Genomic DNA, 63,216 nt, shown 5'->3' on the forward strand with positions numbered 1-63,216 from the left:
GACAAATCAAACGGTTTTGTCAGGTGACCTTTGCCCCCGTCTCCATGAAACGGCATGCCGGGTAAAACAAGAGACACTCAGAAAGATGGGGGTGTTTTTTTTAAGCTTTCAAAAAAATGGCAACATGGTGGACCAGTGGTTAGCCCGTTTGCAGTTCTGACGATGGGCATTGGGATCCAGGCTCCGGCCTCCCCGATTATGCCGATTAAGCATAGAAGCGGCCAAAAGGAGCACATCTCATAAATTTTTATTTGGTCGACGCCAAGCAGGATCCGTTGATGTTTTCAACAAGATCTTTACGATAAGTCAGCTGACTCCCATGCAGCCAACCGAGTAACTTGGCTCAGGTCAGTCACGTAATGTATAAAGGGGCTTTGGCGGCAGATGTGCATGTCAATTACATACGAACGCACGGAGGGCAGATGTGAAGAGACAAGTCGAGCCATCGCATTGCCTGGTCGCCGCTGGCAACCATCTGCTCTGAATGTTGACCCCTTCAGCAGATGCTTTGCTCCTGCCTCCTCCTTCGTGTTGTTGCTACTGCAATTGTAGAGCTTGTTTCCATAGTGTGCTCGATCTTGAGGGACGTGTGTCTTTAAGGCTGTGAGGTGTGTGTGTTACACGTGTGTGTGTGTGTTACACGTGTGCGTGTGTGGTGTGTGTGTGTGTGTGTGTGCATTGCCCTGGGCAAGATGACAATCACTGGCCTCCAAGTACTCTCTAACGCAGCTGCTTATTGTGAAGGGCCCACTGTTAATTGGCCTCCGGTAACCTACCACTCCAATTAGTGTCACGTTATTTACCCGTGTGTGTGCGTGTTTACACGTTGAGGTGTGTTTGACAGAGAGAGACGCACGGAATCATAAGCAAGGTGCAGATGTTGGATGAGTGACGAGCTCCTTTTTTAGCAGCCGCCTGTTGCCGAAACCCCGCCGCCCTCCACCATCAAACGTAAGGCTGCTGTTACCACGGTAACCAATTTGCGGGCTGACAAAGGTGTCCTTCGCTTGAACCCCTCATGGCTGCTTGGGAAGTGAGGCATTCCTTGACGTCCCACTTTGCAACTTTTGCGCTTTGGGATGAGCAGAGTGATGTTGCGAAGAGCAATCTTTTCCCAACTGAGCCAAGCCACATAAATAAATTTAAAAAAAATTGCGCAGTTTAAATAAACATTAAATACAGGTTAAAGGCAAAGTATATTTTGAGTTATTTGTGTGTCAAGAACCTGAAATTCATTTTAATGTTGACCTGTGATGATCATGAGGTTTTTTGTTTTTCCCTCATGAATTAAAAAAAAAAAAAAAAAATCCCGAAGAGAAGCACATTCGCTTCAATGTGCTTGTTTTGGTGCTCACTTTCATGTAGGGCTGATCCGATTGCTGTTTTGTGCACGTGCGCACTGTTCAAAGTGGGGATTGGTGACACACACGCACACACACACATCTGAATGGCAAGGAGTCAGAGGAGGGAATGATGAGTTACGTAATCCAGCGCACTCGTGGGCCCGATTGAGTAAAAAAGGCTGCAGTAAAATCCCATGCCGACATCTTGGCGACATTTGCCAATGTGATCATTCATGCGTGTTTCTTCAACATCTTCATTCACAAACGTGTGTCACACTCAGCCAAATGGCTTTTGTGTCATTTCAGACAGCAAGACTAGGCCAGCGCTGTGTTCATGAGATTAAAAGGAATGTGTTTATTCAGAGCAGAATAGGATGAGTTCATCGCGAAGATGGCGCTGACTGTCAATGCTCAATTTTTATAATCCCGCGAACATACAAATGCCCTTAATCCCATGTGCATACACACACACAAACCTGATGAACTTGGCTTTCCAAGTGTGCATCATCATCATCACACTGGGGTGGGTCGTCCTTAATCCAGAGCTGTGTTCCCTGGATTTTCCCCACCAACTTCATTTCTCCACACCGTGGATACTAGTGCACCTCTTTTACCATCGAGGGTGGACCCTGTTGCTAGGCAACACAGCCCTATGGCAGAATGCTTCAGGGTGTGTGTGTGTGTGTGTGTGTGAATGTGTGTGCGTGTGTGTGTGTGACCCAAATCAAAACCCCAGATCATAGAAAATAGCAACTTTCCTTGCTGAGGAGTTGTCGACAGTAGTTAGTGCATCATATGAATAATAAACAATGAAAAATATCCTGATATTGACTGGCCATACGGCTCGGTGGAACACTGGTTAGCACGTCCACCTCACAGTTAGGAGGGTGCGGGTTCGATTCCACCTTCGACCCTCCCCGTGTGGAGTTTGCATGTTCTCCCCGTGCCTGCGTGGGTTTTCTCCGGGCACTACGGTTTCCTCCCACATCCCAAAAACATGCTTGGTAGGCTGATTGACCACTCCAAATTGCCCCTAGGTGTATTGTTTTGCAAGCATGGTCACTGTCTTAAAATAGTAATTTGGGAGAGACCAAATATTTATTGCCGCCTAAAGGAAGTACCGTAGACAATTTTTTCGTGTGCCGGGCCTCCGCCACACTAGGTGGCAGTGGCGCAGCTTTTAGCTTGTATTTTTTTTTTCTTTTTGTATGTAAAAAGTTGTAGAATAGACAAAAGTATTTTGAACGCCATAAGTGGGTGATTGTAGGCTGTCGCAAAACAGCACATTTGCATCAAACAATTCTTCTACAGGAATGTACAGGGAGTATCTTGCTTCTCTGATTTATCATAGTTAATAGAGCTACAGCGTCAACTCGTCTAATGTGGTCACATTGGTCAGGCCGAGGCGCTTGCATGATTTTGTCTTGAGCCTAAGTGAGCGAGGAGAGGGGGTGGAGTGCCTTCGGACTGAACTCACACTTTTGGCAATGGCCCCAGTGTTAAAAGAGGCGTATCCATGCGAGTCAACTGTCACCGACGGCTGCTCGCTCTCGTCTGTCTGTGTGTGTGTGTGTCGGGAGCAGCAGCCACCGATCAGACAGTCTCCATCCTATCATTCCATCCTCGGTTCCCAAAAATACACAATACATGGTGTTTGTGTGTGTGTGGTGCGTTGTGTGTGTGCGCGTGGTCATGCATGTGTGTGCTGGTAGTTTTCCATGAGGGAGGCTTGTGAGGGCTCGGGGGGAAAATCTCATATGAAGGGGAGGAGCTGGTCAAAGAATTCTCAACTTGTGTGTGTGTAGTGTGTAGTGTGCACATGGATGTGTGTTCCTATTAAAATGAAGACCAAGCGAAAATATGGGAAGTGTGCTTAAGCAGCAGAGCGGAAAACTCCAAAGCATGAAGGGGGCCAATGCGTCTGTGTGTGTGTGTGTACAGGAAATAACATGGTATTGGGTAATAGCCCACTCAAGTCACATGTTTCTTTTGCTGACATTGGGCAGCAATGGAAAAATTGACTCACTGCAATAGCCGAGGACAATAAGAGAAAAGTGAGGATGATTCGTTTGAAATTGATAATGTACAAAAAGTGACATTTGTTTCATGGCGTTTGTATTTGAAAATAATGACACCACGATATGAAGACGAGAGAAAAATGAGAACATTGGTCAAAATGATATCAGGATGACAGAAAGGCTACACAGGACCGAGAGGGATGAAGATTTGGCACACGGGACAAAGAGAGATGAGCGCATATAATCTAATGAGGACACATGACAGAGTGAAAAAATCATGAGATTAGGACACAAAGCACTGTACACACTGTACAAAGACATCAGGATGGATGACGAGGAGATGAGTCAAGGAAACGTGTTATTTTCAGTGTCGTTGCCCACTGAATGAATGATGCACAATCTTGTCACAGCTCAAAATAACACAGCCACTAAAAAGGTGAGCACACCAAATTTGGCCTAAAATGACAATATTTTGCCAGAACCATCTTTGAGTTAGTCGTCTTCCATTCCATTGATGTCACGAAGCTGGTGGATGTTAGAAAATGTCGAGTTCATTTTTGCTATCTGTCAAGAAAGCAGTGCGCCACTTTGGTTTAAAAAGCAGGACTTTTATTAGCGGTGGAAATGAGCTCATTCATGACATTTTGAAATACTCATGTGACGCTCGTTGCATCACGTAGCGGTGTCTGAGAAGCAAAACGAAGACAGTAGCTCTTTGTTAGCGTTGGCGGCTGGTGGCCCTGGCCCCACCGCCAAGCTCGTTTTTGTTTTTTTCATGGCGCTGCTTATGCACTTGCACATAACGCACAAGCTTTGTGACTTGTATAATTCCACATTGGCAGGAGGACAAATAGTCTTGTTGCCTCTGACAGACTAACCTGCTTGTCTAGGATTATTATCTTATTTGTTAATATTGACACAAGAAAGTGCTGTTAAGGGCTCCTTCCGAGTCACGTCGTCAAACTTAAAATCCATCGGTTTATTTTCTATAGGCTAGCGCTTGTGTCTCATTAGGCCACGCCCATCTGACTTTGGGCAACAGGTGGGGAACTCCCTTGACTGGTTGCCATCAAATTGCAGAGCAAATCATTTATTAATACACAACCGTTCGCCGAGTCCTTATTTAAGCAACCATGCGTGGTTTTGGAATGTGGGAGGAAGCTGGAATGCCCAACTGGGGGCCCGAGTTGGGATTTGGATTTTGAGGCTAAACATGCTAGCCACTGTGCCAGCATGCTGCCCAAATTCAAAAGTCGTCTCTAATTGTGGCCATATAATCCCAGATCAGATTAGGGACCTGTGCCTGTGCATGTTCTGAATGACGGTTTCACAATCCTTTTCATTCATCGCATTGTTTGAACCCATCAACAATCCAAATCCCATTTCTTCTCTTTGAGAGAGAATATGAAGCGGAAGACCAACGTGTGATGCAGGATTTAGGCTACGTTAACATTTTCTTTCCGTACAAATGATCAAACGTTAGCCCAGAACAATATTTGCTCTTAAATCAAATAATACACAAAACAGTGAGTGGCATTTGTTTGCTCAAAAACAGTCCATGAAAAACACTTTTACCTGTGTCATGATAAAGACAATTATCTGAAATTGTTTCTTACAACTGTATACTGTCATCATATTATCGGATATAAATGATAAGATCTTAACTCGTTCACTCCCATTGACAGCTATAGACGTCAAATCTCCATTTTAACTGTGCTGGCAGTGAATGAGTTAAGAAGCTCTCTAAGAATAAATTTCAGAAAATTCTCACGAATGTATTTGGAGCTAGAAGGAGACATGACAAGTTTTCTTCCGTGTCTTCTGCATCCAGCCCTGCTTTCTGTCGTTACTTTGTATATAGTGTGACATCAAACCTATATGACATAATAAAGTTGACATAATAAAGAACAAAGCATTCATAGTAATTATTGTATCAAGGAATGGCCAGTCACAAAAATATCGGCGAATGAAGCACTCTTTTTATGTTTACAGAAAAATATATGGATAGATGAATACAAATTTGTACGAGACACTTAGCCTTTAGCTTGGTTAGCATTGCTTGAACTTTTGACCTTGGTTTGAAGCGTTTGTGTTTCTGGATCCTTCATTTTTTCCTGCCGAAAAAACTCCCCCAATCCCTCCATGAACTTTATCCAATCATCTGCCACGCTGAAACATTTTCAACCTTTCGTCAAATAAGAGCCAACATTCCGTTATTTCTCAGCGTGACACAAACACCAAGGCTGGGAATTTAGAGCAGCCATGCAAAAGTCTCTGTTGGACGAAGGACAGGATAGTCTGCGCAATAATCAACGGGTAAGAATATTACTTAAATAGTTTCCGCTAGATGTTGGGACATCCTCGGATTGCCTTACTTCTGTTTTCTCTCACGACGGGTTCATGTGCAAGTCACACTTTCAGAATAGGACATCTCTTTTTGTTTAAAGTCTAAAAATATACTTGACATTCACTCGCCATCTTAACACAAGAGGCTGAGAAACACCCAGCTCTTAATACCCCCCTCCCCCCGCCAGATATTCAAGTAATACTAACACAATGGAAGCTCTTTTTGCCTTCAAAACAATGGCGGCGATTGTTCGTAAGCTTTATACATTCTTGGAGAAAAAAAACATCCTGATTAGAAAAAAGAGTCCTTGGGATGTTTCCCTAGAGGACGAGGAATGTCATGTGAACGTTTCTTTACCGTATGAAAATTCAAAAGTAGGACACTGAACAGAAATCTTTCATTGTCATTCAATTGTGACACACACTGGAGGTTCAGCGGGCCTAATCTGCCGTTGATCACGCTTATAGTCAATCAGTGGCTAGCCACTATCACAAAGTTGTAAAATGTAACTTTGGTTTGATTATTAAACATTTTAAAAGTCTATACGCCTCTCGTGGTACAAAGTCCAGAACATGGCAGTATTTCAGCTCGTGGATGATTTTTTTTTGTAAACTGAACATTTATTCACAGCTGTGATCTCGCGAAGGGCACATTCTTAGCTTACATGCTAGCTCTGCGTAGAGGGCACATTGTTAGCGTACATGCTAGCTCTGGGTGGAAGGCTTTGTTTAGGGTTAAACATAACCCACAACCGGTCCTCACGCCATCAGCTGCGACAAATATGGTTTGGGACTTTGGTCTGCAAATTCCTCAATGAGTAAAAATAAAAAGCCTGGAAAGCGTCACGGCTCCTGCGTCTTTTGAAAGAGGGCGTGCGCTTTTGTCAAAAAGAGGATACGAGCTGCACATGTGCGACTTGGTGCTCCAGTTTTCACAAACCTTTTCCTGCACGGGGGTCTTATTGTTCTGCAAAGATCTGCTGGCATTATAATTCAGAACTCTGGCTGCTTTTGGCCCTTTTTCACTGCGTTGGCCCGGCTACATCATTTGTGTTGACTCTGTGTCATAAGATTTTAAAAGAGACAACCGCCCTGCAGCCTTAAACAGGTTTTGCAGCCCCCCCCCCTCCTTGACCCCTCCCCCATCCCTCCACAAGTGTGTGACCGTAAACAGTTTGACGTTTACTACAAACACTTCAAGCCCTTCCCCCTGCCTCCCTCCCTCCTTCCCTCCCTCCACCAGCAACCAACAAGGACAACCTTTCCTCCTTGCCGGCTTCACTGAACAGTAACAGAAGCTTCTTAGTTTCATATTGGACTCGATCAGGGGTCACTTTTAGCAACTGTTGCCAATTCCTCATTTTTTCCACTGTGGTAAAAATTTGCTGGAATAAATGAAGACCTAGTTGGAAAGATTGATTCTACGTGGGCGCTAAGATCAGGGAACCTCGCACATCCACCATGTTGGAATGTCAAAATATTCATTAACTATCCAGCCTTTGTATGTGGAAACACTTTCAAGGACGTTTCTGGGACACGTTTCTCAGCCAGTCAGTAAAGAGCGCTCTTCTCAGCTTTACGGCTTCCTGCTAAGCAAACAAACCATCTACTTCCTGTACAGGCTTCCTGCTTTTGCAGCAACTCAGCTTTAATACAAAACCAATCTATCGCTCCAGAGTAGTAGTTAATTCAACTTTTTATTTTATTTTTTTAAACATCTGGTAGTACTAAACTGCTTTTTTGAAACAGACATCAAACCTTTACTGCCATGTCAGGTTCAGGTATATCACCACATAAGCTTTGCATTTGATCTTATCTCAGCTTAGTAGCAAAACTCAGTTTCGACCTCTGATCCCCGACAGGGAAAGTGACCTTCTCCCCTTTAGCCTCTTTTAGCCTTTGTCATTCAAACACTTAAGTTCACTGGACTTTTACCTCTGACTAACCTTGAGTTAAAGGAGGCCTAAATTGGGCCAAGGAGCAAATGAAGGGCAAGATTCTCTTCCGTACTTTGCCGTTAAGTCCCCACCCACCCGCTTTAAAGGCCACCGCTACTACTCACCTGTTCGGTTTCAGCCACCCCCCAACCCCCACGCAACCAACCCCCTTTGGTCTCCCCCTTGGTCCAAACTCCTCCTCCGACCCCCCTTTTGCCTGTCAGGTAGGTATAAAGGTATGCTAATTTGAAGCCGCCTATCTTCTCTGCTTGGGCAAGGGAGGAATACGTCAGGCTTGCAGAGAGGGAGAGAGAGAGAAGAGGGAGAGTGTGTGTGTGTGTGAGAGAGAGAGCGAGAGAGAGAGAGAGAGAGAGAGAGAGAGGCGGAGTAGGCAAGTTAAAGTTAAAGACAATTGGATTGGCTGCTCTCGGACTGACACTGCAAGCATGGGGCTGGGAGTAAGTATTGGAACTTGTTTTGGCCTAGTTTTGTTGAAGTCTTGCGGTTCACTTTGAGATGAAGTTGAGGCTAAATTTTGCTTACAGTCATGCGAGTCTTTCCACAGTACTTGCTGACTGACTGACATTTAAGAAATAATTAGCACGTGTTTGTTTGAGTTTGTTTGAGTAACAAAGAGGCAGACTTTTTTTCACCTCACTTATAGAAAGACTCATTTTGTCCTTCTTATCTTTTTGATCCAGAGAGGGAAAGATGAGTACAAACTGGCCGCCACGTCTGATGGCAACAGCAAGAAAGACAAGAAGGCGAAAGAAAAAAAGGATATGGATGACCTAAAGAAAGAAGTGGATCTGGTAAGTTCTCCACGTAAATAGCCGGAAAAATGTTTGTGAACCCGTAAAGCAAGACCGCCTTGGACGCATGACCCGACTTAGGCTCTGTCACGCCACCGTCGGCTGCCATTGGTTAGTAAGCGCCGCGGCCCGGACAAACACTCGGTTTTGACCTCGCGTCACATGAAAGGAGGCTGTGTGCCCTCAATTTCACAAGAGCTGCTTTTGCTAACGGACACAGGCGCCGTCATGTGTTAGTCATTTCGCGCTGTGAGTTATTAAACCTTCTCAGAAGGAAGCAGGAATAGCCGTCATGGGCGCCTTTTTTGCCACAGAAGTGCAAACTTGTGTGAATTAAAGTGTTGCTGCTCAGTGTTGTTGCACAAAATGGACATTTTAGCCTTTTGTTTCCCCCCCAGTATGAATATGCTTTCAAATTTTCTCAAGAAGAAAATGAGAGAGAAGTTGCGTTCGCCATTCAGCAGCCTTAGTAGACTATTTGCTAGGTAGGAGGAGCTTTGCAAATCTTCTATTTGTCTTTGGAACAATGAAGGACATTGTGACCTTCAGATACGACAATGTCCTTCAACTAGGTCAGGTCAAGATGTAGTCGTTTGTCAAAACTATCTAATGAATGTAAACTTTTAACAGTCCAACTCCCAATCAGATAAGAAAGTGTTAAAACTATTTGTTTAATTCATGTTTGTTCAATTGTCTTGTCTGACTTTGACAAGGTCACGCTGATGAGTGCTTGTTAAGATCAACTTCCGGACGCACTGTTCCATTGTTACCGGCGATCGTTATTGAAAGAGCAACAAAAGGTTACAAATTGCTTCGTCGGTAACATAAAAGGTCATAAATTGGCTCTTTGGGTGAAATATTAATGATTATGAGCTTCGGTGTGTCTCAAAGTCCTCGTAGGACATCGCGGTACCATAACAACTGTATCAACAGCGTGGCGTCACGTCCGATCCTCCCGATCTTTGTGGAAGTCAAGAAACAATGGCAGAAGTAGTGAAACAATGATGAAGTTGTTAATGATTATGTCTTTCTTGACATATCCAACAATGTCTGAAACGGAGGCCAGGCTGAGTTGGACTTTTTAGTCCTGCTTGAAGATATTTGAATGCCCGTCGAATTTGGAAGTCAGAGTCAGATACAGAACCGGTAGTTCATCATGTAAATTTTATTTTGGTTTTTCCTGGTGGGCGTTGAAACACATTCTGCGTAGGCGCATGCATGCATGAGCGTCATAGTTTCTTCTTGTTCATTCGTATCGCACTTGGTTACATCACTTTTACTAAGTCAACACGTGAAACAGTCCATAAACCACGCGGTTATTGTTAAATGTACACAAGCAATCTTTCAGAGCAGCTGATATTCTTCAGATGACCTTTTCTGGCTTCTTGCAGCTTAGACTTTTCAATTTGCAGCAGACACTTTTATTGATGGACTCATCTTCAAATTGTATTGAATTCTGTCGATCCATAATCCTCATTTTCGTCTTTGAGTTCCCTCTTGGAGACATGACGGTTGGTTTTTCTCTTCTTTCTAACTGAAAATTTCATTGTGCCTCTTCTTCTCTAGGATGATCACAAGCTCACCTTGGATGAGCTTCATAGGAAGTACGGAACCGACCTGGCCAGGGTAAGTTTCAAACGTGTCATGGATAGTTGTAATTAAATTAAATTAAATTAAATTAAATTAATATAGCGGTGAAAAATAGATTGACAAATTATTAGACTTGATCATTATGTATCCGTGTAGGGAAGAGTCATTTACATCTTCATGTACATGGCTGCTTTCAATTGAGCAATTTCTTGATGAATTTTGTCAAACAAATTTCAGTTTAGCTTAAGGGTGACCTGGCAGTGATTGAATAGGATCTGATGACTAGGCACAATACAACCTCACATAGAGCAGACACTGAACTCATGTTGATTACCTACTGAAACTTGATCGGTCTCCGTTTTCCCCTAAACAAAGTCTTCATTCTCAATGACTTTGTCAACTCCCACTTTTTTTTTTGCTTTACTACAAAAACATGACCTTGACTGATAGTCTGAGTACATTCTGCTCCGGAATAACACAACCTCTCTCTCCTTGCCACTTTCACACATGTAATTTTGGACACAGCACCTTCTATAATACTTGACGCATTTTTTTTTTTTTAAATCAACCGAGCATGAATGTTCTATCTCCCCAGCTTGCATATACTCACTCGTTTGCTTCATGTATTCTTTCTTATTCTTACGATTGTATTTAGGGTCTGACCTCCTCCAGAGCAAAGGAGATCCTTCTCCGGGATGGTCCGAACGCTCTGACGCCACCACCCACTACCCCCGAGTGGGTGAAGTTCTGTCGACAGGTAAAATAAATTCACATGAATTCGGCGTTCACCATTTGACCACTGTGTTCATTGTGAAAATCTCCTTGCCAGCTTTTTGGAGGTTTCTCAATGCTTCTCTGGATTGGAGCCATCCTCTGCTTCCTTGCTTACGGCATCCAGGCAGCGTCCGAAGATGAACCCGCCAATGATAACGTAAAAGAGTCTTTGTGAGTGTGACAGCCATGTTTTTTTTGGGACACTCTTTGTTGAAACCATTCTTGTTCTTGTAGTTGTACCTGGGTGTTGTGCTTTCTGCCGTCGTCATCATCACCGGTTGCTTCTCCTACTACCAAGAGGCCAAGAGCTCCAAGATCATGGAGTCTTTCAAAAATCTGGTCCCACAGGTGAGTTTTAGCTAATCCACATCAGATTAATCATGAAGTGACTTGCCTCTAAATATCAACTGGTTTGTAGCAAGCCTTGGTTATCCGTGACGGAGAAAAGAACAACATAAACGCAGAGGAGGTGGTGGCGGGAGACTTGGTGGAGGTTAAAGGTGGAGACAGGATTCCGGCGGATCTGCGAATCATCTCTGCCCAGGGTTGCAAGGTTATTCTTCATCTCTGGAAACAGACATTTGTTTGGCATGCTACTTGGGAGCAGCCAACGTAATTTGGTTTGTTTCGCCCATCCAGGTGGACAACTCCTCTTTGACCGGTGAATCCGAGCCACAGACCCGTACTCCAGACTTCTCTAATGACAACCCACTGGAGACCAGGAATATTGCTTTCTTCTCTACCAACTGCATTGAAGGTCTCGCTTCTGATAAACCACCAGTAAGTTATTCATTTTGAGAACGTTGCATGACTTTTGAAAATCTTTGTTCAGGCACGGCCAAAGGAATCGTCATCAACACCGGAGACCGCACCGTCATGGGTCGCATTGCCACCTTGGCGTCAAGTCTAGAAGGCGGCAAAACTCCCATTGCCGTCGAGATTGAGCATTTCATCCACATCATCACTGGCGTGGCTGTTTTCCTGGGTGTGTCTTTTTTCGTCCTATCCCTCATTCTCGGGTACGGGTGGCTGGAAGCCGTCATCTTCCTCATTGGCATCATCGTGGCCAACGTGCCGGAGGGTCTCCTGGCTACCGTCACTGTGAGTCCCAATTCTTTGCCTGACCTCAGTGGGCTCTCAGCATCTAATCGGCTTCTCGTCTCCAGGTATGTCTGACTTTGACTGCCAAGCGTATGGCCAAGAAGAACTGCTTGGTGAAGAATCTGGAAGCCGTCGAGACTCTGGGCTCCACCTCCACCATCTGCTCAGACAAGACTGGCACCTTGACCCAAAACAGGATGACGGTTGCCCACATGTGGTTCGACAACCAGATCCACGAGGCGGACACGACTGAGAACCAGAGCGGGACATCTTTTGACAGGAGCTCTGAGTCCTGGGCTGCCCTGGCCAGAATCGCCGGACTCTGTAACCGTGCTGTCTTCCTGGCAGAGCAGAGCAACATTCCCATCCTAAAGGTATTAACTTGTTTTGGTTTCATCACTTTGTCAGATCCTGAACGTTTTGGTTTAGTTCACAGCTGCAACAAAAACTGAATAGTTGACCAATGATACGAGACAAAAAAATATGCTTTCTTATTATGTCATGCTTAATTAATTGGTTGAGAAGACATGTCCCCAATCCATTCATATGAAGGTTTTGATGAAATTCAAATGACTCCGTGAGTTTCTCCGCAGTATGAGCTAGCAAATAAAAACCCCACCACAAATCAACTGTGCAACAAATTTTCATGAAAGCTTGAAATGCTTTCATAAATAACTTTTGCTACTTGGCAGATATGCAGATCAATTCTTTAATGAGCGCCACCAAACTGTGCAGAAGAACCCCATGGTGCTTGTAACGTGTTCACTGATCTGACTACTTTCGATTGACAGAGGGACGTGGCTGGAGATGCCTCGGAGGCTGCTCTGCTCAAATGCATTGAGTTGTGCTGTGGATCAGTCAAAAGTATGCGAGACAAATACCAAAAGGTTGCTGAAATCCCCTTCAACTCCACCAACAAGTACCAGGTAAACAGCAAAGAAAAGTGCCCATGAGCTACTCACCTACGCCCCCTAGTGGATGGAGTCTTTATATCTTTATGAAGCCATTTCTTGTGTCTTTGTGAACTTCTCACTCGAGCTTTAAATGTGTTTACCTGACTCGATTTACAGCTCTCCATCCATAAGAACTCAACCCCTGGAGAGAGCAAACATCTGCTAGTCATGAAGGGTGCTCCAGAGAGAATTTTGGATCGCTGCTCCACCATCATGATGCACGGCAAAGAGCAGACACTGGATGAGGAAATGAAAGACGCTTTCCAGAATGCCTACGTTGAGCTAGGAGGACTTGGAGAGAGAGTGCTCGGTAAGTCCTTGGTAGATCAAAATCCTAAAGTTCTCTATCAGTCCAAAAACACCTCCAGTATGTTCAATTAAAAATCCACATCAACCTTTTTTTTAGGTTTCTGCCATTTCAGTTTGCCCGATGACCAGTTCCCAGAAGGCTTTGCGTTTGACACAGAGGAGGTCAACTTTCCTACTGAGAAGTTGTGCTTCATCGGCCTCATGTCCATGATCGATCCTCCTCGTGCCGCCGTGCCAGATGCTGTTGGAAAATGCAGAAGCGCCGGTATCAAGGTAAAACTTACCAACCAATTGTCTTTCATTCTATCAATGACCATACCTTTCTCTCCTCCCAAAGGTTATCATGGTAACAGGCGATCATCCAATCACAGCCAAGGCCATTGCTAAGGGTGTGGGCATCATCTCTGAAGGCAATGAGACAGTTGAAGATATTGCGGCTCGCTTGAACGTTCCGATAGCTGAGGTCAACCCCAGGTTTGTACCTACCTCAGACCTTGTGACCGTTGGCATTTGGAAATCCTCACGGCATTCAAATACATCATCTTGCTTAAGCTGATCTTTAAATCACTGTCTGCACTGCACTCAGCATAAATGCTTCTGCCCCTGAGTCATGGCAGACAAATAAATCTTCACGTTCACAAACACATTATTTCATTCCGCTTGTGTCTCTCAAATTCCTAACTTCGCTGCCCTCGGTACGAACAAAATATTTTATCGTAAAGATTTGTAGCCTGCTTTTCCAGTAAGTTGGCTCATCTGAGGTGAGCTGGCTTTTAGTCATTGTGTCCCTTTCAGAGAACGCTCCAAAGAAGGACACAAAACCCGGCACCTCTGTTGCGAATCTGATACGATCTCAGAAGCTGGCGAAATGCTGGGCCGACTTCAACGGCCATTTTGTTTAGCTATCTGAGACGCGGGACAGCCGCTGAAAAGATCTGAAACCTTGGTCTTAGCAAAAGAGGCTTACGTCAGTGAGATAAAACACCACAACTGCCACTCAAGAGTACAAAGTGATTCAGCGTCAATGTTTTTGGGGTTGCTCACAAGTTTTTTTTCCCCCATTCAGTTTTTTCTTCCCCATATTGTCCCAAATTTTTGTAAAGGTCTAGTTTTGATTCTTCTCTTTCCTTAATGGTCCCCAAATGGAAGATCTGTCACTCATTCTTTGTGCTTCAACGTCAACCTCCATTTTTTTGTTTTCTTCTGCGTCCACTCGTTTCCCATTGACGATACAGAAAAGACAATTCTTTGTCAGCCAGTGAAAATGGGCTGGAAAATTCACATAGATTATGGTCCAAACCTATAAAATGGAAACATGAGTATTGTGGTTAACTGAACCAAACTAGGATGTCAACTAAAACTACTTTGACTTCCTGTTCAGGGATGCTAAAGCCTGTGTTGTCCATGGTGGTGAGCTGAAGGATATGACCTCAGAGCAGCTGGATGACATCCTCAAGCACCACACCGAAATTGTCTTTGCCAGAACCTCACCGCAACAGAAGCTAATCATTGTGGAGGGTTGCCAGCGACAGGTCAGACATTCAGTCGTATGCATAACAATTCTCGCCAAGGTGCTGACCGCTCCTGTCGTTCGCTCGTCGCCATACAGGGAGCCATCGTTGCCGTGACCGGTGACGGCGTCAACGACTCTCCGGCTCTGAAAAAAGCCGACATTGGCGTCGCCATGGGGATTGCCGGATCGGACGTCTCCAAGCAGGCGGCTGACATGATCCTGCTGGATGACAACTTTGCTTCCATTGTTACTGGAGTTGAAGAAGGTACTGTGGCGTTTTTAAGACAACCTACCTACATTAAATTTAATCTTATCGAGTCATATTTGTGCTTGTATTCCTTTGGTCAGGCCGCCTGATCTTTGACAACTTGAAGAAGTCCATCGCCTACACACTAACCAGCAACATCCCTGAGATTTCGCCTTTCCTCCTCTTTATCATTGCCAATATCCCTCTACCTCTGGGAACCGTCACCATCCTCTGTATCGACCTGGGAACTGACATGGTGGGTGTCGAATATCTTTTGGTCAGCTTTGGTCACAATTCCGTGGCGTTTGTGCCCAGATAAGTAACATTGTTTCCAACCTAACAGGTTCCGGCTATCTCACTGGCTTACGAAGAAGCCGAGAGCGATATCATGAAGAGGCAGCCCAGAAACCCCAAAACAGACAAACTGGTGAATGAGAGGCTCATCAGCATTGCCTATGGACAAATCGGTACATTTATTATGAATGTTCATCTTGCCCGTCCCAGACAGGAAGCTCACCTGCAGTGGTTTTTATCGCAGTTCTAAAGTTGAGTCCTCTTGATCCTCCACTAGGTATGATGCAAGCCACAGCGGGCTTCTTCACATACTTTGTGATCTTAGCCGAAAACGGCTTCCTGCCTATGGACTTACTGGGCATTCGAGTTCTTTGGGACGACAAATTTGTAAATGACCTGGAGGACAGCTATGGGCAGCAATGGGTCAGTGGTTCTCATAGAAGGCGGAGCCTAAGATGACAAATGTGGTCGGAAAGAGGCTAAAGATTTTTTTAATTTGATTTTTTTATCTAGACATATGAGCGTAGGAAGATTGTCGAGTTCACCTGCCACACGGCCTTTTTCGCAAGTATCGTCATTGTGCAGTGGGCCGATTTGATCATCTGCAAGACAAGGAGGAACTCCATCCTGCAGCAAGGCATGAAGTACGTTCATGGTGGTGTGATGAAACCAAGATGTTTCATCTGGAAAAAAAACTGTCGCATCAACAGCACAAAATTAGACATAGACATGGGAAATAACTGTTGATTGTTTTTGATCTTAGGAACCGCATCCTTATCTTCGGACTGTTTGAAGAGACAGCCCTGGCTGCTTTCCTGTCATACTGCCCTGGCATGGACGTTGCCCTAAGAATGTACCCACTCAAGTGAGTAAATATGCACAATCATTGTCCATCCATCCATCCATCCATCCATCCATCCATCCATCCATCCATCCATCCATCCATCCATCCATCCATCCATCCATCCATTCAAACTAACTTCTTGTTCCATGACCTCAGGCCAACTTGGTGGTTCTGCGCCTTCCCCTATTCACTGCTTATCTTCCTCTACGATGAGGCAAGAAGATACATTCTCAGACGCAACCCAGGCGGTAAGACTATTTATCCTCTTCTATCTGCTACTTTTCCTACTGGTCTGACATCGGCATTCAGAACGAGGCTGACCCAATATGCGCATGCATTTATATCATTCAATGCCTCAATGCGGGTCAGCGAGCCGTGGCAGATGGTGGGGTCCTTGTGGGATTTGAACTCTCAACTCAGCCATTGTTGATGCTTGAATCTACCCACCGCCTGAGCAAAACTCGTAGAACCTGTATGCGGGCAGAACCTGTGTGCGGGCTTAGGAGGATGGAGCTGTGTTTCTATACACAATTTGAGTGTGTGTGTTTGTGTGTGTGCTCCATCTGAGCCTTGCAACACACATGGGTGAGTGCTGCCCATCCATGTTGAACAATGTGACTGTCACAATTGCACCCAAAGCATTTCTGGCACAGCTTAACATTCATACAGGTTAAAATGTTTGCTATGTAAGAGGCTCAACAATTTTTTTTTTTTTTTTTTCCCAACTCGAGGATGACATCATTAACTCAGGGATTCACGCAACATCCGGTAATCTTTTCTGGACTGTAACAGTAATGGCTGCCACATTCACAATAAGATGATGCTGATATGAACAGTCTATTTTTTTTTTTATTTACAAACCAGGAGTGCACAATCATTTTTTTTCCAAACTGTTGAATTGCTTTTCAAGACACGTATGAAAATCGATAACGTACTAGGTAGCTGTACTTTATGCACGCCTGAAGGAAATAACTTCTTTTTTTTTTTATTAATCTGCTTTTGCTATAATGTGATCAGATTTATTGATATGACGTCACAATTCCGAATCTCAGCCCCGTAATTACCTGGTCGATAATGATCGTGCATCCATGGAGAATACTCTCCAAACGGCTCTCTGGAAAGAGGCTAATTGTGTCTCTTTTGATTTCCAGGTTGGGTGGAGCAGGAGACATACTACTGAGCCAGCGTTGGACGTTATGTACTGCCATGTTACATACTAGTTTGAGGCACCACACAGATTCCATCAATAAATTAATTTCTTGATTACATGTCAATAAACAACACCCGACTATTATGTAACACAAGGCTACTTGAGATTTATTTTTGCTTTTATTTGTGCTTGATCTGACACCAGCAAAAGGATTTACGACCTCCTGGAATTGTACGCAAAGTTAGAGCTCAGCAAACAAGGAGAGTATTTAAACGAAACATTAACAGAGTGAGATTCTGCTAGTCCACTAATCATTCCATCTGTTAATCGTGTCAGCGTTATCTAGCACGACCAGAAAGAGTAAGAGTGGGCATGTCAGAGCATTGTGTGTGAGTGTGTGTCCATTATCTCAAGAGCCTGTGTTTGCAAAAGGGTCACACTGTTGAACATTGACGCAACGAGGCCCTCAGTGAAAATGAACTGAGGCGCAGCCATCGACTCTGTGTTTACCTTGGTCATTATTAAGGACCCTTCACTCTTGTCTGTGTAGGTTTTGTAAGTTCATGCACACTGACAGGGACATTATTGCAACTTGAGAGTCCAGAGAATAATAATAATTATAATAAGGGAAGAGTGATCGTTTTTGTAATCAGTTATGAAAGGCCCTGATTGGCATGTGCCGTTAAATGGTCGTTTTTTTTATAATATAGTGACAAAAATTCACCCCTAGATCCAAATAGAAATATTCGAATTCAAGATTCTGAAAAAGTAACGGTGTCGGTTTTAGTAGAAGTTTGTAGCCTAACGGTGAATAACTGAGGAGACTCAACAATGATGCTTAGTGGTGCCAGACAACCCCCTGAGGCAACATTTTAGTAGTCTGTGCCATAAAAGAAACATAAAAAAAAAAAACAAGAAGGATGGAAGAAAAATAATGGCCTCAGTTTGGCTGTGGATGTGTTTTTGTTGATGCTTTGCTACAAATATGTCTGACAAATCCTCATGCCAGTAAACAATTCAACTAGGGGGAGTGGAGAGAAAAGGAGAGAGAGCGAGCAGGTCGACATTATCATGCCTTCATCCTCCGTTCACAAGCACCAGAACGTGCCTGTTGCTATGGCAACTCATTTGAGAGCCCCCCCCTTTCAGACTCTCTCCTTCCAACATCTAAATAAAATCTGTGCTATTTATAGAGCAAAACTAACAACACGCAATCGACACCGATCGCACATGCGAGGATGCGAACGCAAAACGAAAATAAGAGCTCACAAACACGCGCACGCGCACAGAACTGCTGCTGGGCACCAATCTGTGCCTTCAGGCTTTTGTTTGGTCATTTAGTGATTTGGAAAGTTTTAAGTTTCCAGTGTCCTAAGCTTCATTGTGAAGTCCACGGCGACGTATCAGAAACACAGTCCGTTTCAGAAAAAGCTGGACAGTGGGCTACTGTGCGCGCGCGCGCTCTCCGGATCAAGGCAACAAGAAATGGCCCGCAAGGCTTGCATGGTTTGTCAGCGGTATTGGCTGCAGTGTGTTTTAATCTCTAACCAATTGCATCTCAGCAAAGGTGACAAAAGTGGACTGAACATACTGGAGCCAGCATAGCTCTCCCAACGGAGGCAGCGAGCCAGAGAATCCTGTTTGAAGAAACAATGAGCAGGGGCTCCACTTGTCAAGAGAGGAGAACCGTGGATATGCCAAGTGGGCCCCACATCCAAAAGGGGCCAGCCCGTGTGTGCGTGCCTGTGTGTGTCTATGCCAAATTCCGTTCGATGCCACTTTTTCGTGTCACAAAAGAGAAAATTGCTCATCAACGTGTGAATGAGAATTTGGAAACAAGCAAGCTGGCTGCACGCAAAGCGCCATGCACACCAGCTGTCAGGCCGGTTGAGGTGTGGATGAATCAGTCGCTGTGTGTGGTAGGTGCGCACACGATGACTCTAAACATATTTTTACATATATTACATGTGTTTGCAAATACATACCAAAAAAAAAAATAATGTGAATGACTTCAACTTGAGTGCATTGTTTTCCCCATCCATGATAAATAAGGTCTATTCTGATTGCAAGGCAAGCTGGAAAAAAAAAGGATATGGATAGATAGAGATAGATTAGAGCAAGAAAAACGCCCAATAAATGAGGACGCCCCGCCCTCATCCGTGGGGTTGTCATGGCAAGGAGTATGACGTCACAATGGAAGGAACGCCGTCTATAAGTATGGGACATTGAGCGCGGCCGCTTTCGAGCTCGCAGAGAGGAGCAACACGTGCAGAGCATTTGGGGGGAAAATTGCATTATTTTAATTTATTTTAATGTGTTTCACTGAATTTTATTTTAAGGTGGATTTCTCCTTGTGAATTTTTATTTAAGAGGGAAGATTCGTCTCATCAGCCATGGGAAGAGGAGTGAGTAGTGCACATCTTTTTTTTTTCTCCCCTGAATCCAAAAGATGCATTCAAACAAGTGGTTATCAATTAACGCCGATGTTGCAATTAGTCGAACGACAATCTTGTTGATTTTTTGTGTCCAAACATTTCCTTGTTGTTTTCATCGCCTCGCAGCGTTTAACATAAGTTTGCATCACGAAGCGCATGTTGCATAACGTGATGTGGCTGAATACTGATGCTGAGCAACTTTGGCTCTATTTATTTCTCCGGGCCAGAAATATTCTGATTCTTTAAGCGTTGCACATTTGGGGCAGCTGTTGTTTTCTAATGGGAGGGACGTGCTTACCTTTTTATTGCACAACTTTATATAAAGTCCCATCTGCGCATCTGAGATACTTTACCAGTGCACATCTTCACAAAATGACGTTGTTGAGATTTGATTTCCACTGAGAGGGAAGCAATGGACTCTACCTGTTTGCTCAACATTGTTTTTGATGAAGTTGCTGTGGAAGTGTCGGGCTCTGCCACACCCCACCACGCTGCGCACCACTAACACTCATTATCGATTCAGCCCGAGGGATGTGGAGCTGCTCGAGGAGAGAAAACAAGGGGAGCTCTCGACCAGATTGGCGTCTTTAAGCCTCCCCTCCCTTTTCTTCTTCCTGGTGTCTCTGCATGATGCTCCTGCAAATCTGTATTCGCTCCGATCTTGGCCAATAGCTGCTCGTATTTTTTCTTGGTTCCCATAGTTGGTGAAAGGCAAACCCTGCCCCCCCATCCTCATCCCCACAGTCTCTTCCCCTCGCTTTTCTCAAATAGCCGCCGCACGTGGAAGAGATGATCGGCGCCGCTCGGCTCTCCTGGTGTGAAGAGGCAGGTGGTCAGAGCCAGAGGAGAGGATTGTTGTTTCTAGGGCTTCTCCATGTTGGAGATGATACTCGTCTGAGCTTTTTCTTTTGCTTCCCCACATCTGCCTCAAGTTGTAATAAACAGATGAGCTGAGAAGGAGTTGATGAGGAGTGGGCGGCGATGTAAGGAGACAACCAGTTACCGCATTGCCTCCACGGAAAGATCCGATAAAAGGGCTGCCCTACTTTGATTTTATGCGCGCTGTTGAGATTTGTTTATTTGAAAAATGGGCTGAGAGCTGAAATGCAGATAACATGGTTTATTTTAAAATTGTCATTTTGACTTGATGAACATGAGATTGGATTTACAAGAAACCACCACGCCTGAGGAAAAACAACAAATCAGCTTGACCTCATGTCTTTGTCACACAATCGCGGCTTTACAAAAAAATACAAATTCAAACCGATAACATCAAATTAGAGGCAGAAGACGGCGGTTTTATTTAGTTTATCCCCTCAGGTCATTATTAGTGTCAAATCATAAAGACTGTTTTTATAAATAAGAAACAAATGAAAATGTCAAACTTCTTTGTCAGAATTTTCATTCCCCTTTTTTTTTAAAGTCCTTTTCTTCAGAAGTTGAATGCATTATCTCACTCTACTGCGACAAGCTGCAATTAAGATGCTCATATGGCGTCGGCTCTCTCTTGGATCATCACAAGTGCCTTTGATTGAGATGCGCTGTTGTTCTTTTGTGGAGATGTCATTTTCAACATCACAAACATGTGCACCATACAAGAGCCTTGGAAATAATCACTTAAAGATTGTCGAGCGCCTTTTGTTTCATCCGAATCTTCATCTGGCTATTCTATGACCAGCATGTCGCAGCCCATCAACGAGAAGTGTGTTTTTGAGCAGACATTGGTGACCTCTGACCTTCCTTGTACTTTTCTGGATGACTGGACACAATGTTCCTCACTGCAGAAAGCCTTCCCGCAAGATAAAGTTGGCCGCACGGTGTGGAGCGACTCCACAAGATTCTACGCTCTTGACTTTAATCTTTGAGGCTCTTATTGGACCGAAAAGCGGCTTTGATTCAATTTGAAGACATTACGGCCCATCGAATGGCTGAGCGCTTGTTGTTTTTCGCCACTGATCCCGCATTTAGTCTCGTTCGAACGGACACCCTAACTACACGATTACTTCCATTGTTTTTCATTCTTTTTCTACCTGATCAGTCCACCCCCACAACTCCCCAGGGGGTTTAACATTCCTTCCACTTTGCAGTCATTGTAAATTCAGCAGAACTTTTTTTTTTCTCATCTGTGACTGTCCACACACTCCTCAGTGCCCTCCTGCTGTGTCCTACGTGCCGCCCCGCTCTGACTTTCCCTTCTCTCTCAAGCAAGAGTGAGTTGGAAAAAGCGTGGGAAAAGGGGACCGTTATTTCTTTGCTTCATTCATACTCCTTGACCGTCAATGAAATGCCGGCTGATGCCAAGCAGATTTTGGAGGTTGGTTTCCAAGGTACATCGTGGCTGGTTTGAAAGCTCGGGTAATGTAAATCTCGTTGCCGTCAAGCTAGCTCCCTGTCCAACAACAAGGACCATTGATTCATCCGGCCTCTTTTGTTTTGAATGCACGGTAGTGAAAGTTGCACGGGACGTGAGGTGAGTGTCAAAACTCAGTGCACTTGTCTTTCTTCTCAGCATTTATACTTTGTGGCTGAGGGGCAGTGGAAGGGGGAGGGGTTAACACATGTGGCGGACTTGGCCATTCACATCTCTCCGGAGGTGTGGCTTTGGTCACCGATGGCAACCGGGCAAAGTACCAGGAGCGCGTGCATGTTGGCGTGTTCGCGCACATTGTTCAGCACAGCTGAATGAACAGCTCAGGTATCTGATGTCAGTAAGGTCCATTCATGGGAATTCTGATTGTTATTTTGTTTGTATGATTGCCATGTGAGTTTTTTTTGTTGTTGTTATTGTTTTTATAAAGTACTTTGTTCCGTTGAATGCTGTCAAGAAAGCGCTTTCTAAATAAAGATGTATTTGATAAGATATGTGATAAATTTGACTAAATGCTTTTTTTTCTCAAAATGATGCGCTCATTAATAAGAAAAATGTCCAGAAAGTGAGCAAATATTGCACACGGGTTAAAAAAAGTCATTTTATTTCCCTCCGAGACAAATGCGCAAATCTATAATGTTTTTCTCTTTTTTTTCTAATAAATACTTTTCTATAAGGCATCATTCATCCTTGTAAAAGCACCGGTGGCAAACACATGGCCAGCGGGCCGTATCCAGCCCACCACATCATTTATTGTGACCCATTAAAATGAATGGTGTTTTTACTTCATGGTTCTTTTCAGGTTGGCAGAAGATCTGCATCAAAATTGCAGTTTTTGTTCACTTTGCAAGAATTCTTTTTTTGCCAAACACGTTGATTTGTGTTGCATGATTTTTTTTTATTTTGATTTACATTTGTTGTTAGAAAAGTAAATAATAAAGAATTTGAAAAAAAATTCACATGCCGCCAGAAGATCCCTCAAAGGGAAAAAAAACCATGACTTTGATTTGGCCCGTGATGTCCAAAGGGAATTATCTATTTCTCAACATCACTGACTATAACTACTTTTATTCAGGCAAATCAATTTTTGTGGACACTGAACCTGTTAGAAATCAACCAGCTTCAGCATCTGAACTGCTGTGGGATTATTTATCCAAAGCCAGATGGCCCCTGAGGGCCCTTTCCATGTCCAGAGGCTAAAATCTGACCGTAGTGATGCAGAACCAGTGTTTTCCCAGCTTAGCTAACCGGGGGGTGAAGTGGGGGGGTTAGGGTTCATGCAATAATAACATGTGCTGAGATCACACACTCTGTTCCAACAACTCCCTGGGAAACTTTTGGAAACATTATTAGTTTACATATTTCCATGACCAAGGACGTGTGCGGGATTTAGTGTGAAAACCCGAATGCAAAATATCGCAAGGAAGGTGAATGCTTCGCTAGGTGGACAAATGGTATGTAAGCAGTCACGTGCACTTTCCCGGCTAACGTGCTAGTGCCTCTCATCCCCTTTGAATTATAGATGAGCCTTAACTGCTAATTGGCGTTGGCTTGTCGTGATATTGCTGTAGCGACTGCAAAGTGTCCGATAGGTGGATTTCAAATTAAGAGTGACATCACCTGCATGCACCACAGGCTCACGCTCAGCCCCAGTCTTGATGTCTTCTTGATGTCTTCTGCTTTGTGGCAAGTCGCTTACACACTCTTTCGTCCCTTTGTGTTTCCAGGAAGGACGAGAGCAGTATGAGCTGGCGGCCACCTCCGAGCAGGGAGGCAAGAAGAAGGGAAAGGGCAAGAAGAAGGAGAAAGACATGGATGAACTCAAAAAGGAAGTGGACATGGTGAGTGTGTAATTGAGCCAAGGAATCTCTGGACAGTTTCTATGGAGACTCCGTCCTCACCGGCCAAGACCATTTGGAACGTTTTCAGCCAACAAAAAAGCCGTATTTTTTTGTGTTTGCAGGATGATCACAAGCTGACTCTGGATGAGCTGAATCGTAAATATGGAACAGATTTGAGCAATGTAAGATGTGCGACCTTCCACTTGATTTCAAGTTGCACCTCCTCTGCTTCGACGACATTGTTATGTCCCTGAGCTAAGGAAAGGATAAAGCCATAAAACCACGGCAGGTCCTGCCACCTAAATGATGGAGTGAAAAATTGCTGAAGGGTTCTTCATCACACTGAGTGATGCGGCACAAGATTACCGACTCTAGTGCATCAACTGTGTTGACACCTGCTTTTGCATGCGTCTCACATAAAACAAACACATATTTATTTATTTATTTATTTATTATGGATGGATATACATATTTTTTTATTTTATTTTTATTTTTATTTATTACTATGCAACATTAATCTAAAACTAATTTCACATTTGGGACAATTTACATTTATGCATCCCGACCACCAGCCTGCCTAATTGTGTGCGGCCCAGCTAGAGCTTTTGTTCATGCAAATGTTCTCCGGCTCATGCAGTGAAGATCAAGCAGAATAGTTAATCAGTGCCTTTAAACGTGGGGTCTTCAGGCTCTGCATGTGTGTGCAATGCTAATGAATCATGAATAATTTATTAGCCATAGAAAATACCCTCTGCCCTGATTTTTATTTTTTTTTGGGTGACCCTATTTTATCCCGCTACATTTCTCTCTGCGCTCATGAAGGGGATGACCCTTTTCTGTCGCTTGGTAAATCATCTTTGGTCTCCCTGGACATAAAAGTGTGTGGTCACAGTGAGCTAGTTCTGAGCTCTTTATGGTTGTTTACAGGAGAGGACGAAGCATAGTGACGCTTTTTAACTTAACTTGTCTTCGTGCCTCATTAGGGTTTGACTAATGCTAAGGCGGCTGAGAATCTGGCCCGAGATGGTCCCAATGCCCTCACACCTCCCCCCACCACCCCAGAGTGGGTCAAGTTCTGTAAACAGGTAACAGCTTGCTCCAAACGCGCTTGGACGTTACGTCCTAGTTTAGTTAAAAATTAGTGCATCCATTTTTTTTAATTACTTGGCTTCATGCAGATGTTTGGAGGTTTCTCCATGCTCCTGTGGACCGGGGCCATCCTTTGCTTCCTGGCTTACGGTATCCAGGCCGCCATGGAGGATGACCCGGCCAATGATAATGTAATGAAAGCATGAAAGCATTTCTATTGTTGTTGTGGTGTGGAAGTCTTGATGTCAAAAATATTTTTCAGTTGTACTTGGGTGTTGTGCTCTCTGCTGTGGTCATCATCACTGGTTGCTTCTCCTACTATCAAGAGGCCAAGAGCTCAAAGATCATGGACTCCTTCAAAAACCTGGTCCCTCAGGTGGCTTTTTATTTCACGTCTTATTTTCCACTGTCTCTCTTGAATCTTCCATAATTGACTGCGTCCGTCATGTGTGTCTGAAAGCAAGCGCTGGTTGTCCGCGATGGTGAAAAGAAAAGCATTAACGCAGAAGAAGTCGTCGTCGGCGATTTAGTCGAGGTGAAAGGCGGTGACCGCATTCCCGCCGACCTGCGAATCATTTCCGCCCATGGCTGCAAGGTAAAAAAGAAAGACAGCAGAAACGTGGAATTAACTCATCATTCACAGGCAATGTGATGATTCTCAGGTGGACAACTCTTCTCTGACGGGGGAATCGGAGCCGCAGACACGTACTCCAGATTTCTCCAATGAGAACCCGTTAGAGACCAGGAACATTGCTTTCTTCTCCACCAACTGTGTCGAAGGTATGTCGGAAGGTTACGTCAAGCAATAAACGCTCCAAAGCACGAAAACTTGAACTTTGTTAACCTCGACAGGAACTGCTCGAGGCATTGTGATCAGCACCGGTGACCGGACCGTCATGGGTCGCATTGCCACGCTTGCGTCAGGACTCGAAGTTGGGCGCACTCCCATCTCCATTGAGATTGAGCACTTCATCCAACTCATCACTGGCGTTGCCGTCTTCCTGGGCGTGTCCTTCTTTGTCCTATCTCTCATTCTGGGCTACTCGTGGTTGGAAGCCGTCATCTTCCTCATCGGCATCATCGTGGCCAACGTGCCGGAGGGTCTCCTGGCTACCGTCACTGTGAGTCCCAAGCCTTTGCCCGACCTCAGTGGGCTCTCAGCATCTAATCGACTTCTCGTCTTTAGGTATGTCTGACTCTGACTGCCAAGCGTATGGCCAAGAAGAACTGCTTGGTGAAGAATTTGGAAGCCGTCGAGACGCTGGGCTCCACCTCCACCATCTGCTCAGACAAGACCGGCACCTTGACCCAAAACAGGATGACGGTTGCCCACATGTGGTTCGACAACCAGATCCACGAGGCGGACACGACTGAGAACCAAAGCGGGACATCCTTTGACAAGAGCTCCGCCACCTGGGGTGCCCTGGCCAGAATCGCCGGACTCTGTAACCGTGCCGTCTTCCTGGCAGAGCAGAGCAACATTCCCATCCTAAAGGTTTCATTTCATTGTTAGCTTTCTCAAAATGGCAACATATCAATGATGCCTATTCATGAGGGATATACTAATTATATTCTCCGACAAATATACACAGCTTGCTCTTTTATTTTGGCGCCAATTAAGAGATACTAATTTAGAACTGCCGACTTAGCGTAGCAAACAATGTTCTCGCCACTGCTTATTTTTCTTGGCTTCACTTCTGTCTCATAACAGATCTAAGATTAGTACTCCAACCATGTGTTTGCTACTTTCATTCTTCCTGGTGGATAAGACAGTAAAGAAATAAGCCCATAGGCAATTTCCTTTCTTTACAGACGTCTAGCCTTTCCGAAAGGAAAACTGAACGGCTTGCAGTCGGGCCTAACAGGAGGTGCTCAATGTTTTTTCCTCTAGAGAGATGTTGCTGGTGATGCTTCAGAGTCTGCCCTTCTGAAATGTATTGAGCTCTGCTGTGGATCCGTCCAAGAGATGAGAGAGAAAAATAGCAAGATTGCAGAGATTCCTTTCAACTCCACCAACAAGTACCAGGTACCGTCCGAAAAAGGATGACAATTAGAAGATTAGAAGAGCCTGAACGGTGACACGTTTGTTTCCCAGCTTTCCATCCACAAGAATATCGCAACTGAAAATGAGTCCAGCCATCTGCTGGTTATGAAAGGTGCCCCTGAGAGGATTTTGGACCGTTGCTCTGCCATCATGATCCAGGGCAAAGAGCAACCTCTGGATGACGAGATGAAGGACGCCTTCCAGAATGCTTACCTCGAATTGGGAGGTTTGGGAGAGAGAGTGCTCGGTAAGGATCAGTAGAAGTTTGTTCAACTCATCGTGCAGTTGAAAGACTCATGACTATTTTTTTTTTGTAGGTTTCTGCCATTATAATTTGCCCGATGAGCAGTTCCCGGAAGGCTTTGCTTTCGACACTGAGGAGGTCAACTTCCCCACTGAGAAGCTGTGCTTCATCGGCCTCATATCCATGATCGACCCGCCTCGAGCAGCTGTGCCCGATGCCGTCGGCAAATGCAGGAGCGCTGGAATCAAGGTTCGCTTTTATTGCCCACTTACTACCGATAAAGTTTTCTCGATATAATTCAAAGTTAACTAAAGGCTTTTATTTCAGGTGATCATGGTGACGGGGGATCATCCAATCACAGCTAAGGCCATCGCTAAGGGCGTCGGCATCATTTCTGAAGGCAATGAGACTGTGGAGGACATTGCTGCGCGTCTCAACATTCCAATCAATGAAGTCAACCCGAGGTACTGATTGAGGGAAATGAAGGTTGTCATCTTTTCAATCACAACTGAGATGAAAGTGACCTAAACTTTGCTACAGGGATGCTAAAGCTTGTGTTGTCCATGGTGGAGACCTAAAAGACTTGAGCTCAGAGCAGCTTGATGACATCCTGAAGTACCACACCGAGATTGTCTTTGCCAGAACCTCCCCGCAACAGAAGCTAATCATTGTGGAGGGCTGCCAGCGACAGGTCGGACAATCAGTCGTACGCATAACAATTCTCGCTAAGGTACTAACAGCTCCTGTCGATCGCTCGTCGCCATACAGGGAGCCATCGTTGCCGTGACCGGCGACGGCGTCAACGACTCTCCGGCTCTGAAGAAGGCCGACATCGGTGTCGCCATGGGGATTGCCGGATCGGACGTCTCCAAGCAGGCGGCAGACATGATCCTGCTGGATGACAACTTTGCTTCCATCGTAACTGGAGTTGAAGAAGGTAATGTTGCCTCTGAACTGTTTGTGCCAAACATTTTTATTAGCGCCATTGACGTGTGCTTGTCCTACTCATTAGGGCGTTTGATCTTTGACAACTTGAAGAAGTCCATCGCTTACACTCTGACCAGTAACATTCCTGAGATCACCCCCTTCCTCCTCTTCATTATCGCCAGCATCCCTCTACCTCTGGGTACCGTCACCATCCTTTGTATCGACCTGGGAACTGACATGGTGGGTGTCTGACATCAAGCGGTGTCGTGTCTGTGACTTTGCATCGCTAAATATCGTATACCGCCTTTCAGGTTCCTGCTATCTCACTGGCTTACGAAGCAGCTGAGAGCGACATCATGAAGAGGCAACCCAGAAATCCCAAAACTGACAAACTGGTGAACGAGCGACTCATCAGCATCGCCTACGGACAGATCGGTAAATGTCAAACTAAGGTTACCATTGTGAGTTCTCTACTGTGTCCTTGTGAGATTTTTTTTCTGGTGGTTAAGTATCTAGGTCTTCAGAGATAAATAGGCGTGAAACATAAACCAGGAATAAACCCACGCTGAAAGAGAACCATGCGTTTGAGTTATGAGACGTCAGTGTTATGTTCCGTAATGAAGCCAGGAATAGGTTTGACCTGCTTGACTGAGTGGCCTAAACTATAAAAAAATAAATACAAACACACAATAGGACTGTGGAACCATCACATTATTTTATGAAAATCATTTAGTGCATTTTCATGTTTAAACAATTTCCCCAAATGGACAAATATTACAAGTCCACTGTTCTTCATCTCGTTGGTATCTCGTAATTTATCGACTGGAGGATTTAGGATTGTTTTCAGCCTAACGTCATAATGGATCCATTGACTTGGTTATCTGTAGAATGACAAATGTTTTGTCTAAATTTGTTCTAATGAACTCCAGACTAATGGCTTAATGAAATTAGGTATTGATCTCGAATTTAGTTTTACGCTCTGTCGCCATCGTGACAATGAGGTCGTCGTTCTCCAATCATGTCAACGCTCGCAGGCATGATCCAGGCCCTTGCGGGTTTCTTCACCTACTTTGTCATCTTGGCCGAGAATGGCTTTCTGCCTCGCACATTGTTGGGCATCCGCGTGTCCTGGGACAATAAGTACTGCAACGATCTGGAAGACAGTTACGGGCAGCAATGGGTACGTCCAATCACATTCGCACGGTGACCTCCGACATTCCCCGTCGTCATTTTGCTGCCTGTGTGTATGTGTAGACGTACGAGCAGAGAAAGATCGTCGAGTTCACCTGCCACACCGCCTTCTTTGCCAGCATTGTCATCGTACAGTGGGCTGATCTGATCATCTGCAAGACCAGGAGGAACTCTGTCTTCCAGCAGGGAATGAGGTTAGTGGAATACTTAAAGAAAGAAACGACTTGAACATCACGTCCATCTTCATTTACATTATACAGGAACAAGATCTTGATCTTTGGGCTGTTTGAGGAGACTGCCCTGGCTGCCTTACTCTCCTACTGCCCCGGCATGGATGTGGCTCTAAGAATGTACCCTCTCAGGTGAACGGGATGCCAGAGACTCACGACGTTCCCGCCTCGCAACGCAGTATCTGATTTCCTTGTGCTTGTTTGTTCCAGGGTCAACTGGTGGTTCTGCGCCTTCCCATACTCACTGCTCATCTTTATCTATGACGAAATCCGCAAGCTGATCATCAGACGCAGCCCAGGAGGTGAGCTGAGGAACCGTGCTTTGCTTATCTTTGCTTCTGCGAGCTCATGTTAAGTTGAAGAAACTATGACATTGCAACCTGGTAATATGTCCTCCTGTGTTTCCAGGTTGGGTGGAACAAGAGACCTACTATTGAAGACCCCATGAGCCCGTCAGCTCCTATTTTCTCCTCCACCCCTCCCATCGTTGCATGAATATTGTCTTGCTGCTCGGAATAAAATTTTAACCTCTGTGGGGGGGAGAAAAAAAATCCCCTATTGGAACATGTTTTTATATTAGTGAATGCTTGATACTACTATTATAGACACACTGAGATGGAATGTGCTGATATATGATAAATGCTAATAATGACATGAACACTGAACTTTGACTGACTATGCGTGCCTTGTTTCTGAAACAGGACCAATTTTATACATGTTTTTAACAGTTATCAATGTTCAATAAAATACGCTTGAGTCAGGTCCTACATGTTTCCTGTTCTTGTTATTGAACTGTTGTCATTTTTTTGGTCATGTTCATGCTTCACCTGATTCATTTTCCTACTAAGAATAAGATAAGAATATATACATACATATAAACAACATTTTATTTATTTATTTATTTATTTATTTATTTATTTATTTATTTATTTATAAATAAATTATAAATAATTTATTTATTTAATCACACTTGAGAACTTCCCAAAATCAAAGGATAATATTTTTGATATATTTAACTATGGCATTATTGGCAGCATTCATTCATTAATCATTTGGATTGATTTTTTTTTCATGACGCTGCAAATTACGTGCAATCAAAGTCACTGAACGGTAACATGTAACATGCATGTGCGTAACAAATATTGGTAACGTGGAACTTACCAATCAATGGGGCGGTGGGCGGGGCCATATGTGATTGGTTGAATTGCAAAGTAATTTCAAGATGATTCGCGCTCGTAGAGGACGCGGCGTGAGACTCGAATTTATCACCCCGAATGTCACTTGGTTGGAAAGAAGGAAGTAATGACGCCGTCGCCCCATTTTGACAGAATTGCCGACAACCATGCAGTATATTTCTGAGAAAATCTGAATATAAACACTAAAAAGGTAAGGAGTCAAGTGATTTAAACTTGTGATTGGACTGTGCAGTGACGTTGCACAAACTGACAACCCACTTTACCGTGCATGCCAAACGCAAATGAGAGGCGTCATACTATTAAACACGCCATCAGCTTTTGGAGGTGCAGTTCCACACTACTGCAAACTACAAGCATAATCATCAGCATATCAAGTTGCCCTTTCTCAGAGAGAAACTGAGCGCCAATCAAATCAACATTGTTGTAATTTTAAAACCAGAATTTATGGCACAGCTGTTGGTTGTATCCAGGTCGGCCGTTGTTGTTTAAGTTTGTTACTGTAGAAAGATTCAAGGCAATGCTCTCAAAATGAATCGTAATTGGCCCGCAAGTGAATGTTGACAGCTGTCTCTCATCCCAAAGAAACATCCTAGAGCCATTTGGCTTGAACTCAAATGGCCTGGGAGCTCATTAGAAGGCTGTAAAGTATTTGATGTGTTGCTGGTCGCAGTGTCAGCCCCTTGCAAATACTGTCGTTGCGGTAATATGCCTCAATATTATCTTTGTGGCATTGCTACAGCACTACACTAGATAATTTTTTTAATATTGCAATTAAATCCTTTTTATGACTATTTGTATTTAGAAGATTATATACGAGGTGGTTCTGAAAAGTTCTGGGACTAGCTGTTGTCACTTCAGATCTATTCCAAACTCAAACCATGACCCCATGGCTCGTATGCTTGCGTGCTGTCTCCGGCCCCAGTGTCTGTGGGTTGCCTACGAGGTCTCGCTCAGTGTGGAGAGGCTTAGTTTGTTGTGACAGATGTCATATAAGCTGGTGAGAAAACGCCTAACGCAGGATGGATGGAATCAGAGAGAGTTCTCAAATCTGACCAAAGGTAGCCTATGTCCAAAAGTAGATGACATGCATGCTCCCGAGTGTCGTGTTCAAGCAAATCCACTGTTTAGCTACTACAATACTTTGTGCTCAAATTATCACTTATTTGTGGTGCGAATGATGATACGGTTTGGCATGACATGTTGATTTAAATGAAATAACTGGTAAGTGATCCAAACCAATTATAATAATAACAACAAATTTTATTATTATTATTATTAACAAGGGACTAAGCGGTACAGAAAATGGATGGATGGATGGATATTATTAACAATAATCATGATTGAGAGCAACTTGAAGTTGGAACCTGACATTACTAACACTAACATTGTACCCATAATAGGCCCATGTAGAACATATGAATTTAAAAAAAAATAAAAAAAGCACTTGTCGGTCATGAATATTCTATAACAATCAAAATGAGAAACCTTAATAATATTGGATGTAACAAGACAAAAAAATACTGCTACAATATTTTTTTTCTATTTTTATAACATCCTGTCCATCATTCATTATGCCCTCAATATTCTTTCCTCACATCTACTAACGCCTTTAATAGGAGACAGACACCAGCTGAGCTTTAGTGTGCGAGATCCTTCAACACTGAGTGCATGTCAGAGAATATTTATTTTCTCAAACTATGCCGGTTCTGGGCCACAGCTGAAGCAAGCGTCTGCTCGAGAATCTAATTAATTCTTCAAAGTGGCTGCCATCAGCTGCAAAGCTATCCCAGTCAAACTGTTATATTCCCTCTCTCCATCCGTCACAAGATGAGCTTTCAAGCAGCCCTTAGCTTGTAATTCATTCATTGGTTTGCCGAAAGATCAAGTGGCAGATGTTGAGAACGCCTCGGACTGTCGTGCCAGAGCCGCGTTGATTCTGACCACAAATGCATTTAAAACAACCGGGAAGTAGGACACATTGCACTTTAAGCTTACCATGACTGAGCTAAAATTTTCTGGCAAACTGAGTCGAACATGATCCCATAACCAGGAGGGGCAAGCAAGTCCGCGTGTATGTTTGGAGCAGCTGTGTGAGCCAGTGGTGGTGTATTTGCTGTGAGGGTCCGAGCATATTGTCGGCTAGATGAAGCGCAGCCGAACAATCGTGACACATTAAGTACATTTCCATGAGTTTGTGACTCTTGTTTTCATTCTTGCTAGAGGCAGACCCTTAGAACAGATGCTCCTTGTCACTTCTAAGAGGAATGAATGAACCAGAAAATTTGTCCAAGAGCGGAGGAACCCATGCAATTGTGAATAATCTTTTGTGTGTTTGTGTGTGCTTGTGAGCAAGTGGCAGAGATTTTATGCATTTTACTGAAAGCTAAATAAAGTAGCATAAACATTTATCAGTGCACTGAGCACTATATTTTATGCTGCAGCAGGCGCCCCTCCCCCCCCGCCCATGGAGCCCCCTGGGGGCCCCTGTCAGAAGTCACTATGTGTTGGCAGCAGCTGCTAAGTGAAGTTTGCACTTTGACTAACCAAACCATGCTAAGAGGAACGAGGCACTGTTAAGTTCTAAGCAGGCGACCAACCCACCCCAGGGTGTTTTTTTTTTTTTGTGGTTTATTCCATATGACTTGGATTGAGAGAAAACGTATATCACGAGTGTGCATGGTTCCAATAAAAGATAATTTGATACATATCTCGAGAGATGTGGTTCAATAAGATTCATGGATGGTTCGATTTTTAAAGGGACAGTGTGTATCATTTTATGCCATCTAGTGGTGAACTAATAGAATGCAATGATCCAAGTTGGAAGCACGCGGAACTACAGTGCCACCGAGAAAGCACATTTCCCAATAAAAGACGATTTGATACATATCAATACATTATAAGTGGAATAATTTGGTTCAATTCGATGGACTCTTAATCCTCTTTTTGAATCAAAAGAGAACCTAGACATGTAAGAATGGGAATGAGTTGACACAAACAGGAAGTTATAGCTTTGCATATTAATGTTGCACTCAGAAAAGCTTCTGCTCTCTTGTAAAAACTGCCAAAATGCCAAATTTCTTGCTAATCTGCTAAGCTTTTGGGCTATTGGCATTCTTTATTGTGCCAGGTCTCGACTGACATTTCTTCTGTGTGTTTCCAGGAACTCTTGATATGCTTGTGGAGGATTTGAGTCGACAGGATAACACGACGAACATGTAAGTGATCATCAAGTGTTTTACTGTAATTATGTTCAGGATTTACCTTTGTGATTAGCATAGCAACATGCTAAAGTTGGGCCAAGCAGTATTTTAAGGTTCTACTGATATAAGTATGACTGAGACCATTCAGTACAGAAAAGCCTCCCTCTTCTTGGTTGCGAGTTAAACGTGGTAAGACGCCGCCGTTAGTGGGAAAATGAGATTTAACAGCCATCTGAGCCCTGCCCGACCACGTTGAAATCAGATTTGCGCGTCATTTCTCGATGTCAGCCCCCGCGGCTAAAGCAGATAAGCCATGGGAAGATCTGGGAACAGGAAGCTGGAAGATGGTAGTGCAGTCTCAGCGATGTTAAAACAAAAGTCTCGTTTTGTTACTGATTGAATGTGTTTATGATGAAAAATGAATTCCTAGTTCTGTCGCACCAGGTGAAGCTGTTCTCTCCTGTGTAATGGAGGATTTGTTTTTCATAGACACATGGTTGCGCCCCCCTCATAATTAAGATTTGAGACTGCATACTCTCAAGAGATCTTGTGGGGAACAAGGAGATGACGCAAGGCGGCCCTCGCGTCTCAACATCTCACTCTTGAGACGGTTTGTTTTATTCTGCCCTTGCTTCATTATTAGCACTTGAGAGCAGAGATTGGAGAAGACGTTCTACTTTAATTATAACAAATTAAATGAAGTTCAGACTTGGTGGATGATGCCATAGGGGAGGGCGAGGGTACAATAATGACTCTTCTCCACTTCTAATACGGGGGAAATTTTTTATTACGGGGAGCTATGAGTGCTCCTCCAGTTGCTCGCGGCACTAATTGTGTCTGAACCAGCATTCTGGCAGCCGTTAAATAATTAAGAATATGTAGCAGACATGTCTTGGGTTTAGCTTGCTTGTAATTTGCGTCACACTCCTTGAACAATCACCTTAGTGCGGTGGAGGATAGTTATATAATATAATATAGTCATATTTAATAATATTCATGAATTAAGATGGATTTTTTTCCTCAAACATCATAGCTATACATTACAATCCATGGTAAATTCTGTATTGTGCAAGATTTTTATAGCCAGCTAGCAAGATAGATAGATAGATAGATAGATAGATAGATTAAACAATAATGAAAAAAAGGAAGAGAATAAATATGAAGAGATTAAATAAATAATAAATAGATAGATTAAAAGATAATGGAAAAAAAGGAAGAGAATAAATATGAAGAGATTAAATAAATTAATAATAATTAATAATTAAATAGATCAAATAAATAAACAATAACATGTCCATGTCCAGCCTCAATAACAAAAAAGATTTAACCACATTCATCTGCTACTTTACACTCGATGCAAATGTCGTCCATCACCGGGTAAGCATTGCCATAAAAGTCACAGCGACGGGGAAGCAAGCTGCGGATGCATCTTTATTTCCCCCCCTTGCAGCTACATTCATGAATAATAAATATGAAAAGCAAAATAGCATATGCCAAAGAGATTGAGGATGCTCATCGAGTCTGGAAGAGTCATCGTTGCATTTTGGGTGACGTGGGGGGGGGACTTGGACCTCATTATGAGGATGTGGAAGTTGCCGTTGCGTACTTTCTAAACAAGCTTGTAACGCAATTTGATTGTCATCACTGAAATGAATCAAAAGGAACATTATTCTTTTGTGTGATTTTTAATCAAGAAAATTAGTAACCTATTTGAGTCAGCAAGTCTCGGCTGAGAGCGGACAGAAACAAACCGAGAGCAGCTGCTTGGAGACACCTGCCCAATTTGCATGCGTTTCATCTTCTGATGTGACAAACGTTGTCTTTCCATTCTCATCTTCTTTTAGACTTGCACAAGTCTCTCTTCATCACATTCTCCAGATAACTGTCATTGCGCAACAGCAGCTTTCAATCTCAAAGTAATCAAAGTTGGAGCAGATAATCTAACCAACCAAAAACTCGTTTCATTTGTAAACAAGTTCACCTCATTTATTCTTATCTCAATTTGGGTGAGGGCGTCTTTATTTGCATAGAAATGTTAGGCATGTTACATTTCAGCATCAGTCAAAAGAAAAAAGTGGGCCAACACTTATGCTGTCATATTGGAACGCCTCAAAATGTTTTTGCTCCATATATTAAATTGCAAGCTTATCACGTTTTCTTCATAGCACGGGTTGAGCAAGGCACTAGGTTTGATGGTTCAACATTGAAACATCAAACTGAAATTATTCACATAGATTATCTTCTGTGAGATATTTCTTTTTCATGATTTCCACTCCCAAGTAGGGCCTTTTGTTTCACCAGACTAAATTAAAAGGAAAAAAAAGTATATTTTGAGGTAAATATAGTTACAATTCTCATACTGACGATGCTATTAAAGTCACATGATCTTATGAATGCGACATGTCATATTCTCCCGCCTCCATCTTGCACATCTGCAACAGAGGGTGGCGTCCCACCCCCAGTGGCAACAACCTGCATGTGGCTTGCATTAGAGATGCATGAGAAGCTAATGAAGAGTGAATGCTGCAGCTGAGTCGCGCTCGCACACACGTACACGACATGCAGGGCACACACACGGGCTTAACTTTGCTCGCATGCATACACTTTTAAAAATAATTGCTACTTTCGATGTGTGTGTGGCCTCACTAACGAGATTGTGTGTGTGTGTAGGTGAGTAGATGCTACAAAATTAGATGTAAGGAAAATTGTTGGTTTAAATAAATATAATAACAATAATGATGATGATAATAATAATAGAAATAAATAATAATAATGATGATAATTTAATTTAATAACAATTACATCTAACTAAGAACATCAGACATTTAATTTGAATTGTAATTCAGCAGAATTATTTAAAAAAAAAAAAGAAAACTCATGAAACCTGCATGGACAAAAATGATGGCACTCGTAAAAAGGTTTGGTAATAATTTGACCAGCTGGGCACACATATGGTCAGTCCCATTTAAAGTCATTGTGCTGTTTGGTGACACGTTGGACACATGGAACAGAACAGAAATTTGTCTCGGGAGATTAGAAAAAAAAAAAAAACAGACAAGGATGTGAAAGGTAAAAGTTAGATCAACTCCAAGCACGAGTCACTGTTGCACATCTTCAGACATTCATGATCCAATTGATGATAAATTAAAGAGATGAATAATAGCTCTAGCTAATAGCTTTAGCTGGTAGCTAAAGATTAGGCAGTAACTCCAAGGAAGTTACAAGTGACTAAGGAAGCTGGGAAGCAAGGATGGAGAGCAACTGTTTACTCATACCAGCTTGAGCAACCTCTGAAGAGAAGCTTTTTTTCCTGAGTAATTTGTTTTTTTAATTTTCATTCTGAAATTCAGCATTCATCTCGCTGTTGAGGCTGTGAAGCAGATTAATATTTGGCCTTGCCCTGCCTGCTTTATTACTGCGGCGAAAGAGGGCAGCTACTACTCTCCAGCTGAAAATAACATCGTAAAATGAAATTGTGGAATTGCCCAAAAAATAAAAAAATAAAAAATATATGAACTATTAAAATAGAGCAGCATCCTTTGATTCCTTGAACATTTTTGAAGCCCGTGAAAAGCCTCTACACACAAATAGTCTGCTGGGGTTAGAGGATTTTTTTTTTTTATCAATAATAATAATAATAAAAAAAAGTGGCACGCATCCTCCTATATTTCTTCCCGTCATTTTTACATTCTGATTCCGTGCGTCACATGCTTCTAACCAGCTCCCCCCCCCAACACCTCACATGCCCACAAACAATAGATCCCTTTTTTTCAGATTCCCACTGTCTAATCGTGTTATGCAACGCTGACTTCAATGCATCTTTTCTTGTGATTGTCCTCTCACTGCCTGTGCAGGAAACACACGACGGGTTCAAATAACCTCGTGAAGAAAAATGCATTTTCTGTTTCTAATGATCCATTCATCTGGGTTTGCCTTTGCACACCCTGCTGGGAAGGAATTATTTCAAAGTGTAATCAATCAGAAAGCTGGCACAGCGGGAATTATCTCCGAGCTCTTGAGACGCTTGTCTCAAGTCGTCCTGATCACCCAAGGCGACGCAAAACCTTTAAATCATCTGCTGATTGATCGACGATTCAAATATTTTTCTCGTGCTTTCCCACGATCTATCCAGCTATCTGACTTCAACTGCAAACACCTCCCCAATGTCATGTCTCGTCCCCCCTTTTTGCTGTGTATAGGTTGTCATTGTGTCTGTGTGCTCGCCCCTCCCTTCCTGTGTGCCCTTGATTTGTGTGATCACACGCACCTGCCTCTCATTACCTGGGTTGTATTTAAGTTCTGTTTGCGTGTCACTCTATGTCGGAGCATTGCACGAGATGTGTGGACAATGCATGGCTCACTGTCACTCGGTTTGTTTGGTTCCTGTCTTTTGTTTCACGTTTTGGTCGGTTAGACCTGTTAGTTTGTTGTTAAGCCACGTCAACTTGCCGAGTCTGTCCTTTTGGTTTTGTTTAGTCACGTCAGTTTGCCGGCACAATAAACCCTGGTCCAAGCTGCACTTGGTCGCCTCGCTCCATTACTCCACCCCGAAGCCTGACAGAATGCTCCGACCACTACGGCGACCAGCGCTTGGACCTCCCTCCGCCATCAGCTCCCGTCCGCGACGCCCGATCGACCTCCATCGTCCGAGAAGGTTCCGGCGCCTTCGGACTTCGCTCCAGCGACGCCCGATCCACGTCCATCGTCCGAGCAGGTTCCAGCGTGATCGGACTCCACTGCCGCGACGCCGGACCCGCGATCGTCCATGGCCCCACCCCCACTGCTGCAGCGCGTGGTGGCTCTTGCCGCTGCGCACAGCTCCCCCTTTCAATTGCCGCTGATCACGGTCCGGACTTCAAACTGCCGCTGATCGGGGCCGTGACTTTACGAGTTTCCGCCGAGTGCGGTTCTGTATCCCCGAGTTTCCGCCGATTGCGGTTCTGTATCCCCGAGTTCCCGCCGATAGGACGCCAGAGAGGTCGCGGAAGGCGTGGTGTCAATGGTAAAATGAGTCGTCTAACTAGTCCACTTCTTCCACCATGGAGTCCTCTCCGGGGGACTCGAGCAAGAAGGTCGTGTTAAGCACAGACTCTTGGTCCTCTGTCTCACTGGCTTCATCCTCTGTCTTCAAACTGCCGCCGATTGCGGCTCTGACTTTGCAAGTTGCCGCCGTTTGCGGTTCTGTATCCCCGAGTTTCCGCCGATTGCGGTTCTGTATCCCCGAGTTTCCGCTAGAGTGCGGTTCATGTCCCCCGTGGCGCCGCTAGAGTGCGGTTCATGTCCCCCGTGGCGCCGCTAGAGTGCGGTTCATGTCCCCCGTGGCGCCGCTAGAGTGCGGTTCATGTCCCCCGTGGCGCCGCTAGAGTGCGGTTCATGTCCCCCGTGGCGCCGCTAGAGTGCGGTTCATGCCCCCCGTGGCGCCGCTAGAGTGCGGTTCATGCCCCCCGTGGCGCCGCTAGAGTGCGGTTCATGCCCCCCGTGGCGCCGCTAGAGTGCGGTTCATGCCCCCCGTGGCGCCGCTAGAGTGCGGTTCATGCCCCCCGTGGCGCCGCTAGAGTGCGGTTCATGCCCCCCGTGGCGCCGCTAGAGTGCGGTTCATGCCCCCCGTGGCGCCGCTAGAGTGCGGTTCATGCCCCCCGTGGCGCCGCTAGAGTGCGGTTCATGCCCCCCGTGGCGCCGCTAGAGTGCGGTTCATGCCCCCCGTGGCGCCGCTAGAGTGCGGTTCATGCCCCCCGTGGCGCCGCTAGAGTGCGGTTCATGCCCCCAGTATGTGCCGCGATTGTGGCCCTGGGTCCCTGACCGCCGCTGCGTGCAGTTCTGTCCCCCAAGTTGCCGCCGAGTGCGGTTGTTCCCCCAGTCGCCGCCGTGCGCCGTTCGAACCACTTCGAAAACCAGTAGGGCCATTTGGACTGGTGCGCTTCCCCCGCGTACCGCCGTGGGGGGTTGGTTTTTTGGGACGTCGGGTGCCGTCCCTTGTGGGGGGGGGGTTCTGTCATGTCTCGTCCCCCCTTTTTGCTGTGTATAGGTTGTCATTGTGTCTGTGTGCTCGCCCCTCCCTTCCTGTGTGCCCTTGATTTGTGTGATCACACGCACGTTTTGGTCGGTTAGACCTGTTAGTTTGTTGTTTAGCCACGTCAGCTTGCCGAGTCTGTCCTTTTGGTTTTGTTTAGTCACGTCAGTTTGCCGGGTTTGTATTTTGGTTTCCACAATAAACCCTGGTCCAAGCTGCACTTGGTCGCCTCGCTCCATTACTCCACCCCGAAGCCTGACACCCAAAGCACAAAGTGTTCCTAAATTCCAGGCTGTATCTTCTCACTGTAAACTTTTTAGTGCTCCCAGGGATCTGCAACGCTCTTTTAACTTCACCTTCCATGTCATCTCGTTTATGTTCGTGTCACTTTTGGAGGCATTGTGCGCCGATTACATAAGAAGCAGAGTGCCATCATAACTGGAAGCATCTTCTAAACTGATAAGATCTGACTTCCCAAACCCAATGTTCTGTTCTCCGACTTTCTTTCTTTTTTTTTCCATTAGGATGAAGCGACCCAAGCTGACTATGATGCTTTCATGCAATATATTTCTTTGTGTGTATTCCTGAAGGAATAAAAAGCCATCAGCCGTCCGTCATCTGTGTTGTGTGCTTTTTGAACACGCAGCCTCATTGCAAATCCAAGCAGACACTGCTGAGCATAGCTGTCAGAATTGCGTGACAAAAAACAGAATATCGCTTCGCATTGGCTTGGGCTCTCAGCTGATTGTGCTTTATAGACTGAACTCTTTGCTGGCACCGACAGGGATCACAACGGATCACTGAGGCCCCCTGGTGGCTCATATTATCAATCCTCTTTCGAGTTGTATCACCAGGATATGCACCAGAAGATAGAAAATGTGGGTGAAAATTGTAACGCAATGTCCTCAAATCACCTCAAAAATACTCATAGTAATATTTTACTTGGGCTCACGATATGCACTGACACAAAGTGTGACGTCATGTTAAACGCGAGACGCTTGGGCAGTCAGAAAAGATTCTGGTCTCTGACGACACCTGCTGAACACTGTCGGAACTGCACATCTATTCATTTTTTGTACCGATTTTGTCCATTGGTGTTGTGGCTCACTGATGTCAATTCGAGCTGGTTTTGGGACTGGCGGGATTTACTGTAGATTAAATGTTGGTCGAAACACGACCAGATTAAAAAAAAAAAAAAATCTGCATCTCTTAGTTGACTTCATTACTACCTGGGATGTTGTGGTACAACATGGTATTACTTTTTATATTGATCTCAGATACTGTATGAGTGAAAAACAGCAATGGGGGCCATTGCAACTTTTTTTACGTACCAATTTAGGTGTAAAACAAATCGACCTCATATTGTTTGTGTGTTTATTTTGTACCACAAGAGGGTGCTGTTGTCTTTTGAAATATAGTTTGCAATATGTCAGTTACTGAGTGTGCGGTTCTATTTGTGATCTTATCACAATACTGTACAAATGTAGTCAGATGCACATTTGGACCTATGGGCAATTGAAGTTCTTGTTGTGAGATTGGATAAAAAGAATCGCGCAAGATTTAACTCTCATCCACTCAATGCATAAGCGATCTCAGCAATTCAATTTTTCTAATGTAAAGATTTTTTTGCGTTCTTTTTTATGCTATTAAGACAAAACAAAAGAGGAGGGGAGTTGTGGGAGATCAATTTGCAAATGTTACAAATTTCTTCCTTTTGATCAATACACGGTTGACAGTTCTCTCTTTTTCTTGGTTTTACTTTTGCTCTCCTTTTCCCCTGGAACTACCCACCCCCCACTCTCCATCACACTCAAGGCCTTAACACTTTAAGGCCTCAAATATTTGGATTCTTTCACTGCTGGGGGCTCGCTGAGCATGTGGGCAAATTGTTAAATCCATGATGGATTATAATGTCCAGATTGTCATTTTGAATTATAGAGCGAGATAAGGAAAATATGAGCACAATCACAATAATAAGTAGATTTAGTCGGCAAGAAGCTGTGTTATAATGAAAAAGGGAGAGAGAAAGTTTTGTGTGTGTGTGTGTGTGTGTTTTGCAGGTCATCACTAGTGTTATTTTTTGCAGCAGTTTACAACAAAGTTGTGCTATTGTGTAAAAGATGAATTAAAAAGAGAATACAAACATTTTCAAATCAAACTTCATGCAAACAAATTACTGCAAAAAATATTTAATATTGAAACAGAGATTTTTTTTAAATTATTCTCTGAATTATGAGGCCTGCGCCATGTTTCAAAAGAGGGTCAACAAAAGGCCAGGAAAGTTGAGAAAGCTCATAAAACACCTGTTTGGAATTTTCCACAGGTCATTTGGAAACAGGTGAATGTCACAACTGTGTAGAAAAGGAAAAACCCTGAAAGGCGGAAGGAAGGCTAAAATGTTCAGAACATGCTCGTATTTCTCAACACAAATGAATAATGCATTTTTTTCTTTGTTTTTCCCTTCAGTTGTCTTAAAAAAAAAAAAAAAATTGAGTATACTTTGTGTCTCCGAGACTAACACCTTGCAGTTTTTCCTCAAATCCAGCAACTTTATTTTATTTACGGTGTTTGTCTTGAAGATTGCTGTTCTTTACTGTCCATTTTACTGCAAGTGGTCTGTCTGTAAATCTTCAAGTGATTTAGAGTGGCGGCACACGCCAACCAGAGAGCTTAACCTTCTTTTAACCCCAATAAGACTCCTGGCTTTTCCCCTTCAACCCCATAGTTTGCAACCAACTGCTGACAGTTGACAGGTGTGGGTATGTGTGTTTTTTTTTTTTTGGGGTGGGGTGGGAGGCGTCTTTTCCATATTGCATTAATCCATCTGATTTGTCAGTGAACCTTGACCACGCATGTTCTAAGAGTTGACACAGATGTGTGTGTATTGTATGTTCTGCGTGCGTTACTTTATTTACATTCAGATCAACAAGTGTGTGTGTGCGTGCGTGTTTGTTATCCTCCGAGTGAGCCGACACCGCTGCCTGTGTGTCACCCGCTTATTTATAGCAGGCGTCTTTGTGACAAGGCTATCTGTTTCTTGATGAATTAAATTCCTCTGCCCGCCTGGGCTTCTCAACAATGGGAACACCTTGAGATTAAAAGAATATTCCGAGGCGCGCAGCTGCCTGGCTTGTCAACTTCCTGTCACTGGAGGATGTACATTCCGAGACGCAAAGTGGCATTTCCACCCTGTTGTCCAACTGAATTGTAAATTAAAAAAAAAATTATCAAAAAGGATGAGCCTAAAAGTAATACGTTTTCTGCTGAAGAAAATACATATAAAGGGAATGCATTAATGTTATCTTAATTAATTAATCATTTAAAATGTAATTTATTAAATAGCCATTAACTGACCTGTAAAAACAAAATCCTAAACTTTTGTATTGACTGTAAAAAATTTTTTAAAAAAAGCTTTCACTCTGTTTGTGCAACTTTTCATTTTTCTGCAACACTAAACAAAGTAGCCTCTCAGTTCCAATATTTTTGCTCAAATAAGATTGACACAGCAGCCTAAAAGCTGTCATGCACTTCAATTAGCACGCAACTAACTTCCACGGCGGGAAAGTAACACAATGACAGAAAGGGTGAGATCAAAATGGAACTGCCTTGCGTGGTTAATGTGTGCACCGATGTGTGAGTGTATACGTGCATGTGTGTGTGTGTGTGTGTGTGTGTTTGCACAAGCTGATGGAACCCCTGGTATCCCTGAAAGGCTCTTATTGATGGACTTTACGCCCTAATTGGACATGTGGCACGTGGCTGACACACTCCCTCAGTGTTTTCAAACTGTATTGATGAATGTGTGTGTGTCTATGTGTGTGTGTGTGTGTGTGTGTGTGTGCTCAGATGTTGAAATGTGCATTAAGAGAGTGCAATCCCCCCTCGATCTGCTCTGCATGGGGTAATATTGATTTTTAATTCTTCCCTCTGCTGGACAAATTTGACCATCCCATGGTGCCTTCCTCGATGCCACTGGCATCTCCATCTTTGACTCATGTCAAATTTCAAGCTTTGATTTTTGTTCCTAAAACTTTTTTACTGTTTAACTTTTTTTTTTTGAACAAAAATTCTCAATCATCTGCAATACTTCAATCGAATTCTTTGATGTGAATGTGTTTGGCTTTTTTTTGTTTGTTTTGTTATTGTCACACACACACGCACGTGCACACGCATATACGCACACACTCACAAATACACACTCTCACAATGGCTCACAACCACACACACACGTGTCTATATATATATATATATATATATATATATATATATATATATATATATATATACACATACTCACATATTCACAAATACACACACTCACAATGACTCACATACACACACGCACACACACTGGTGAACATCTGGCCTGTCGTGATTGGCTGCAAAATATTTCTGGATTTAACAATTGAAAATGTCTTGGCATGTTATGAAATTGTTTGTGTGAGTATTTGAGTGTTTGTCTGGAATGTGCAAATGGGCATTGATGGACAATTATGTGGCTCTTGTGCGTGTGAGAATTGATTGTGTGTGTGTGCGCGTTTGCGTGCGCGCGCTGGGAGCTTTTACTTCCCACCATTAGCTTCAAATCCTGTTTTTGAGCAGGCGGCTGATTCTTCCCTCGATTACTATTCCGGCATCATCTCGTTTATGGAGTACCATTGTTTTATCGCTCTGTTTGTACCTTCTGCTTTCTCATTTCCCCCTTTTGCTGAAGTCGCGTCATTTCTTTGCCTACAGTTCCTAATAGCTAGTCGGGTCCGCTGAGAGGTAGTTAGAGTCCTTCATCTTTTTTAGTTTTTGGCTTAACATGTTTTCTTTTCAGCCTCCCTCCCGGCCTGCGAGGGGCTGGCCCTCATCTGCAACATCCGCCCGGCTGCGGGCGGTGGAAGATTCGACAGGGTTGTTAAAAGTGTTGTTAAGAGAGTGGCTGGCAGCTGTTCCCGACAGGTTGGGGATGGAAGGGCAGATGGTGTTTGATTAGCGAGCAGACTGCTGATTGAATGAGAGGAGAGAGGGAGCACGCTTGTGTCGAGGAAGGATGCAGGGGGGGGGGATGGAGAAAGATGCAGGGGGCGATAGGGAAGGAAGGAAGGAGGGAGGTTGAAGGAAGGAGGATGGGAGGAGATGCAGGACAGGGGAGAAGGAAGTAAAAGTGGAGTAAAGTGATTCCCAGTTTATTGAGGGGGGCTGGCCCACCTGCACATGGTGAAAATGGCAATAATTAAAGACACAATTTAAAAAAGAAAGGAAAAAAAAAGAGCTACACAGCGCATTTCATACATAAGGCAAGCTGGTGTGCTTCACACAGCCAAAAAAAGCATGACACCGAAAAGCATCTGCAAACAAAAGTAGCCCATTCAAATGACTTTAGGAACGTACAGTTAAATGCTTTTGCAAACAAGACATTGAAAAGTAAAGGCCAAAAATAAAAAGGAGTTTTCTAAAATCATTGGACTTTCTAATGAAATAGATTTTTAAGAATGCTTAATGAAACAGTGCGTAGAATTTCTTTTTTTTTTTAATGTTAATTTTTAAAACCTACTAATAATTTCAATAATATCCCCTTAAAATATTCCATCACATCAATGTATTTTTTTATTTTTTTAAATATAATCGTAGGCTAATTACATTTTACTCGCACCGCTGCTGAATAAATCGGTGATGGTGATAAAAAAATGCACAAGCGTCTAATTTGGGCCTTGCATTCTATTAGTCCACCACTAGGTAGCAAGTGAATTTTACACACCGTACCTTTAAAGGCCTTCATTGCTGGAACGTACAAAAAAGCAAAGTTTTTAACCTGGATTTAAAATACTCGAAGCTGTCTTTCTTTCTATTGGCAGCTTATTCCATTCGCGTGCAGCATAACAGCTAATTGCTGCTTCACCGTGTTTACTTTAGCATCATTTTAAATTTTGTTTTATTTTGAGCCTGTGGAAAGCGTTAAGGACCAGGAGATATTAAATGGAAAAAGTTTTTTTATCGTAGAAGTCTGATTGGGGAGGAAAGAAGAGAGATGTAGGGAAGGAAGGAAGGGAAGGATGGCTTGAGGTAGTAATGAATGGAAAAGAGATGCGGTAGGGGGTGCTGCTGCGTGTTCCGGGATAGCAAACAGCTGCCACAGGGCAACAACCGATGCATTTGGGTGTCATCGTTGAGGATTGAAGCAAATAAACCCGCAGCGCCGGCTGATTGCAGTGTGCTCAGCAAGCCCAAGCCGCCGGTCCGGTTCCCATCGCTCGGCTATTGGACCATCCCCGTCCTTTACTTTTGATTCTCTTTTGAGTCTTTGGGTGCTTGGGAGTCAATGTTGGCAAGTGCTGCGTCCGTTTGGAAGTTTCGCCACCTCCATTTTCAAAACAAGTCACTTTCTGGAACTCGGCCCCTCCTCATAAGAGTGGCCCACAAACTACAGTATCATGCCATCTCCGTTGATACCGTGTGTGTTTGTGTGTGTGTGTGTGTGTGTGTGTGTGTGTGTGTGTGTGTGATTGACAATGAAATAATCAGCAGGCCAACACAAACACAGCTGTTTTATTGTTGCTCTGTTCAGATGTGCTTTAACAGGCAGACGGTGAGAGAGAGAGAGAGCGAGCGAGGAGAGAGAGATGAAACAGAACAAAAGATGCAGCCACCCACCCACCTCGGGTTTAGTCCGTCCCACTCTTTGGCACACGGCAAGCCCCTCATCCCGCTCCGTCTGTGCGTTTTATCGTCTTTACAAGTGCTTCTGCAGTCACGGCCCGATACTCATCTTAGCCAGTCTAGGTCGGCGTGCGCGCGGACCTCCGCCAATGCCAAATTATTCAGCGCAGAGTGAAATAAATCTGAATCCTCATCCAGATCCAGTCCGTAATAGTTCCCACTTCGACCTGACTTGAGTGGAAATTGCTTTCTTGGTTTTTGCACACATTCACACGACACCGGCAGAGGTAACAGTCGGTTGCTGATGCCACGCTTTTTTGTCTTTTACTGGCTCTTGAATTCGTGCCAGTTTTCGTACCTTGCAGTGTAGCGGCGTTAATTGTGAAACCTCAGGGAACATCAGGATGTACAATTTACTGTACAAATTTGGTTTGACTCAACTTTTCTCAACTCTAACATAAGCATTGAGAGAATGTGTCCAAACTCTGACAAGTGCTAAGAAGTCATAGATTTTTCTGTTTGCTGCTTCATTGCCACACCAAAGGCCAAAAGCTGGACCCAGAACAATTTTTTCTTCTTGTGCATTTGACCTATTTTTGTTTTTGTTATATAAATAGTCTGAACAACTTAATTCTGATTTTTTTTTTTTTTTCAATCTTCAAATCTCACCTGGGTAACTTTCATATGTTCCTATATTGGATAAATATCCGATTGTTTGCAATTGTTCGCATATATTCGATCTTGACGTCCAAAATGCCCACCGTGGGGGAGGGGGGGGGGTATTGTGAGATTGAATCTACAACATTGTATTGATTAAATTAATCCCACTTTAAACACAAAGCATAAGTGGACATTTACTGAGATAGCAGTAATCCAGACACACAAGCGACTCTTATATTACGTGCAGAAAAATCCAAATTATTCCTTGAGATTTCTGAGATGAGCTTTGTGTTTGTGCAATGAATTGCTGGCACTTGAGCCATGCTGGCGCCATGTTCTGCCCGTGTGTGTGTGTTTTGATGGTCACAAGAAGAGATGAAAATGCGATCATGAAGGAGCCTTGCAAAGGTGCGGACAGCAAAAAAACAACAACACTGGGGAAGCTGCTGGGTATCAAGGGCAGACGGGCCATGTGTGTCCTCACGTGTGCGTGTGCGCGCATGTGCGTGTGCGCGCATGCCCCTGCGTCTTTGTACTGGCTAATCTAGGCGTCAGCAGCTTTTTGAGGCTTTTGTGCTGACAATAATCACAGCGCGCTCCTCTTTTCAATTCATCAGCAACAACAAGGAGGGATCACATGTCCTGATGGAGCGAATACGACACAGTTAAAGTGGCCATCATGTTGCCTGGTTACTGCTCGCTTGGATGGTCAATGCCACAAAATAAAACATACTCCATTTTTTTTTTTTTTTTTGGTCAATAATTTATTTTTAGGTTGCGGTGAGACGGGACGACTAAACGAGAGGTCCAATCCGTAGCAAGCTTTAATTAGAATAATTAGCTTCAGAACAATATTAACAGCAATTATCATCATAAATAAAACAGAATGGTCAGAATTGTGAAAACATTGAAGAAGTGAATGTTTCCCTGCTGTTGAAAATGTTACGCGTGACACTTTCAGATGTTTGACTTCTGTGAAGGCCCAGAGTAGAAATTGAAGCATTTGTTATTTATCATTGTAGCCAGCCCCTCCCATTAGAACCAGTGAGCAGGAAGTCATTGTGAAAAATTCAGGAAGGAACCAGCAGAAACAGGAATGATTGTTGCGGTAAATCTTGGTGTCCAGTAAACACTTCAATACAGCAGATCCACTTTTCACTTCAAGGAAAAGAGATGCCCTCAGGTCTTTTGATTGAATATAAAATAGAAAGCCATGTTTGAAAAGAACATTTAACAAATGAAGCCGCACACACACAAAATACGACAGGCTTCCTAACGTGTAACCCGACGGATCACGGTGGTGTCGGACCGCAATATACCGAGAACAAACACCCATCAAAATATCGCCGCACCGAATGAGACGAACAGAATGTAAACGTAGAAGGGAAATGAATGAAGGCTTTTGTGGGAATGCTACGGAGCTTCACTAATCAGGAAGTGCGTGTTGGCGTGCACGGGAAAGGAAAGCAAAAATACAGAAACACCACTTTTTTTTTTCCTCATACATGTCCGTGACACTTAAAAACATCCACAATAAAAAGATCTTTATATATATATATGTATGTATATTAAGTTCTTTATTTCTACTTGGTTCCATTCAGTGTCCGCAAAAAGATGAAGAACATGCATGGACGGCCCAGGAAGAAGTGAATGTCTTCATGTTCGTTAGGAAGAAGGTTGACTTTGTCCATGACAAACTTCTTGGCATCTCGGGGAACCGTCACGAGCTTCACCCAACGTCGGGTTTAGTTTGTGGCGGGTTCACTGGCCTGGGCTTCCTGCTCCTCGCCCCTTCTTTGCTAGTCATGCAGCAGTTCCTGCAAGCAGTTTGGAGACTTGAAGGTCTCGGGGACTTCGCTGTCCAGCTTGCAGATCACCTTGTAGATCGCTTTTTTCCATGATGGGTCAGCGTCTTTGCCGGCCACGATGGCGTTAAAGAACTCACGGAGAGTCACCTGGGCTACTTCCAGGAATCGTTCAGGCACCTGCAAGACAAAATATAATATAATCTAAAAATTGAAATAGAAAAATTGTATTATAAATGTAATAATATAATATAATTAATATAATATAATTAATATAATATATAGATAAAGATATTGAATTATTGGCACTTTCACATGTGGTTGTGAAAATCTTGACACCTCTTGTGTCTGTGTTAAGATGTTTATTTATTTATTTTTTTGCAAAGTTCTTGTTGTCCTCCACACAATTCCCATTTGTGTGAGTGTGTGTGTGTGTGTGTGTTCCTAACAAGCAGAACAATACACACCCTCACACACAGGCATTTTTTTTTTCCCCTGCCCTTCTCCCGGGGGCAAGAACATACAAAGACACTAAACCATCTGACAAGCTTGCTCTGCCTTTTCTCAACCTTTCTGTGTCTCATTTTTGAATCCCAGACAAGGTACACGCTCCTAAACACTCCAGCAAAGTGTGTAACCCTGTCACACGTGGCAGGACACGCCAAGGTTAGATGCCACCAGAACGGATGGATTGCCCCCCCCCCCCACACACGCACACACACATTGGCGCACTAAATGCTTCCCCTGACTCTTGTTCACCATATCCACCGTGTCTCTCTTTTTAGCAGGCCCCTGAAGAGCGCAGTTGTTCCAATGAGGCCCTCTGTCACACAAATGACATGACACATACAAAATACTATGTCAGACACATTTTGTGGTTAGACAAGAACCGCGTCTGAGCTTAGAAGCAGTTTGCACGACAAGCACGTCGGGTCCGGCCACTAGGGGGCCTAACTCAGAAAAAGATACTGATTGCTTCTGGTGTGTGTTTTAATATGGATAATATGGGATACTTCATGCACGAGCGTGAGGCCGGTGGTTGCTTTCATGATCAAAACCACATTATAGCTTTTACGGCAAGTACATGCTGTGGTATGTGACCTTTGACATGCTGTCTCCTGACCATCCAGATCCACTTGCTGTTGGTCGTTATTGTTCCATCGCCGTGTTTGTGTGTGCGTGTGTGTGTTTGCGCGCGTGTGTGTGTGTGTTTGCGCGTGTGTGTGTGTGTGTGTGTGTGTGTGTGTGTTTGAGACAAGCATCTGCTTCCTTTTTCCGCTTTTACGCCATGGCTGCTATCAGGCCTGACTTTCGTCACATTGTGCCGCTTGACCATTTGCGTCTCGAAATGTTGTCTTGCTTTGAAATTTTCCATTTCCTCACCGGATCAATAATTTTGCTTGTTCAAGGATAATTTTGAGTGATTGTCAGGAAGGTATAACTCATGTCTCGTAAGGATGCACCTGCTGTAGACTTATATTGTCTACTTTTTTTTTTTTTAATCAAGAGTGCTGTAACGGTATTATTCAGAATTCTTCCACAGAGTGCTTGTGATGTCATCATGGCCATTTTCTTGAGCTCCTCAACTGGATTCATTTTGCTTGCGCAATAGCTCTGATTGATTTTTAATCTCCTCTCAGCTTGACAGTTGCTCTTTTTTTCACTTATTGACAATGCTCTGGTTTTCATATTGGTTACCCGTCTAAATCTGAAATATATATATATATTTAAATTAAATTTTATTTCAGTTCATTTCATTTGATTATTATTGAATTATTTTTTTATTAATTTAATGTTTCATTTAATTATTTAATGAAAGCTGAATGTTGCTCGAGTCCAACCCAGGACTTGATTTAACCTCCATTTTCAATTTATTTCGTATTTTTGATGTCTGTGTACATTGGGGTCATCTTCAACCACAGATTATTGATTGACATCTTTTGAAGTAGTTAGTGAGGCCAGCGGGATTGCTTCCATTAAGACTGCAAATTGTATATTTTGAAGGCTTTTCCGTCTTGATAGATGGTTCCTTTACATCAGTCGCCTCAGCATCAGCACAAGGACAAGCGGTTAAGTTGCTCTTTGTTCCGAGAGGAAGGGTCTGCTCTGCGTTCTGAGATTGCTTATGTGTGTGTCACCAAAGAGGACAATAGCCCGGGTCATCTGAGCGAGAGGCTGCAGACCACTCGTATCACATGACAGCGGCTCAAGGCCACGTCTTTGTTAGCCGGTCCATTGTCAAAGCTGAGGAGACAGCTGCGGAGGGGAATCACTGTGTACACACACACACACAGCAACACACACACACACACAGCAACACATAAACCGTCCCCTCGTGACTCCTCGTGGCTCAGTGACAAAGACGATACATTCTTCTTCTTCGTCCCAACTGGAAGACACTCGCACATGCGCATGCACGTAGGCAGGCATTCTCCAAGCACATCGCTATATTTATAGTGACAGAAACTGGCAGGTGGCTTTGTCTGCAGCAACGTCCGCTCTCTGTCCACTAGCGCCACAAAACGTATTCTCCGTGGGTTTAATTAGACGACTCGAGATAATGGGCCGTTGCGATGGCTGTATGGAAAAGAATAGGAAGCGAGCAGATGAATGGATGAATAAGACGCGAGGATAGATGAAAGAGTCAAGTAAGGGAGAAAGGCGTGAGAAGTCGAGAAGTCTTTCATGCGGCACAGTGCTTATGAAATCGGATAGCCCTGAAATGTGACCCCCCCCCCTCTCATTTGAAGTCAAAGGGCAGAATTTTTAAATCGCCACACCCACCCTCGGAGGGGTCTCGCTCAGATCATCACAAATGAATATCTGTCAAATAAAAGTACACAAGTATGTAAACACGAGCGTGCATGTATTTTTTGGGTTTTTAAAGTCGAGCGTATCGTTTTGCCGATGCGGAGTGCAAAGTGCCGCCTCCATTGGCTCGTTGTGCAAATATTTTACAAGTGTTCCCAAACGCCTCGTGCAAGTTAAGGATGTCATGCCCAGTGCTGTTGGCAGACTTAACGGAGACTCGTCGGTCTGGTCCCAAAAGAAAAGGAAACATTTCTCTTCCTCTTGGCACTGGCAAGACCTGACACCACAGTGTCCTGGCAAAGAAAATCCCTCAGTCTCTTTTTTTTTTTTTTTTTTTGAAGTTGAGACTATTCCCCATTACCTTTCCCTTTCTGCCGCCGCCCCCTCCCCACGCCTCCCTCATTAGCTGGCAGACGAGCTGTAATTAGGACAAAATACTTCCAGAGAAGGGGCGGCGGGCAACGGTGGGGAGGGGGAGGGCTTGGTCGATGAAGGAGAGTGAGGTGGAAAGGAAAGAAGAGTCATAAAATGTGGCTGGAGAGACAGCAAGTAATTAATGAAGACGCAATAATTCCGCCAACATGGATCAAACGCAATGAAATATCATCGGCAGGCCGCCGTTTATGTTAAATGCTGACTCTGCGCAAATGGCGTTAAAAAGCGAACACGGTGATGCTAACCAACTGCCCCCAAAGCAGGCAATGGACAGGTGAGCTCAGATGAGGAGCGAGCCGCCAAAGATGAGCGAGCTTGATAACCCACCAGGAGGAGGACAGAGTCCGAAGGACAATGGGGGGAGGAGGAGGCGGGGGGGCTGACGGGGGGACAAATCAAGGTGGAAGCGTGATGCTAAATTTGGCTAAAAGGAGAAGACTCCTGTGCGCGGCGGAGACTTGCTGAATCGGCCTCGGTTCCGGTTTCACGCCTCCGAGCTTGACAAAGAGAAAGAGTCCCCGGCCGCTAATGTTCCCTCAGGGCGGGCAAAGGAAGGAGGCAGGTGAAGGTGGATGCAGACAGGAAAGACGACAAACTCTGGGAGGAACAGATATCTTTCTAGGATTTCTGAAATGGCGGCTTTATTTCCACGAAAAGGTCTGACGGCCGTTTTAAAAAAAAAAAAGAGGCTCTTCAAAATAGACCCTAAGCCAAGATAATCCATCGACTAAAAATAAGAATCGAAACAAAGTCGGGGGATAAATGCGTACACTGAAGTCATCATCCAAATACTCACAGTGGAGCGTCGTCTCTTAAAACGTCCACTCGATAAGTTAAAAAGTGTTTTTGCTTGTGTGCATAACGCTAATGGTTATCTAAATGCTGCTGATGTTGTGTCAGAGTTTCAAGGCCCTCAGGTCCCCTTCCACTAATATTGGGAGAAGACAAGTGAGGGGGAGAATGTGACTTGCGCAAATCGCTTTGACAAGGACACCCGCGCCTTCAGCAGCGTCCTCTTTCGCCTCGTCGAACACACACACGCACACACACACACACACACACACACACACAAACATGCAACATCCACACCTCAGCAGAAAATCGGGAGGTGACTGTTGCGTTCCGAACAGCTGACTTGGAGGACGTTTACAAAAGCCAATTTGTGTAAAACATTCGAGCCAAGCTACTCTCAGCATACCTGCCTTTGGTATTATAATTTTTAAAATCAATAGAAAAAAATGTTTTAAGTGGGGCAAAGAATTACTCTTGAGTCAAGTGAAAACTTCCAAAATTTTTTTCTCCTTACAATATTGTGACAAAACTTGCATGTGTTGGTGGACCTACCTCAAAGTCGTTGGCTTTGTTGTAGTGCATGTTGAGCGCCCGAAAGAGTTCGGCGTCGCGGCCCACCGCTAGCTCCTCGACGGCGGTCACGCCCTCGTTGATAGCCTGCCGGGCGTATTTCTCCATCTGGATGTAGTAGAACTCTCGAAAATTGCTGAACCACTTGATCAGCTGGGAGGTGATGCAGCGGTTGAACTGCAAATATGAAAAGGAAGGGTCAGAAAAGTTTGACCAAATTCATCTGATGACAGCCTGGAATAATTCTATGCTTTGCTGCAGTACCACAGTTGGCCACTGCAATCGCGACATCAGAGTAATGCGGTACCTTGACTTGGGTCAAGCTCGTGACACATATCAATATCAATCAGTATTCCTCATTGAAATGAATTGAAAATGCCGTTAATCGTCACAAAATTCAAAACTTTTTTTTTTGTTACGTTTCGTTAATTTATTTTCGGGCTTATTACAGGTCTTTCCATGTTTTGTTTTTTTTACAATTATTTAGGTTTCAACAAATAAATAAATAAATAAATAAAATTAATATAAAATATCTAATGTATAATTAATGTAAAATAATGTAATGTAAAAAATGTGTGAGCAAAAAAAAAAACTTGTAATTGAAAATACTCATAAATTGGGCCACTGGCAAATCAACGCACTATTGTAGCCAAATATTTCGTTGCTAAACGAAAAATGCGCACCTCCGACACTGCAATTTAGCTCATCCCAGTCGCCGCTCTGCACGGGAAACGGGAGGTGACAAATCGCTGAGGGCGTGCCATGCCACTTTGTGTTTACAACCAAAAGATGGAACCATCCGGAAAAAAAAAAGCGTCAAGTGATGCTTGCACCCACAACCCCCCCCCCATCACTCACTTTGATGCCAGAAAGCCAAACTTGAAGGTTTGCATGCGCTGCAGCTTGGCCCGTTTTGGGGGAAGGCACTTTGAATGTGCACAATCAACATAAATTGTCACTTGGTTCTTTTTTGCTGTGGTGTGGAAGTCACACACCAGCATGTAATATGCGCATCTGCCGTCATTAAACGTGAAGAAGCTTCACATTATCTTAAACATGTACTGTAATTTCTGGACTATAAGCCGCACCTAAATATAAGACGCACAAGCTAAAAAGAATATGCACACATTATACAATATCATAAAAAAATCCATAGATAAACCATACTGGACTTTTTTTTTGGATATTGTTGGCGCTTTTGTTTTTGTGTGCAAATTTTATTTTGTAGAAGCATAGCAGCCGTACTGGACTATAAGCCGCAATTCTCTAAGCTTGTGGAAAAAGTAGAGGCTAATGGTGCGGAAAATATTGTGGTTATCAATAACTGGGCAAAACCTAAGTACCGTAATTTTCGGACTATAAGTCGCGTTTTTTTTCATAGTTTGGGTGGGGGGGCGACTTATACTCAGGAGCGACTTATATACATATATATGTTTTTTTTTCACTTTTTTGGGCATTTTATGGCTGGTGCGATTTATACTCCGGTGCGACTTATAGTCCGAAAATTACGGTAGTCGACTCCGGAACCTGATCTGATTTTGAGGCTGTAGTAAGACTGTAGAATTTTATGCCCGTTTCAATTGTAATTAGTGTGCTAAATGCCAATAAGATTCTGTCTATGAGTGGTTTTTTTTTTCTGATATTGTATAGATATTGTGATTTATGATGGATGTTCAGTCATTGCTTATTGCGCATACCTTAATCACTATGAAATAAAATAATCATCTGGGCGCCCTTTGGGATTTTTCACACTCTCACTTAAAAACATTTTGTCATCTTTAGTGTTAAAATAATTGCTAAAGGAGATGTTGCCGGTTCACACCCCAATCTTGCCAAATTGGCTAAGTAACACCAATTAGCAAAAAGGAAAAGAGGCGGGCAGGACGCTAATGCATTCCCGGTGAAATGATGTCAGCGACCTCGAAAGGAAAAAAAAAAAATCCAGAGTAACGGGGCGGACGACGCGCACGCTGGTCACGCCAACCCTCTCTTCCGGGAAACTTGGGTGTGAGATGAGGAGTGAGTGTCAAATTAATCCACGTCCCCTCTAGCCTTAACGAGGCCTTAATTGCTCTCGCTTACTCTCTCAAGACGGGACGGCGACAACCTTGAAATCTTCGCGATCGCATCTGAGTGTCTCCTCAGAAAGAGAGGGCTATTAGCGTTGTCCGTGCATGTGCGTGTGTGTGTGCGTGCATGTGTGTGTGTGCGCGCGCACTCCAACCCGCTTCCCACAGCATGGCCCGGCCCGTCATTCTACACAAGAGGCTCATCTTTAAGAAGTGCTTTTCCCAGAGACAAGTCCATTCAAGTCCAATTAGTGTGAGCCATTCAGGGTCCTAATTCCCTTACAGTGAATCTGCCTGATCCTTCGCACACATGCTACTTATTGTTCCCAGGGAGGGAGGGGCGAGCGGGACGGCAGCGAAAGCGCGAGTGAGACACTGACCCGGATTTTTGCAAATATGATAATAATGAGGGCAATGAATGCAATGGGACAATGAAGCAACACATGATAAAGTAAAAGGGCAGCCTGGCTCATCACAAATAGGATTAGTTGAGCTCCAGTTTATATTAAATGAAATCATATGCTCCCATAGATACATTTGCCGGATTAACGTGGATTATCTGTCAATTAAAAACAAATTCAACAATAAAATGTTATTTGCATAAAATGCTAATATGACAGCAGACTCTTTTCTTGGATGATGATGAGGCCTAAGATTTTTTAGGTAGTTTTAAACAACGTAATTGTATTAATATCCGAGATTATCAATATCATAAATCCTCCATAAAATATAATTCGATGTGTGCAGGGTTGCCTAATGTGGCCAATGAATGTTTTTTTTTTTTTATCAGTTGCCAACGATTTTGTAATGTATGTTAGCGCATGTGTGTTTATACTTAATGGCCCATCAGTCTCAATCGTGCACACACATGAGCAGCAGGTGAGCTTAGCAACCCAGTGTTTGCCTAGCAACCCCATGTCCCGGCGACCCTTGTTACCATGGCAGCCAACGGGGATGTGGCACTGCCTGGAGGAAGTGGTCACGGCAGATATGAGCCACAGGGCAGCTGGTGTGTGTGTGTGTGTGTGTGTGTCTGTGTGCGCACACACATTCATTTGAATGCCATGTCCCGGATCCACGAAGGAACCGTATGCTCTTTTGCAACAAAACACATCGCAGCCTGTAAACACAAAACAATCAGCGGCTTTGTTTTAAAGCTGCCGTTGTTGTAATTTGTTTATGCCCCTCTCCTCGGCGCCCCCCCCCCCCCCCGCTGTCATTTTCTCAGAATTATGAACCCCCCCCCCACACACACACACACACACATCACACATGTGTTAAACTCAGCTTAAGTTAATACATACCATCTTCTTATCTATGATTTAAAATTTCATTTTTTGTCGCCCTGCCCTCCCCCCCAAAAATGCTACTTGTAATTTCACAAGTGAAAGCGAAAGTGTGTGTTTTGAATGAGCTGACAAGATGGAGGTTGAGGTCAGGATGGAGGAGGGTTAAACAGTTTGGTGAGAGACAGAGATGCCCCCCCCCCCACCACCACTGCCCGCTTCGGGCCGATTAAGGCCAAAAATTCTAATTGTGCTCCAAACATGCGACAGACTGGAGCGCCCATCTGCGGCATGCACAAATGCTCAAAGTATAAAATAAATAAACCAAATACACACACAAAATGCTTGATGGATAATTTTCCCATCATGTAGCTGCACACCTGACCACCTTTGCAGCTAAGCCTACAATATATATTTTTTATGTCCAAAGTGAACCAAAGATGTGCCATTTAAGTGTCCAAAAGAGAGTAAGTGCTCACCTTGACGTCGGAGAAGAAGATTTTCAGCATGTTGGAGGATGGATAGCGAGTGTAGAAGAACATGAGCTTGGCCTTCTTTAGGTGGTTGGGCGACAAACCCTCTTGGATCTGAATAGAAGTGTTAAGGTGGCAACAAGCAGTAGTTTATGAGTGTCATATAATACACATTGTTCCTGGTAAAATAAAATAGAGACCAGGATGAAATGAAAGAGTAGAAAATGAGAGGAAGCCAAACTCATGGGTGGACTTGGGAGCCGATGTTGCTCTTTCAGTCTTAATGGAAATTTGTTGACATAGACCGATCATTTTGTCGCCGTCTCTGAATTTATTTTCTGAGCTTCGCATAGAATATTATATCAATTATTTTTTTGTTGACAAATAACTAAACTATTATGCTGATTTACTGAGATCTGTCTCTGCTTTATAGCTGCAAATAAAATACCATTCTTTTATTATATAATTATAAATAATTATTAAAAAATTATTCTATAAAGTATAATAATTATGATATAATATAATAAAATAATTATAATAAAAAGACACTTCAATTTAAAAAAAACATAAATATAAACAATTATTACAAATAAGTATATAAAATATAAAAAATAATTATAATGATTATAATATTCTAATAAAATAATTATGAAAAAAGACACTTCAATTAAAAAAAATAGTGCACATATTTTTGGAGGCAAAACGTAAATTTGTTGTACCCTGTGTTGGGGCATGACCAGGATAAAAAGTACGAGTTACACTCAAATGTAACAAACAACTCTCAACTTCAAGTCCATTTATATATCTTTGAAAAATAAAATTTGTCGAGCTTTGTGGCGGTGCGATGGCGAATGTGTGCAAGTTTGTGTATGCGTAATACATGCACGTGTGCAACGACAGCTGTGCCCCGCCGCTCTGCCATTTTGCCACCACATTAACAGCCCTATAATCTATCAGTGGAGATGAGGCAATCAATGTAACCCCCTGCAAGGTCAATTAGTGCGCACGCACACACACACGCACACACAGAGAAGCCCCAGGGGCCCGATATGGCTCCAAATAGAAAGAAAAAAGTTATCACACTTATCACAAATAAGCTGCGAGCAAAAGTGGAGGTGAGTCCTGCCCAGTCATTCATCTTTCATTGAGCCGCGGCTACGCTAGTTAACATCAAGCGACACCATTACCTGTTTAACATTCATGCTAACCTGTCACTATGGGCTGGGCGGATAATACGGCCGCGTCTTTCAAGCCTGTTTTAATGTAACAGCTCACAAATTTGACAAACAGCGTTGCGTTGAAACGATTGTGCGTACGTGCGTGTTACGGTGACTGCTAGCCAGTGAATAAACAAAAGCGACCGCCGATGTGCCTTCCTGTTCTTTATTGTCTCTTTATCATGTGTGTTGATCCTGATGCGCGTTGTTTTGCGAAGGACTCGCCGCATCAGCTGTAACCTGACCTTGCGGCCAGGTGTGTGCATGTGTGTGTGTATGTGTGTGTGTGTGCGTGGGTGGGGGTTGAGCGAGCTTACAAGGAAAAGAGGTGGGAGGGGAGCAAATTCATAAATGAATTGAGGACATCTGCTCGGCTAGGCACAAAGGATTAGCGACACACGGACCTGAGTGTTTGTATGCGGTCGTGGTCCGGAGGATCACTTGATGCTGATAGCCCTCGTCTGAGTTTAGTCTTCTGTAGAAGGATAAACTTTAAATTGATTAATTTGGCAAAATTGATCAAGGTCAATTATTACTCTAATAATTGTTGTACATTTTACTTTTGGGATGCCGTTTTGTATTTTCTATCTTGAGTCGTTGGTGGTGTTTTCTGAAAAGCGTCTGAGCTTGAGGTGTTTGTTTTTGCCGAGTTCTTGGCTAAACATAATCAGAGATAAAAAAGTATTTTTTCAATAGTCGCTTTTCCTTGAATGAATGTAAAAGCATTTAGAAACAAAACAGCAGGATCAAGAGGCCTGGCTGACCCCCCCCCCCCCCCCCCCCAAAAAACCCCATTTAAATCAGCTTTGAAGCAGAACACTGAGATCAAATCATCTGACTGCAAGGAATTCCTCTTTGTAAGGTTCAAAGTCTTCTTTTACTCCCGACTTTGTTCTTCAAACCGTGTCCCGTGTTTGCAGCGTGTGACTGTGAGAAGCCCTCTCCATATGAAAGGTTAGGAATGAAAAGATAAACAGCTACCTGCAAACACCTGTCCGCAAGCAAGCACGCTCCGGGGTAAAGGGCGAACATGCATGTGAAAGGAGCAAATGCACACGCAGCTGCCGAGCAACCCAAAGGCCGGCCAATCAAAGTGGCGCTCGCAAGCGACTCAAGGAGCAAGACGGCGTTGTAAAAGCGGACACCTTTTGAAAACTGCCATCAATGAGCCCGAGCGTCTTTTCCTCTCTTTGAAACGTGATTAGCTTTGAGCTGTTGCGTGCAAGGTGTTGACCCAAAGTCCCCCTCCCCCCTCCCAATCCACCCACTTGCTTTGAGCGTCTATGTACAAAGTCTGCGTCATGAAAGCGAGCTAACGGCACGAGCTACCCCGGACTTAAAAGAAGTTGAGAGAGCTGCGTGCGACCCGTTTAATCTTCCCCGCTCTTGCAAGACCCGGCCGCACCTCGTTTCATCTTCCCCTCTCGGCACGGGAACAAGAGGGAACCAATTAGCAAGGACTAATTGATATTAAAGACTTAGCGCCGGTGGTGTGGGCAGATGTTAGACCCCGAGACACCTTCCGCAATCACGCACGTCTTGCGGTGAGAAGGATACGGTGCCGCTTGAGTACGGCGAGATGTCGGCCATATCTGCCAGGTCACCACATTCCGACTTGATGAGCGACAGGGACAAACCTTCAGGCCCATGTTGACTCGGGGAGCGCTGTCTGTTGTGGTGGTGAGCCAGGTGCCCTGCTCCTAGGGCGGCCATTTTGGTTCTCAGGCTCACAGTTTCACGGGTCGCGTCCATGGAATCTGGCGAGGTGTGGCTGTGGTGGTGGTGGTGGTGGTCCTTGGGCCCTGGGGCGTAACCCGTCCCCCCGCCCAGAGGACCGTGGAAGGGGTAGCCCATGAGTGGGAGGGGGAATGGGTGGCGAAAGGACGGAGGGCTGAAGCCGAGAGTGGCTGTGAGAGGCGAGGGGTGGAGGGAGGGGTGGTGAGGAGGAGGAGGAGGCGGCGGAGGAGGAGGTAGAGATGGGTTGTCGTCGCCGTTCCCGCTGCTCTTGCGCACCACCAGCGGCAGCGCTTCCGTTTGATCGTTGGGCGTCGGCACCCCGCTTAGCCGGCCGTTCATACCGTTGAACGAGTCCAACGGGCTCGGCACTATGATGTCGCCGAAGCAGTGGAGTCTTTGATTGGAGGTGTGGTAGTTGGAGGTGGGGCTGCCATCGCCGTGGAGATTGAGGGAAAAGGCACCGCCGCCAAAACGAGGGTCCGGGGTGAGAGAAGGGAGCGGGCCAAAGGGCAGGGGGCCAGAAGAGGATGAGTTGGAGGAAGAGGAAGGGGCGGCCGGCGTGCTGTGGCAGCCGTGATGGTGGCTGACGGCTCGCTTGGGCGACGAGAAGCCTTTCACGACCGTGTCGACGACTTGCGACACGGCGCAATTTAGCTCCTGCTTCAGTGTCTCCGCTAACTGCCTCCCCCCTTGCCTCTTCATCATCCTCTCCCCGTTCCTCTCCTCGTCCTCCTCCTCAGCCCTGCCCACTACATCCTCCTCCATCTCACCATCCATCAAGGCCTGTTGTCGCAGTAGGGCTCGGGCCCGGTCTAGGAACAGACCCGGGTCCAGCTCTGAGAGGTCATCGTGGCGCCGTCGCCCTCTGTCCCTGTGCCTCTCCTCAAGGCCATCAGAGCGGATACTGTCCTCAGACAGGTTACCGTCCTCATCCCTCTCGCCTCCTCGCTCCGCCTCGCCACCCTCGCGGTTTTCCTCCTCTTCCTCCTCCGTCTCGGAGTCGTAGATCTGGTAGAACTTCTCTTGAAGTTGCCGCAGTTGCTTCTGAACAGGAAAGAGAAGAGGTTGTTGAGATGAGTGTGTCTTCCTACTTGCAAGGACCTCTGTTGGTGACCCACCTGCATGTCTTCCAGCTGCAATTTGAGCTGTCGCCTCTCCTCCTGCCGCTGCTCCTGCCTGGAACACACCAGCTGGGTGAAGCTGTGCTGCTGCTGAGGCAAGCGCTGCTTCCTCTTGTTCTCTCGGTACACCTCGCCAGCGCCGACCCCTCCGGCCCGCGAGGCGGGAGAGCCGAGGAGGGAAGAGGAGCAGTCCGTGCCCCGTCTATGGCCTTGACTTCCGCCGTCGCCTCTGTGCTCGTTCGGGTTGCCGCGGTTGCTTTCCTGGCCGCGATCGTCGGCGCTGGGCCGCACCAGCGGAGAGTGACTCATACCGCGAATGATGTTTTCCACTCGAGCACGCTTGGCCCGAAGGTGCTCGTCCGACAGCCTGTCTAAGTCAAACGTGGAGAGGGACAGCGGCTGGGCGTGGGAGCCGAGGTTGGAAGGGGGTAGCGCTCGTCCGAATGACGGCGGGGCCGAAGGTGAAAGGCAGTTGGACGGGCTGTCCCGGTCCTGAGAGGAGGAATTGCTGCAGGCATCCTCGGCCTGGATCTCAGAGCCGCCGCTGGACAGACCTCCGCTGCCCTGAAATAGACAACAATCATGGACTGATATTTTCATGGGACAGAATATGCTTTGCTGGTACAGCTTTTGGAATGGTGTCAATTTGGTGTCACCTCAAAATAACCCAACTTGGCCAAAATGTCTAAACCGCCGGCAAACAAAGTGAGTAGTACACCCCTTAGTGAAACTGTACCAATTGTGCCCAAGTACACATTTTCACTTTTGGGTGTCTGTCAAGTGACTCGTTTTGTGTTGCACCCTTAAAAATGCTGGGTTGTTGCAAATTGGGTTGTTGGGTTGACCCAATTTCCTGGGTTAGTCCAATTTTTAACCCAGCAGTTCTAAGGGTATATTGATGCAGTTTAAAAACACTTGGGTCAATAATAAGTCAAATTAAAAAGGGACTGACCCAACTTTTTGGCTTATTTATCTTAATCAAAATATTGGGTCAAATGAATAAGCTACAAACACCCCAACACTGTTTTGAGGAATATTCATTTGACCTTATCAAAGAGTTAGGTTAGTGACTTTTTACCCAACATGGGTTAAATTTTGCATTTAGAGCTGATTTTAGAGTTCCCACTCTGATCAATATACACAATAAGAAATAAGACTGAATCCCATAACCGGGTTACTCAAATTTATCTCAACCAAAACGTTGGATAAAATTAATAACTTACAAGACCCAACAAAATGTGTTGTGGGTTATTCAATTGATTCAACTTTTAGGGTAATGTCTTTATCCCCGAAATGTTTGGGTTATTTCTGACCTGACTTAGTCATCTCATTTGAATATAAAAAGGTACCTGGAAGCCCGAGTCACTCCCCCCATTCTTCCCCATATTGTTCTTGAGAAGCTGCGAGATGATAGTCGCCCCGGTGAAAGGCATCATGGCGTCCTCGTACGAGTTGGCCCTCTTCAGTAACTTCCTTAGCACGTTTGATTTCTCTCCATCACCGTTGCCACCACCGTGGCCTCGACCAACCAGCGAGCAATCTCCGTCCCTGTCGGGGCTGTGGGATTGGTTCATGTTGTCCAGGAGGAT

At 44.3% G+C, this 63,216-nt stretch overlaps 3 protein-coding genes across 3 annotated transcripts in view; 2 read left to right on the forward strand and 1 right to left on the reverse strand.

Moving 5' to 3' along the window:
- The first annotated feature begins 7,884 nt into the window (after positions 1 to 7,884).
- LOC119119611 (sodium/potassium-transporting ATPase subunit alpha-1) lies at positions 7,885 to 17,380 on the forward strand. Its single transcript, XM_037246075.1, has 23 exons — positions 7,885 to 8,102; positions 8,346 to 8,456; positions 10,023 to 10,082; positions 10,702 to 10,803; positions 10,876 to 10,977; positions 11,055 to 11,168; positions 11,239 to 11,373; positions 11,460 to 11,577; positions 11,653 to 11,921; positions 11,987 to 12,295; positions 12,713 to 12,847; positions 12,992 to 13,184; positions 13,281 to 13,456; positions 13,521 to 13,657; positions 14,565 to 14,715; positions 14,793 to 14,961; positions 15,045 to 15,199; positions 15,287 to 15,410; positions 15,515 to 15,660; positions 15,751 to 15,881; positions 16,001 to 16,102; positions 16,238 to 16,329; positions 17,233 to 17,380. The coding sequence occupies exons 1-23, from the start codon at positions 8,091 to 8,093 to the stop codon at positions 17,259 to 17,261; spliced, it is 3,072 nt and encodes a 1,023-aa protein (XP_037101970.1). The 5' UTR covers positions 7,885 to 8,090; the 3' UTR covers positions 17,262 to 17,380.
- Positions 17,381 to 19,456: 2,076 nt separating this feature from the next.
- LOC119119610 (sodium/potassium-transporting ATPase subunit alpha-1) lies at positions 19,457 to 30,367 on the forward strand. Its single transcript, XM_037246074.1, has 23 exons — positions 19,457 to 19,636; positions 23,762 to 23,875; positions 23,998 to 24,057; positions 24,859 to 24,960; positions 25,054 to 25,155; positions 25,227 to 25,340; positions 25,425 to 25,559; positions 25,627 to 25,744; positions 25,817 to 26,085; positions 26,151 to 26,459; positions 26,856 to 26,990; positions 27,060 to 27,255; positions 27,326 to 27,501; positions 27,580 to 27,716; positions 27,793 to 27,943; positions 28,021 to 28,189; positions 28,265 to 28,419; positions 28,491 to 28,614; positions 29,214 to 29,359; positions 29,434 to 29,564; positions 29,631 to 29,732; positions 29,811 to 29,902; positions 30,009 to 30,367. Exons 1-23 carry the CDS (start codon positions 19,625 to 19,627, stop codon positions 30,035 to 30,037), a joined length of 3,078 nt encoding a protein of 1,025 aa, XP_037101969.1. The 5' UTR covers positions 19,457 to 19,624; the 3' UTR covers positions 30,038 to 30,367.
- A 17,750-nt stretch (positions 30,368 to 48,117) lies between these two features.
- The window catches only part of LOC119116682 (prospero homeobox protein 1-like), a 16,683-nt gene continuing 1,584 nt past the window's right edge, over positions 48,118 to 63,216 (reverse strand). Inside the window, exons 2-7 of the mRNA XM_037242289.1 lie at positions 62,977 to 63,216; positions 61,625 to 62,191; positions 60,327 to 61,550; positions 57,559 to 57,666; positions 53,707 to 53,901; positions 48,118 to 49,296 (exon numbers count right to left, since the gene is read on the reverse strand). The exon at positions 62,977 to 63,216 is cut by the window's right edge and continues 150 nt beyond it. Coding sequence (XP_037098184.1) covers positions 49,111 to 49,296; positions 53,707 to 53,901; positions 57,559 to 57,666; positions 60,327 to 61,550; positions 61,625 to 62,191; positions 62,977 to 63,216 — 2,520 coding nt within the window. The 3' untranslated portion in view covers positions 48,118 to 49,110. The remainder of the gene's footprint in view (positions 49,297 to 53,706; positions 53,902 to 57,558; positions 57,667 to 60,326; positions 61,551 to 61,624; positions 62,192 to 62,976) is intronic.

Source organism: Syngnathus acus, chromosome 2, assembly GCF_901709675.1.
Source record: "Syngnathus acus chromosome 2, fSynAcu1.2, whole genome shotgun sequence".
NCBI lineage: Eukaryota > Metazoa > Chordata > Actinopteri > Syngnathiformes > Syngnathidae > Syngnathus > Syngnathus acus.

Bases quoted from the DNA above. Each gene is read 5' to 3' on its own strand.
- LOC119119611 (XM_037246075.1), top strand. The intron at 10,083-10,701 runs GTAAGTTTCAAA...GATTGTATTTAG, and splicing joins ACGGAACCGACCTGGCCAGG to GGTCTGACCTCCTCCAGAGC. The intron at 14,716-14,792 runs GTCAGACATTCA...GTCGCCATACAG, and splicing joins TGGAGGGTTGCCAGCGACAG to GGAGCCATCGTTGCCGTGAC.
- LOC119119610 (XM_037246074.1), top strand. The intron at 23,876-23,997 runs GTGAGTGTGTAA...TTGTGTTTGCAG, and splicing joins TCAAAAAGGAAGTGGACATG to GATGATCACAAGCTGACTCT. The intron at 27,944-28,020 runs GTCGGACAATCA...GTCGCCATACAG, and splicing joins TGGAGGGCTGCCAGCGACAG to GGAGCCATCGTTGCCGTGAC.